The sequence below is a fragment of the Bidens hawaiensis genome, unplaced genomic scaffold, assembly GCF_021521415.1.
Source record: "Bidens hawaiensis isolate Kalapana, Puna unplaced genomic scaffold, B.hawaiensis_p1.1 tig00005681_1, whole genome shotgun sequence".
Classification (NCBI taxonomy): domain Eukaryota; kingdom Viridiplantae; phylum Streptophyta; class Magnoliopsida; order Asterales; family Asteraceae; genus Bidens; species Bidens hawaiensis.
Window position 1 is genome coordinate 263,748 of NW_027491371.1, and position 72,089 is coordinate 335,836.

At 37.3% G+C, this 72,089-nt stretch overlaps 2 protein-coding genes across 2 annotated transcripts; one reads left to right on the forward strand and one right to left on the reverse strand.

Moving 5' to 3' along the window:
* Positions 1-16,749: 16,749 nt before the first annotated feature.
* On the reverse strand, positions 16,750-17,052 carry LOC143630509 (uncharacterized). The gene has a single exon (XM_077099504.1). The coding sequence runs from the start codon at positions 17,050-17,052 to the stop codon at positions 16,750-16,752; it is 303 nt and encodes a 100-aa protein (XP_076955619.1).
* Positions 17,053-32,204: 15,152 nt separating this feature from the next.
* Positions 32,205-36,342, forward strand: LOC143630541 (receptor-like protein EIX2). The gene is made up of 3 exons (XM_077099524.1): positions 32,205-35,541; positions 35,844-35,942; positions 36,043-36,342. The coding sequence occupies exons 1-3, from the start codon at positions 32,370-32,372 to the stop codon at positions 36,108-36,110; spliced, it is 3,339 nt and encodes a 1,112-aa protein (XP_076955639.1). The 5' UTR covers positions 32,205-32,369; the 3' UTR covers positions 36,111-36,342.
* The last annotated feature ends 35,747 nt before the right edge of the window (positions 36,343-72,089 follow it).

The window sequence follows — 72,089 nt, forward strand, 5'->3', positions numbered from 1 at the left end:
CGTCAGGCACTTACTGACATATGTCGCGATGGCGCCTTTAAGATTGGGCCACCAATACAGCGCTTTAACATCTTGGTACATCTTGTCTGCGCCAGGATGTACGGAATACCGCGTCTTGTGAGCTTCGTTTAATACTTGCTCGCGCAATCCTCCCTTGAGAGGGACCCATATGCGGTTAGCGAAATATAGATTGCCGTTCTCTTTAAGTTCCAAACTCTTAATCATACCCCCAAGGCATTCGTTTTTAACAAACTCTGGTTTCAAGGCTTCTTGCTGAGCGTCTCGGATGCGGGTAGAGAGATCTGCGTGAATGGTCAATCTTAGAGCCTTGACTCGTAGCGTTTTTATTCGCTCCTTCCTACTTAGCGCGTCTGCTACCACATTCGCCTTTCCAGGGTGGTACTTAATTTCACAATCATAATCATTCAACAACTCCACCCATCTTCGTTGCCTCATGTTTAAATCCTTTTGATCAAATATATGTTGAAGGCTCTTGTGATCCGTAAAGATTATACACTTTGTACCATAGAGGTAATGACGCCAAATCTTTAGCGCGAAGACAACCGCTCCAAGTTCCAGATCATGCGTTGTGTAGTTCTTTTCATTGGTCTTGAGTTGGCGCGAGGCATACGCTATGACTTTGTCTCGCTGCATAAGGACACATCCGAGTCCCTGATGTGAAGCGTCGCAGTAAACGACGATGTCATCCGCCCCCTCGGGCAGAGACAGAATTGGCGCACTACATAACTTCTGTTTTAACATTTGAAATGCTGTTTCTTGGTTTTCGCCCCAAACAAACTTCTTGTCTTTCTGAGTTAGCGCGGTCAGTGGTAGAGCTATCTTGGAGAAGTTCTCAATGAAGCGTCGATAGTAGCCAGCTAGTCCTAGGAATTGCCTTACCTCAGTTGGGGTTTTTGGCGCTTCCCAGTTTTCGATGGCCTTGACTTTGGAAGGATCAACGTGTATTCCTTTCTCGTTTATAACGTGACCGAGAAAGTGAACTTCTCTAAGCCAAAACTCGCACTTGGAAAACTTCGCATACAACTTTTCTTTCCTCAACAATTCCAAAATCAATCTCAGGTGTTGCTCATGCTCGGCCTTGGTCCGAGAGTAAATCAGAATATCATCTATAAACACAATCACAAACTTGTCCAAGTATGGTTTGCACACGCGGTTCATCAGATCCATGAACACAGCCGGCGCATTAGTTAGCCCGAAAGGCATCACTAAGAACTCATAATGGCCGTATCTAGTTCGGAAGGCTGTTTTCGGCACATCTTCCTCATGGACCCTAAGTTGGTGGTATCCTGACCGTAGATCTACCTTCGAATAATAACTGGATCCCTGTAACTGGTCGAATAAGTCGTCAATCCTCGGTAAGGGGTACCGATTCTTGACTGTCAGCTTGTTCAGCTCCCTGTAGTCAATACAAATTCTGAACGAACCATCCTTCTTCTTAACAAACAGTACTGGAGCTCCCCAAGGTGAAAAGCTTGGGCGTATGAAACCCTTATCCAATAGTTCCTGTAACTGATTGGATAGCTCTTGCATCTCAGATGGAGCTAATCGAAAAGGCGCTCGAGCTACTGGCGCAGCTCCTGGGACTAAATCAATACGAAATTCTACTTGTCGCGGCTGCGGTAATCCGGGCAAATCTTCAGGAAAAACTTCTGGAAATTCGCGCACTACTGGTAAGTCTTCAATTCTTCGCTCATCTCCTTTCTTCCCTACTACATGCGCCAGGAAGGCGTAGCACCCTTTCCTTAGGTACTTGCCCGCCTTTAGGCACGAAATCAGTTTTGTCGCAACTCCCCTTCTTTCCCCTTGAATTACCAAGGTTTCTTCGTTCAACAGTGGGATCCGAACCTGCTTCTCATGGCAAATAACTTCCGCGCGGTTCTCGACTAACCAATCCATACCTACCACAATGTCAAAACTTCCCAAGTCTATTGGCAACAAATTAATATTGAACCCGTGACCTCCCATGACTATAACACATTGTTCAGTTCTTTCGTTCGCGCATAACTGCCTACCATTGGCTAGTTCTATAGTATAAGGCGTGTATAGCCTACTGCTTGCTAGGCCTAGGGAGTTTTTAAACTCAGCAGATATAAAACTTAGGTCAGCGCCAGTATCAAATAAGACAGATGCAAAATGGCCGTTAAGCAAAAACGTACCGGTTACCACATTCGGCTCTTCTTTAGCTTCGCCCGCGCCGATCACAAAAGCTCTCCCGCGAGCTTGGTTTCCCTTTTGCGGGCAATCCTGACTGAAATGCCCTGGCTTTCCGCATGCGTAGCAGTTGTCACTGGCTCCAGCTTCTTTAGCACGGCAATTCACCGTCTTGTGCCCTGGCCTGTTACATTTGGCGCACGAGACGCTCGCGCATTCACCCTCGTGGTGAAACTTGCATTTGTTGCTCCATGGGTAAGGCCCGCTGTATCCTTTCCTTGATGGCTCCGCGGCTTGGATCGCGTAAACCCTTGCGCTTTCCTGCTTCTTGAACGGTGGCTGCTTGGAGTCGGACCCTCGGTGGTGAGAGTTCCATTTCCTCTTGGAGTCAGAGGTTCGCTGCTCGTTTCCGCGCATAGTCAACATACCCGCACGGACCGTATCCCTTGTAAGGGTGATGGCCCGCGCTACCGCCTCATCAAAGGTTGGAGGCGCTGCGGCGTTGAGCGGAACCCTAACAACAGGAGGTAACCCAAAAATATACCTCTCGATCTTCTTTTCCTCCGTGTTTGCCATGTCTGGCACCAACTGGCAAAGCTCGTTGAACCGGTTGTTGTAGGCGTCGATATCCGTTCCTACCATGGTGTGGTTCCAGAATTCCTGCTGCAGACTCTGGATTTCTGCGCGAGAGCAGAACTTTCTCATCATCATTTCCTTCAGTTCTTCCCAGGTCTTGTGAAGAGCAACTTCTCGCCCCAAAGTCTTCACTTGAAGCTTCCACCAAGACGAAGCTGCTTCTTGGAACATGCAGGTCGCGTAAAGGACCTTCTGGTTCTCACTACATCTGCTAATGGAGAGAACTGTCTCCATCTTGTCAATCCAGTTGTAGAGCCCAATGGCCCCTTCGGTACCCTTGAATGGCCAAGGCCTACAGGCCATAAATGTCTTATAGGAGCACCCTTTGTCCAAGGCTCCTGATTCGGGTTCTGGGGTCTCGTTCTGACGACCCTGACTTGATTCGGCCTTGCTGGCCTCATGTGTCGCGATCGCCTGCGCGATTATTTCCGTGAGTTCCTCGGGTGTCATGGTGATTCCCTTGGCTCTAGTTGGAGGCATTCTCGCTTTAAAAGAGAATGAAAATATATTAAACTTAGCGCATGTACTCTGAGCACATAATGTTCTTTATCTTTATTCGTTAGACACTGTGTGACCCGTGTTCCTAAGTGTGTGTATAGTTTCTTTTGAAAATAATTTCTTTGAAAAATATTTCATGCGATTCCCCAACGGTTATAGTCTAGGTTAAAACTTCTTTTCCTAGTTCGCTATAACCAGTGCTCTGATACCAATCTGTCACACCCGGCCCTGAACGGCAGAAACAGCCGGGCGCGCGCGAGTGGGGATTGATACTTAAGCACGGGCCATTGCAAACATTCAAGATAAGATTTTCATTGCGCATGAAATGTTTAATACAAACACATTACATTGTTTAAAAATTACATAAGATCATCCAAGTGTAAAAACTGTTGAAGATTTCCACGCCATATCCCTTTGCGCGGCGAGAACAACCACGCGCACCGATGGGATAGAACTAAAATCTTCCAAAAAGCTAGTTTTGGATGTTCAGCGTGAGGTGCTCTAAGTGTGACTCCATGCGTTACCTAGTTATCTCCTGAAAGACACGCAAAACATTTGAATCAGTATAAACTGAGTGAGTTCACAAGTTTTAGTAACTTGGTAAATCGTATTGCATCATAATCGTGATCATAGCATCATTATAACACATGCTTGGTAAAACATAGTTCTATCACCATATTCTGATAAAATCGTTCCGCGGGTTACGCGCGAACATTTCTGGGAACTGTGCTCGTCTGTGTAAGTGGCGCTGCCACTACGAGCGAAATAAGTAATACCGTCCCGCGGGTTGCGCGTGGACATTTCTGAAAAGCCGTGCTCGTCTGTGTTAGTGGCGCTGCCACTACGAGCGAATAATACTGTAATACCGTCCCGCGGGTTACGCGCGGACGTTGTGCCGGAAAACAAGGCGCTCGTCTGCGCAAGAGGAGCGACCTCTACGAGCGGGCTCAAACCCATAGTACTGCCCCATGACCATACTAGGCACTCGTCTGCGTAAGAGGTGCGACCCCTATGAGTGGGCGGATCAAACCAGCAGTCCCTACCCTTAGAGTTCCAATGGTAAAGTGATCACTTACTCGAGTTCTGGCGCACATACATCGTAAATCATAGATAACGGTTTGCATTGCTCATCATGAAACATAATTTAAACACATAATCGCTTGCATAGCTTGTAAGTATACCATGATAAAACATTATTTAAGTACGTGTCCCTCGCCCCGAAAATAGTTTAAAAATAGTGAAAACAGTGAGAATAGGGGCTGTGAGACTCACCTGTGGTTCTTGTTAAGGGATTAATCGAGATTCGGGTTTTCTTGGTGTTGGCCTTTGAATTGAAGGTCTAGAATACGATTAAATAACAAGAAGTATATAAGAAATAGGAGAATATAAGGTTTGGAAAGTAGATCTCAAGTTTATAATCTCGGCTTACCTAGTAACTGGAACGGAATTGAAAATAACGGATGCTTGGGAGATGTTTAGTGCAAGTTTGCAGTTCTTAAGAGAGAAGTTTGAAGTGTGTTTGGGTGATAATTTAGGTTACATATTTATAGGCAAACTCAAGGGAACACAATCCCTTGCTTTAGGGGATTGTAATCTTTTCATATCTAGGTGTAATGATGATAAAGTATGGAAATTATTATTATTTATTTAAAAGTGGAGTAGTGGATAAAAGATTTTGATTTGATTTGGTCAGGACATGCAGGTCTGTGGTTGGTGGGAGTAGGGTGGCTGACAGTTGACTTTTCATGTTACAGTGTGCTTTTTCAGGTACTTTTGTCAGTGTACAGTAAAAAGTGGAAAATCTCTGAAACACGCTACTGTTTCCTTTTGGGCGGGAGTAATCTTCTTACATCTGGAGAATAGACTAAGTGTTCTGTGCGTATCACTTTGTGCGCATAGCTTTCTGCGTGAAGGACATTTCTTTGCTGCGGGTAGGTGCGTAACCTTCTCGCAGTTAGGGACATTGAGTTTCATTTGTAAATTCTCCAGGTGGTCTTGGTATTTCAACATAGTGATCAGTCATGTTGAAGTCAATTCCATCTTGGAGCTTCAGACAAACTAGCTCTCAATGTTCCCGCCATGCGGGGAGGTTAGTTCCCTTCCGCACGCGCATAAACGATTTAGGATGCACCCGCCTTAGCATCATGCGGGGTGGTCAACCCATTAGACAACATAACGTTAAGTTACATGAAAACATAAAGCCAAAACATTCGCGCATGGCGCATATAACATATGCCCACGCTGGTTCTTAACATGGTGCGCTCGTGCAGGGCGCACATAATAAATGCACGCGCTGACTAACATGGCGCGCTCGCGCAGGGCGCACATAACAAATGCACGCGCTGATTCTAACATGGCGCGCTCGCGCAGGGCGCACATAACAAATGCACGCGCTGATTCTAACATGGCGCGCTCGCGCAAGGCGCATATAACATAATTACCTAATATTTAGGTTGATTACTTGGTTTAAGGGATTGGGAATTTACCGGGTGTCACACACATGGTCTCATTAACTTCGATTCATCAAACTTAGAATATGAGTCATACCAGATGAAAGCCGTCATGCTTTGAATTAATTCCGTTCTAATCTCATTAAGACGATCACCAAACTCTTGAATTAGCATATCAACAACGGTGATAAAACAATCAAAGTTATAGTAATGTTGATTGGTGAAATCATACCTTTGCCTTTTAGATATGTGACCTCTTTCATTAATATACTCTTCTTCTTCCATGTTCAATATTTATTTTTTCAACAAAATGAATGAATTTTCTATAACAATGGTACTCAGTATATCCCACCAATAGCAAAGCTATGATAGGGTATGAGGAGGGTAAGATGTAGACAGCCTTACCTCTACCCCATACGGATAGAGAGGCTGCATCCGGTGAGACCTCTAGCTCGATAATAGTTTTGCATAAAGCCTTGGACCTAAGACACATAGCACTCAATCATCGGTACACCGGCTTATTAGTGCACGTACCCTTGTCTTTCGGTTATTAACGCCACCACATGATGCCTGATTAACCTACTGCCACTTTTAACATTATTTTCGCGAGATTAGTAAAATAACGTCAAAATTAGTGCAATTTCACTTGTGCCCACCTGAGGATTCACACAAATATACATTATATGCGCGCACCGCAAGCACGGCATATGCAGCTTTCTTTTAGTTGATTCAACCAATATAACAGCTTCCAAATGTCTTGATCTTTTATTTGAAGAGCTCGTGATAATATGTGTAAGAGCCCTAGAATGTGTAACATCAAGTGCAAATAAAAAACAAATTCAAACGAGCTCAAAAAACCTAACATGTTGATTGCTTGATTTTGGGTAAAAGGGTTAGTGCACTCCTCTTTAACATGTTTAACGACTCTCATGATAGAGGGAAACATATCAACCACATGTAAAAGTGTTTTGTAATGAGAATTCCATCTTGTATCACTAGGTCGTATAAAAGAAAACTCTTGGTTTAATCCACTCCCTGTTTCTGGTATGCCACTACCAATTTCTTTTTCTACTCTCTCTTTTTTTCATTTTCACAGAGAATGTTTGTTCGTTTACAAGAACCGCAAACCACATTCATCAAAATGCTTATATTATCGAAGAAGTTCACAACACCTAAACGTTTTTTTGCAACCGTCACAGCTACTAACTGAAGTTGGTGAGCAAAAAAATGTACAAAATATGTCGAGTCATTTTCTTCTAAGATCTTTGCTTTTAAACCACTGAACTAACCACGCATATTGTTTGTTCCACCATATCCTTGACCTCTTAACATTTTAAAACTTAATCCATATTTAGCAAAAAAAAGGGGGGGGGGGGTCGATAGCATACTTGTGGGACGAAGAAGATGTCTCCATTACACGCAAAACCAACAAATCTCTCTTTAACAAGTCCACATACATCAACATATCACAAAACAATTGCCTTTCGTTCAATTTTTGGCACATCACTAGACTCATCAACTAGCAAAGCAAATATATCATCACCAATTTCTTTGAAAATATAATTTAGAACTTCTTCCTCAAAACAATTAACAACATCTTTCTGAATACATGGAAATAAATACTGATTATTACCAACAGCTTTTGGTAATTTACGAAGTTCCTCATTATGCTTATAAATTAAGTCCCATATTTCCAAAAAGTTTTATTTGCAAAGAGAAGTTTTACTTTCATCATGACCAGGGAAGGATAACGTATTTTTCAAACATAATCTGCAATTGTCAATGGTAGCATTTAGCCGAAGCCGATTTGCTCTCTTCATAATATCATCTTGCTTATGAAAAGCAATGGGGATAAGACTGTTTTTGATTTAGTAGATCTTCACATCTTTTAAGTGCTTTATTGTGAGCACTACCAACATCACCCTCATGTGAACTTAATCTTTCCGGTTTATTCCAAGAATTAAATCCTTCTTTTGAAAATACATTACGCCCACCTTGGTTTCCAACATGATCTGCAGATAAGTAACAACACAACCAAAATACTTTGTCTGCTTTTATACTATACTCTAACCAAGTACCATACTTATCAAACTAAGTGAGACTGAAATGTTGCTTTTTTACTTCCCATCTTTCTTTTTGGGAACTTATGACCACGTGGTTGGCAAGGTCCATTAATCCAATTCTTTCTCTGTATATCATCTCTTTGATTTTGGTGGTAATTCAAAATTCTTTTCCTATCGGCGGGATCGCAAGGAAGATTATCTAGAATAACTAAGCTAGGCTAGAGATTGGTTTATAAAAACTTTCCATAGCACATATAAGACAATAAATTCAAGCAGTAAAAAATCAAAAATTCAAAAATCATACAATATTTGTTGTAAATTGTAAAAGAACTAAATTCTCACAATATTCAAGCAAGTGATAAACAAAAAAAAATAAAATTAATAATATGATTTATAACTTTTTAAGTTCTAAATGACCAAATTCTGACAATAAACGATTGTTATTGCACACAAAACACTACCCAAAGCGAAGAAATAAAGAATCGATAAACAAAGAAATAAAAATCACACGAACCTGATTTGATTGGAACTTGGATGGTTGCTTACTCATTTAAAGCTTGAACCGCATATGTGTCTGCCGTCTTCTTTATATTATTATGATATTAATATTTTAGGGGTTTTAGTGTTTTACTTTCAATCTTTCATCAACAATCAACGAGAATTGGGCTTGTTATAATATATTTGGGCTGGGCTACCTGTTGGGTTAAAAGTTAGGAGGATGTTCATGGGGGTAAATAAAAACACACAGGGGGGGGGGGAATTATTTTAACCAAAAGTTACACTAAAAATATTAATATATATGCATCTCATAAAAACTTGAGTGGGGACCTTACCACCCCTGACCATTGCATGCATCCGCCCTTGGGTAGGTCATAGCTCGGGACCGGTCATATGGTCAGGTGACTCAATTAAGAATTGGTTAGCCTTCTCCAGTTGTTTCCTATTTATGCTTTCTTCCATGAGATAACTTTTTGCTATCGGTAGAGTCTTCGATTTTCAATCACCACTTTGTGCGGTTCCGTGTCAATAGGAATATTGTGATTAGATAAAGATCTTCTTCACCTTGATAGGGATATTGTGATTAGATAAAGTCGTGTGGGGGTTTAAGTCATACGTCCATGATTCTTTGTAGCTAAAGACTCATGTGCGGTTCTTAAACGGAAGGACTAGAATCCATTTGGATTAATCTTTATAGCGTAACTGAAGAAACACAGATCTAGCCCCTTGACGGGTCCTAGATCCGATGAGTCCACAGGGTAGAATACCAACAACAACCAACAACGATATGAGCCCAGTCTCCCAAAGTCTAGTGACACAAACCTGCAAAACAGACACCGTGAGCTCGTTAAAGGAAGGACAAGAGGGGGGTCTTCCCGTAACCACACTCTTGCATGAGAATAAGTACAGTTCTGATAGAGAAAAAGTACTTAAGTATTTAGAGTAGATAGTTGGGAGTGAATGGATACCTCATGAAGATTGTGAAGGTATTTATAGCCGAAGGATGTGGGAATATGATTGGGCCAGTTGTCCCTTTCTAGAAGATGCCTCATAACCGTCTGGACACGTGTCGCCTTATGATAGGATGAGCTATACGGCCCATATGCATGGTTGTAACAACCTGGACACGTGTCTTCTTGCGATAGGACAGGATAAAACTTGATCATATGCACTGTTATAACAACTTGGCCACATATCCTCTCTTATTGGCTAGAGAATTAGGTATTCTCCAAGAAGGGATCTTGGTAGATCTTCTAGAAGGGAGTTGGTTAAATATGGCTGGCTTATGACGTTGCCTCTTGGTCACTTTCGCGAGTGGGAATAGTACCTTGTGGGTGACTCCTGAGAGTGTCTGGTTCCTCCCGCGCATATGAGTTGCTATGCGGGTGATATGTATGTCCCGAGGGTGATTTGTGAAAGGAAACCCTCTGACTCGCGGGTGACACTTAAGGGTATTTGGGTCATTTTGGTACCCTACCTCTATAAGTCCCCATAGTCCGTTGTTTCTTCTGCGTAGTTTTAATATGCGGAGGAAATTTTTGACTTAAGATATTGGGGGTTTTTTGAATTTTGAAGATTGTTGTAGATATCTGCTTTTGTATGGTGTGTATAACCATGGAAAGGACGATTTGACAACTAGTAGGCGATTGGGCAGATGACGAGACGTGTATGCTGGCTGTCACTATACCCGAATGTGCCTCGTTTCACTTTTTCAGATTTCCCGCATGACTTGGCGTCTTCTGAGTGGACAACGACTTTCTCTCTCCACTGTTCGTGTCCCATCGCATTAATTGCGATGTGTATAAATAGTGGAGGTTATCTTCTTTTTGAAGTTTCACCATCTTTGATTTCTCATTTTTTCTTCATCTTTTCTTTCAAACTTTCGATTGAACCTTTAATTTCATTCAAAATTGCTCCTTGTTTCCCTTTCACCATCGGACCAATGGCTGGTGATAAAAGGTCGTCGTCGCCGAATATTGATATTGTAGAAATTAATTGGAATAGAACCGATTATGAAAAATTAATCTATACTTTTGGGATTCCATCGGAGTGGGGACCGGAGTTCCCTACTGCTGGATCTGTTGCTAGTAGACCTCCTGTTGGTAAGATGGCAGTTTATGCCAACTTATTCTCCAATGAGAATCTTTTGTTTTTGATAACCAAGTTCCTTATGAAGTTACTTAGTTCCTATGGGATCCATCATTCCCAGTTACATCCGCTTGGATTTACGCGAATTGGACACTTCGAATTTGTGTGTAAGGTGAAAGCGTGGTGCCTCGTGTTGATCGGTTCCCAGTCTTTTACCGGGTGATCAATCGTGGTGGATGGTTCAAATGTATTCCAATATTCGGGAGGATTATCGAAACTGAACCATCTGACGGTGCTCATGAATGGCGAACTAGATTCTTCTGGATTTCAGAAGACGTTATTCCGGTTGCCATGGTTCTTCGTCCGGCCAATGAGGCGCTGCCGGATGTTGTTACAGCTTCTAACGAGGGCCAGGAATGGTTTCGCTTTTTGATGTTGAATCCTTCTCTAATGCGGGCCATTCCGGAGGAAGCCCTAGTGTGGGCGGGTATGAGCCTCTTGTGGCCGTATCCCGATTTGGAACCATTCTTTATGAATGTAAATAAGAGTAAGTCTTATATCCTTTGTTGACTTTTGTTTTTTGTAAAACTTCTATTTGAAATTTCATTATGTATGTTTCAAGTGAAGGAATTATGTTGAATGCCCTTTTTGACGATAAGGGTTGTCCACAGAAACGCATCCGTGATGCGAAGGACTTACTTATCTTGGACAGGACACGAGAACAGTTTCTCCTTCCTTCCAAGGTGTGCGCTGAACCGATACTCTCGGAAGCTATCTTCCAAATAGGTACGTACATCCTTAACACTCATCTGATTAATGCTCTTATTTCGATGGGGTGATCATTATTCTGTCTTTGAGTGATGAATCGTCATCCCAAGAAGAATATGATTTTGATGTTGTTTCTGAAATCTCATTTGTCGCGCATGCGTTGGCAGAGTTGGAGCGGAAGAAGAAGCTCCAGTTCTCCAAAGCAAGTGATGTGGGCGCTGGCCACGTGGATGCTGAGGGAGAACCGTTGAAAAAGAAACATCGGACACAATGTCCGAAGAAACAAAAGGTCAGCCTTGCCGATCGTATTAAAGAGATGTCTAGTAAGTCAAATCAAAGACTTTAACTTTCTTTTTTATTCTTACTTGTACTTAAGTGTTATTTTGTTGTGCATAGAGCCAACTAGGGCTACTGGTGAGGGTGTATCGTCGGAGAAACCACCATCTCCACCACCAGAGGAAGAGAAAATATCATCTCCACCACCAGAGGAAGACAAGGAAGCAACACGTCCTCCACCAGAGGCTGAAAAGTCTTCATCTCCTTTACAAACAATTGTCGTATCTGGTGGTGCTTATGGGTCTAGGAGGTAAGAACCAGCTTCAGATGTTGAAGGACTGGTGGCGCATGATACACCACATCAATCACCACCTCACCTTTCTTTTTCCTCCCTGGTACGCCCCAAACATCAAGTTTCGATTACTACGGGGTACCTAATCTAGGGGAGGATGACCATGTGTATATTCCTCATTGGAATATCGCGAAAGGTTCTCGTTTCACAGATCCGAGCACTTGTGCTACATTTGTTAGATAATGTGTTCCTCCTGTGGAACGGTCATTTCAGCGTGGTCGTTCCCGCCATGATCTTCATATGTATTTTTCTTCTTCCCTAGACAACACCATGGCTAGCGGACAAGACATTTTGTGAGAATAGCGATCGATGGGGGAGAAGTGGGGTGACATGTCCCGGGCCGTGGAGGAGGCTAAAAAGGTAGCTGAAGAGCAGTGTCGATAGGCTAACACTGCCAAGTGGAAACTGTCAGACGCTGATATAGCGCTTAGAGCCGAGAAAGATAGGCATACTGCTGCAGCCCGCCAATGGGAGGAGGCTTGCAAGAAGCAGAACACTATCCTTCAAGCCGCTCGGGATGAAGCCCAACAAAAGAAAGAAGACCTGGCTAAGGTACTCGAGGCAAATAATGCCTTAGAGGCCCAAGTGACCCGCCAAGGGGCTCTTATACAAGACCATGAGGCAGATTCCAAGCTGCAGAAGGAGCGGGCGGAACTCATGGAAAAGAGAGCTACCGATATGCAAGTCGCCTATGATTCGCTTCTGCAAGCGCGTGAAGACGCGGATGCCCGTGCAACCAAATACTTAGATGATAAATAAAAGATGGCTGACGAGTTCTGCAAGATTCAGGAGAGAGCAGAGCGGGCGGAAGAAGAACGGAGATGGCTTCTAGAGTAGGTTCTAGCCTTGGTATATTTTCCCTTTCTTCTTTTATTCATTTTTTCTTAATTCTGATTATGTCAGCACTGTTTAAGAATGTATTTTTCTTGACAGTTTATCAAACATATTAAGGAAGGGCCTAAGCTAACAGACAGCCTTGCCTTCCTGCTTACTGCTTCTTCCCAATCTGGCCGCTTGATTGGATTCAATGAAGGGTTAGAGTTTGTGCAAGCCGGGCGCTCTATAGAGGAACATCCGCTGCACGGTCTTAAAGTCGCTCAGGAGTATGTGATGCACTTGAATGAGTATGACAACTTGTCATTCCCTTTGCAAGGCATGCATCCTGAATTCGCGGCAGCAGGTGACGGTGTGCACCGCCTTAAGGAGTATTTGGCGGAAGAGTCTGAAGATACCCCGCTTACGCCTCCTTTTTCCTCAAAGCCTGATTCACCATCCGCCAAGGCCGATGAAACAGAAGATATATCCGCTCCGGATACATAGAATAGGCTATGACTTGTAATTTAATTTCATCTTTTGTAACCATCCTTTAATGTGAATTAAAGAAGTCATTCGCCATTTTGTGAAATTTGTATTGTATTGTACTTAGGATATTTTCTTTTCAAGAAATTTTGAATTTTGCAAGTGGGATGGAAGCAATGAAGTGGAGAAAAAAGAACTGTCACAGGACAATATACAAGGCGTGTATGACATCTTTCTGCCGTCCTTTTTGCTTTTTCGTCTTTCCCGCCTAACGTGTCACCCTCTGATTGGACCACACTTTCTCTCTCCGCTGGCAGCCCATCCATCGCATTAATTGCGATGTGTATAAATTGGGTGTTTCCAACTTCTTTTCATCCTTATCTCTTTCTAGTTTTTCTCTTTTTCTGATAGTGTTCTTGAATCTCCAGATCTAAGTTAGTCAATGACTTACTGGTATTTGTTTCTTCCAGAAGCAATGGCTGGAGAAAAGAAGAACACCTCTTCTATTGACAACGTTGTTTTTAGTTGGAATAGGAGGTACTTTGAAGACATTGTCAACATGTTCGGCTTAGCACCGGCATGGGAGCCGGAGTATCCAGCTGCCGGGTCTATTGCTTCCCAACCTCCGGCGAAGAAAATGGCCGTGTACGCGGAGGACTTTACTAGCGGGAATCTTAGATTTCCGTTGACGAAGTTCATCGGAAACGTCCTGACGTCGTACGGAATTCACTTGTCACAGGTCCATCCGTTTGGATTTATGAGGATTCGACACTTCGAATTCTGCTATCACGCCCACAACATGGAACCTACGGTTAGTAGATTCGCCATTTTCTACAAAATATCAAGTCGTGGTGGATGGTATAGCTGGGCTACCACCGGAAAGGGTACTATCGGTACCGAATGGTATCATAGTCTACATGAGTGGAAGCCCAAATTCTTTTGGAATCGGGAGGACGTTGTCCCTTTCAACATGACCTACCACAAGTCCGCCGATAACCTGGCGGAGGTCCGCGCTACAACTCAGGTGTACCTTCCATGATTCAAGACATTGACTCAAACGCCCACTCCTATGCGTGAGATACACAAAGGGGCATTGGTATGCGCCAGCATGAGTCGCTTGTGGCCATTTCCGGACTTGGAGCCATATTACGAAAATTCTGATAAAAGTGAGTTTACTTTCATTTTACTGACAATATGTTTAGGTATTAACTGTTTGATTGTGCAGGTGAGGGATCCATCGTAAACACACTTTTGGATCATGTGGGAGGGCTCATGGTGCGTTGGCCTGTAGATCCTAAGGATCTGTCTTTTCTCGAGCGCACCCGCAACAATTTCTTGTTTTCCACCACCTTGAGCCCGGAACCCGTAGTATCCGAGGCAATGTTTGCGAGAGGTGAGGAGATGTTATCTAAAGGTGAGGGAATTTTAAAACCTCGTCCACTAACTGCACTCACTTCTAGCGGGGTGATAGTGCTTCTTTCTTCTAGTGAGGAGTCATTACCCCGTGAAGAAGAAGAGTTATCTGACGATACTAATGACGCCGAGAGCATCATGCGTGCAATTGCAGGTCTGACCCGCAAGCGGAAACAGAACCCATCTACTAGCAAATATGTGGATGCGGGGAAAGACACTACCAAAGCTACCACTGATGAAGATGATCATGAGGACTTGGATGCGGATGCCCCCAAGCTTGCTGGGAAGGACAAACCGAAACCATCCAAACCTGTTGTTCCCAAAAAACGCAATATAGAAAAATTGGGGGACCGCATCCAGCAGCTTGCACCAACATTTGTTAAACCAGGTAGTGTTCTTGATACTTATATACTTTGAATATTTTTCTTAGTAATACATCCTTTTGAGGGAGTAGAGTGTTTTGTAGGTTCCTCGGAGGAACATGCCAAGGACTCATCTGATCACCAAGAGAGGACGCCACCTACTTCTCCACTCACAACAGGCAAAGATCTCATTACCATAGAGGATACTCCTCCTGGCAAGGGTGTGCATGACGATGCTTCCAAACAGCCGCTCATCTCTTTGCCTCCTGATTCTCCTCCGCACACGTGGATCAAGAGGGACCTAGTGTTGTTGCATGTGGGCCTGGAGCTTCCACTTCTCAGCACCATGAGGATCCTTCAGTATACCGCCCGCAATGGTCAATGCGTCTTGATTACATGTTCGGTGACACTGACACGTGCCACGAGTATCTGCGGAAAGGAATCCCTCATGCCAAGAGGGAGCGCCAACGCGGGCATCCTCATTATGAGTTGGTGAACTCCTATTCTTATACTCTAGCTAACGCCATTTATACAAGTCAGGAAATATATCGAGACTGGCTAGCTATGAATGATGCCTGAGAGGATTTAGAAGCCAAAGCAGCCAAGGCAGGAGAAGAGGCTGAGGAAGCCAAAAAAGAAGCTGAGGATCGTCACATGGCTGTTAGTATTGCTGAACGGAAGTTGTTGGATGCCAATACGGCATTGGAGGCGGAGAAGGCTCGCCGGTTGTTGCTGAGGAAACCAAAACTGTCCTCCAGCAACAAGTGAACAAGTGCGATGATCTTATTTCTTCCTACTTGGAAGAAATAAAAACTTTAAAGGCCAAAGCATCCACTAAGGATGAACGTCTTGCCACTCTTTCCGCGAAGAATAGGGAGCAAGCCTTGGAATGTGCTAGGCACAAAATGGATCTTGTCCGAGTCAAGGCGGATAAAAAGATGGTTGATGGCGGAAGGAGTTCCTCATGTAATTCTTACTTTCTTAATTTCATTTGATGGATTTTACTTTTATTGTATTCTTACACTTCCTCTATTTCAGGTTGTCGAGCACATTCATGAAGGTACTGAACTTGGGAATTGCCTTGTAGCCTTGCTTGTTGCATCTTCACAAGCTGGCCGCCAAATAGGGTTTCGTGAAGGCGTGAAGTTCGCTGAGGATAAACGCCCAATTGAAGAATTCGAGCTTCACGACCTAGATACCGCCAAGATTTATTCTGAAAAGACAGAAGCTTTTGACAATCTTAAATTTCAAATTAAAGAAACTGTGTAGGAGCTTGCTGACCAAGATGATGGCGTCGATCTTTTAAAGGTATACTTCGCCACCGACCATAAAGATGATCAAGAAGATGAAGATGCGGATGGGGAAGATGAAGATCTTTTATTTTAAATATATCATTCTTGTAACCGCCATCTTCTTATTTTTTTGTAATCATTTTATGACTTTGTAATCCCATTTGGCTAATATATAAGAAGTTTTTCCTTCACACTTTGTCTTATGTATATAATATAAGTGTTTAATTGTAGGATCTTCTTATTTGTCAATAAAGGATTACATATATTTTTATTAAGGACCTGCGGATCCTTTCTGGTATGCGGACCAGAAGACGTTTGTTGCTCAGTAATTGTAAACAAATTTAGACAAAGTTTTATTTTTAACAAGAAAGGCACGCAGGCCAGAATATATTACGAACAATGACAATAAATGTATTTTTACTTGTCTACTGGGGTGCGCAGGCCGAACAAAAAAGTAACTGATACAAGCTTGACTAAAATTTAACACTTTTTCAATTGTGCAACATTCCAAGTTATGGGATTTTCAGTCCCATCTAACTTTTCCAACTTGTATGCGCCCGTAAATAACACTTCTTTAACTTTTTAGGGGCCTTCCCAAGTTGGGTCCAACTTGCCCGGAGGTTCTTGACCAGACGCTTCATTGTTGCGGAAGACGAAATCTCCCGCATCAAAAGTGCATTTCTGAACCCGCGAGTCGTAGTACTTTTGTAGTTGACGTTTATAGTTATGCTCGCGGATCAGTGCTAACTCTCTCCTATATTCAAGGAGGTTCAGGTTCATCCGCAACTCTTTGTCATAGTCATTGTTCATCAATAACCGTGCGGATGGGACCCCGATTTCAGTCGGGACCATGGCTTCAGTACCGTTGGTTAAACTGAACGGCATTTCAGAATTACTTGAATTCTTCTGAGTGCGGAAGGCCCAAAGTACATGGGGCAGTTCATCAACCCAGCCTGTTCGTTTAGTTCCCAATCTTGCCTTGATCCCTTCTTTGATTTTTCTCTTGGTCCTTTCTACTTAACCATTGGCCTGCGGGTGAGCTACTGATGTGAAAATCTGGGTGACCTGAAGCTCTTTCAGCCACTCTTGCAACCCGCTATCCACAAACCGAGTCTCGTTATTACTTACAAGTTCTTGCGGGATGGCCAAATTGACAGATAATGAAATCCCACAGGAATTTCTTGACGCTGGATGTTGTAATGGATGCGACCGGTTTAGCTTCCACCCACTTGGTGAAGTAATCAATGGCCACAATTAAAATTCTGGTGAGTCATGGGGCTTATGGAAAAGGTCCCATGATATCAACAGCCCACTTTTGGAACGGCCAAACAGACGTTACTGGTACAAGCTCATTTTTTTTGGCCGCAGAGTATTGGGGGCATGGCGCTGGCACGAATCACATTTTCTGATTTTCTACACCGCGTCCATATGCATTCCCGGTCAATAATACCATGCGATCATCAATTTGGCCACAACCATCCTTGGGCCCGCATGAAGACCACAAATCCCTTCATGAACCTCTCGTATCAGATAATTCTCATCCTCGGCATCCACGCATCTCAAAAGTGGGCCGAGGAAGGACCTTCTATATAAGATACCATCTTGTATTTGATAATTCAATGCCTTGTGTCTTATCTTCCGGGCCGTGGCTTTCTCTTCTGTAAGAGCTCCTGATGTCAAGTAAGCCATGATTGGCGTCATCCAGGACTCGACGCCGGTTTGTATCACTAATACCTGATGTTGCAGGACAGATGGCCAATCGAGGACTTCTACACGAATGTCTTTTGCAAAGTGTTCAAAATTTGTTAAGCCAATTTGCTAAGAGCATCCTCCGACTTGTTTTCACTTTGTTTGATGTGGATAACTTTACAAGACAAAAATTTAAGAATCAGATCTTTTGCTTGTGACAAGTATGAAGCCATCACATCGTTTTTTGCTTCGTAAGTTCCATTGATTTGTCCCGTGATCAACATAGAATCCACCTGCGCTTCTAGGTGCTTTGCCCCAAGATTTTTAGCTATTCTCAAACCCGCCAAAAAGGCTTCATATTCCACCTCATTGTTAGTACTTTTAAAGTCTAACTTGATGGCATAAGTAAATTCATGGCCCTCGGGATTAACCAACCTAAGGCCCGCGCCTGACCCCTCATTACTTGACGCTCCATCAGTGAATAATGACCAAACTTGACCTTGTTCAGGAGGTATTGGGGGTTGTTGTTCAACTAAGCATTCTTCTTCTTTGTGTTGTGGAACTTCAGTGACGAAGTCCGCCAAAACATGGCCTTTGATTGTTGGCCGGGGTTTGTACTCAATTACATGTTCCCCCAGTTCGATGGCTCATTTCTCCAATCGCCCAGACAATTCTGGCTTGCTTAATACATTTTTGAGCTTATACCCCATTAACAAATTAATGGGATGGCCTTGAAAATATCTGCAGAGGCGCCTGGCAGCATAAACCAGTGCCAAAACTAATTTTTCGAGCATAGAGTATCTGGTTTCTGGACCTGTCAACGTCCTACTGACATATATATTGGCGTTTGAATGTTCTTCCTATCTGTCAGTAGCACGGCTCCAATTTCAATATCGGACGCTGACAAGTACAGCGCGAAGGGTTCCCCGGCGCATGGTGCTGTCAGAGTTGGTAATTCCATTAAACACTTCTTGACTTCGAGAAATGCTTATTCAGCCTCTGCGGTCCACTTAAAGTGTGCTTTCATGAGGCAATTTCTCAAAGTTGGCACGAATGGGTAGGATTTAGCCGCATGATTGGCTAAGAACCTATTTAGGGCCACAAGTCTTCCATTTAGCGTTTGCACTTCTTTGCGGGAGGAAGGTGAAGGCATGCGGGTCACTGCCTGGACCTTATCTGGGTTAGCTTTGAAGCCCGCACCCATTACTATGACACCCAAAAATTTTCCCTCTTCCATTCCGAAAGAACACTTACTCGGGTTAAGTTTCATATTGATACTCCTCAAAGTATCAACTGTTTCTTCTATATCTCTCAATCTGACTTTTGAAAGCTTGATCCATCAGTCGCTGATACGTAGCTCCCGCATTTTTCAATCCAAATGGCATCATTTTGTAACAAAATGTGCCTTGGTCTGTACGAAATGTTGTCTTGTCCTCATCACCCGCCACCACGCGGATCTGGTGGCAGCCCTTGTAGGCGTCGAGGAAGCATTTAAACTTGAACAAGAGTTACAACGTCAACTTTAAGATCAATTTCAGGCAACGGATAACAATCCTTTGGGCATGCTTTATTCAAATCCTTGAAATATATGCACATCCGCCATGTTCCATTGCTCTTTGGAACGATGATCGGATTTGCCACCCATGTTTGATACTTGATTTCACGAATGATTCCTGCATGAATAAGATCTTGTACTTGTTCATTCATAGCTTTAGTTTGTTCGGGACCCATCTTTCGCTTCTTTTGGACGATTGGCGTGAATGCTGTGTTCACCTTCAACTTGTGTTCCGCAATATTACGCGGGACACCGGTCATATCAGCGGGTTGCCAAGCGAAGATCTCCACGTTTTTGGCTAGCAACTGCTTCAAAAATGTCCTTACTATCTCTGAGATAGCATGTCCAATTATAACCGTTTGATCTGGAAACTTTTTGTACAGTATCCATTTCTCAGGCTCGGTTTTTCTACGTGCTTTGGCAACTTGCAGGGTTTTGAACTTTCTGTTGTGAAGCAGTGTCGATTGATATGGATGATTTCAATGCCAGTGCGGGTTGGAACCCCACTGCACCATGAGTTGTAGAGGAGTGAGCGTTAAAATCACCAATCGCTTCACGCCCCAGGATAACATCATGCTTTGACTTAGCTGGTAAGACCAAAAACTCAACGTCTTCCGTTCTCGAATGTTTCCTATCACTGAGTGTGACTAGAAAAGAAATTACTCCCCGTGGGTACATCACTTCACCCCCAAATCCATATACAAGTGCGTGAATTGGTTTCAACCTCACCTTATCCTCTTCATCGAGCTGCTCAAAACACTGTTCTTACATTACGTCTGACGTACTGCCAGTATCAAAGAAAAAATAATGCGAACGATAATGGCCTATGAGGGCCGTGATTATCAACGGGTTTTTGTTGCATGGACCCCTCTGACCCGCGGAAAAACTACGGGCTCACTTTTCCATTCATCTTCCTTGATAATCTGTCTTTTTCCTCCACTTATCCATCCGCCTTGAATCATGTGATTAAACAAATCCTTAATCTGCTTCTTAGATGGCCCTGGTTGTCGTGTGCGGGATCTTTTTCAGACCCTTGCCTTGTATTTTTTACTAAGTGCCCCGGTTTTCCCGACTTGACAGCCGCCTCAATCTCACCTTTCAAAGCTATACACTCATCAGTGTTATGACCTATGTCATCATGGAACGAGCGATGTTTTTTTGTGATTAAGGGATGATCGTCTTGTGATTGGTTGAGTTTTTCTGAACTTTACGTTTTCCGTAGTGAGAATCTCAGAAGGAGTCTTTGACAACGAGGTCCAATTGTTGGAAACTCGTGTTGAAGCATTTGCTTTGTTCTTGTTCCCAATCAGAGACCTAGCATCAAACTGTTTTGACGTATCCGCGGAAAGGTGAAGCCTTGACCAAATTGTTCCTTTTCCTTGTTTATTTGGCCACGGATTTTGAAATTCCACTTTAGGAACCTGTTTTGGACTATCAGAATCCAAAGTTTTCTCCATTCGTGCAAACAATTTTGCTGCAGTCATGATTTCGTCCCATGTCTTGGGCAAACAGATTCTGTCTCTTCTAACAACATCCAATATTTCTGAAGGATCGTGAGTATGCTTCTTCTATTGACTGAAGTGCTGAGAAAATTTCGCTACTAGATCGTCCCAACTCTTGATCTGCCCATCTAGTAATTTTTCGAACCATTCCTGGGCTGCCCCAGTTAATGTCAATGCGAACATGTGACACCAATAAGGGAGCGTCCAACCAGTAACGCCTCCTACTGCTGTAAAGTTTAACAAGTGATCACTAGGATCAGTCATCCCGTTGTACTTTCCCAATTTAGTAGGAAATTTTGCATTGACAGGGAACGGAGCTGTAGCGATACGCGGTATGAATTTTGATTTTTCAGCGAATGCTGCAAGACGGTATGGCTTTGTGAAATCTTCTTATTCGTCACTATGATAGTCAGTATGACGAACTACCGCACGCGGGCGACTAGTTCCTTCTCTACCTGTAATGCTATTACCCCTGTAATAGCTAACATCATTTGGATTATATGTTGGATCGTAACTGTCATATTCGATTCTGTGAGGATCACGTGTGAAAGAATAAGGGCGTTCACGTCTTCTCCTTTCAAAATCTACTGAGGTTCTCTCTGTTTGCATACTAGTTCTCATCTGGCTCCTCCTGAGTGTGGTAGGAGGAGACGGAGATCTGACAGATGTGTCATCATATGTTAAGGTACGAGCACGGATAGGTTCTTCACGAATCATACGCTGATATTCTGCGAAGGCATTTCATGCGGAATACATAACCATTCCTCAGGATACTGGATTCCTTCATATCTGAAGTTACGATGGTGATATCTCATCGAAACAGAATTATCATATCCGTCTTCCAGACCTAATTCTGTACGAGTCTGATGGTTCTCACCAGTAATGTGTCCTAAGTCACCTGGAGTAGGTCCTCCAGGTGCCGTGACATCAACAGTTCGCCTAACCGTTGCCGGATTTTCCGTCGGCCCTTGGGGATGTTGACTCATATCGTTCAAACCAACAGAAACGAAAGATTATCACAGTTCTAACACAAGCACGGATGGCGCCAATGAAGAAACACGGATCTAATCCCCTTGACAGGTCCTAGATCCGATGAGTCCACACGGTAGGATACAAACAACAACCAACAACGATACGAGCCTAATCTCCCAAAGTCCGTGTTTCTTCCGTAACATAATAATTATGTTTCTTAATTATTTATGTAAATACGGTATGTGTTTGTAAGTCTAGTTAATGAACCAACCAAATTGAGCCAATTATCAATTCATCTAGTTAAACATTCGATACAGAAATTAATGTCTGGAACAAAAACAAGAAGCAAAACTATACAAAAATGATTTCAACTTGAACTCAGTTAAATTCGGTTTTGCACCGAGGCCGAATCAAATTAATTAAATTTGGACGAGTTTTCTTCGATTAGGCATTTATGAATCCAGATGAGTTCAATTTATGGTTAGCGAGAGAAACATTTAAAATCCATATAAACCGATCCGAAGAGAAACTAAGAGAAAAATGGCACAAAATTGTAACAATTCTTGGCGAGTTGCCGAATTTGCCCCCACATGACCTACCCCAAGGACATAACTGATTGATGTGAAGGTTAACCAAACTCTTCATTTTTGTATTTCGTGTGTGCTAAAAAACATTACTTGAGTTAAAATAATATTCAAGTTAAACTTGTAAAAATGTCAACGATCATTTAGACTAAATAACTTTATTACAAGTTCAATTTGTGTTTCTATTCTTAGGTCCTAACTTTTATTTCTATTACACTGGCGAGTTGATTCTGGATATATATCATTTTCCACCTTTACCTATAAGTTCTGACACAATATGACACAGAAAATAATTAATAGAATACAATCCAATACAATTTATCATGAGAAAGTTGGTGTTGAATGATGTTATATTTGTCTGGTCGTTGTTAAGAAAGTTCGCGGGTTGGAAATTTAGTTTGAGAAGACGCTTTGATTAGATGTAGGACAATGTCCTTAACCAAGCAAGTTGCAAGAATATATGTCAAATGCAATTGCTAACTTTGACAATCAATCAAATTTCCACAAATTACCCTTAAAAACACGTTTACATTCAATTCTATAAACATCTTTACAAATCTATAATGTATCAAACACTTCTTATATATTTACTTCATGACTATTTGATAGCCTCCTATTAATGATTTTGTTAGAAGGCTACCTTTAAATTAGTTAAAAAGTTATTTCTTATAATTTCATAAAATCAGAGATAGTGTTTTTACAACTTTTATATTTACTTTATAAAGTCTTTATTGCTCATATCTATTATGCATTTTTTTTGCAATTACAAATTAAAGAAAGTAAACATTAAAGTTATAAAAGTAAAAGAATTATTTACCAATTATTGTATTTAATTGATTTAAAGCTAAATATAAATGTGGTCCACAAGTAGTTAAAAGACACCTGATCCCGGCCTCACTACTTGGAGTTTTTTTTAAAATTGGGTGGGTGGAAAATTTATTTATCAAAATGAATGATTTTTAAAATATTTATCAAATTAGATGGCTTTTGAGAATCTCATTTTTTTCACTCATAATTTCATTGGATAAACATATTTTGTATGGATATTTTTTTTAACTAAATTAAGATATGACAAAAAATGAATTGAATACTAAAAAGCTTGCATTTTATTTTATTTTATTTTAATGCCGTTGTATGTTTTGCAAAATTAGCCTGTAGCTGGAAGCTGCTAGCTGGAGCTGGTAGCTAGAAGCTGTAGCTTTTTAGAAATATTTAAGTGTTTGATAGAATAGCTGGAGCTTTTAATAAAACTAGCTGGGTGCTCGCGCGGTGCACTGTTCTAATCCGAAATATATTCTTACTTGACCCCTTTCGACTCAAAACCGTACCAACATGAACCGAACTAAAATAGTCTTTTATGCATCGACTCGTTCCGACTCTAATTTGGTCTTACACATGATCCGGATTTGCCTGACTCGACTTGTTGCATATCCTAACTAATAATCACAAAATATCTTAATTTTTTAAAGTTAAAGAAGTATAACAATATGATACTTAAATTAAAGAGAATAAAATGCTCGATTTTATGAAGCATTTTTTTAAATATTAACGTGTGAAAAAGCTATGGTCTTTTAAAAAGCTATGAGGGTAGTTGGTTTTGAATATATGTTATATATGTAATTATTATATGAATTAACAAAATGTGACAAAAGTTTAAGTACCAAAATTGTAATTTGAAATACTAAAAGCTTGTAGCTTTTTCTAAATGCAACTAGGGTATGTTTGGCAGGAAGCTTTTAGGAGCTTCAAGCTTCAAACTTTTAAGAAAAAACTCTTATTCGATTAAAAGCTTTGTTTGGTTCAAGGAGCTTGAAGTTTTTAGGTCAGGAGAAAAGCTTAAAGCTTCTCTTAGTAGCGTTTAGAAAGAGCTACAAGCTATTAGTATTTTAATTTACTTAAATAACCTTCCAAAATAAATATATTTACTATAATTCTTTTTAATTATGCCTATTTTAGTAATTTTACACATTTTATTAAAAGTTATAGCTACTAAATATGTCTAAAAAGTTACAGCTACTAGCCACCAGCTAGCAGCTTCCAGCTACAGCTATCAGCTAGTTATGCCAAACATAGAGCTTTTAGCTTCAAACTTTTCTTATAACTTAAAAGCTTCAAGCTACTATAACCAAACAAGATTTTTCAATAATTGTGAGTTTTTTCTTAAAAGTTTGCAGCTTAAAGCTCGTAAAAGCTCTTTGATAAGCATACCCTAAGAAAAAGTGTTTTCAAATAACATCTGTATATATATACCAAAATCTAATGTCATTAGATTAAATAAATTTCATAAATGCTTTTAACTATAAAAAAACCCATAAAAAACTATACGATTTTTTTTAAAACAAGATTGTTTAAAAAAGATAGTTGCTCGCTTAAATATCGCTCAAAGCTCGACTTGAAAAAAGAAATCGTATGTAAATGAGTTGATCTAGATCGATTTGCCTCTAGCTTACCTGCCTTAGATTCAGTGGAGTTCACTAGTCGAGCCAAAACAAGCATATACTTGGCTCGATCTTGAATACTTTTTATTTAAGACCCTAAATGATCGATTAATGGGATTGACGAACGGCTATGAAGTGACACATAGATATATTAAAAAATATATTTCTTTTACTTAAAGAAGAAGAAAGCTCTGTTCGAAAAACTATAGGACGTTGACTTAAAAAGTTTGTAGCCGGCAGCTCGCTTGAAGTTAGCTCGAAAAATACTCATATGTAAACGAGGTTTGCGTTCTCGTCGAACATGAGCTTGTGTTTGCTCGGCTCGTGAGCATCCCTACGCCTTGGAAATAAAATTTTTCCAAGTTGACCAGGCAGCTCGACCCCAGCCAGGGGATCTGCCCCTTGGACCCTCCTAGGGGCTGCCACCCCTAGACCCCGCTGCCAGGGGCGCTGCCCCCGGACCCCGTTCGTTGTGGGTCATATAAAGATAGAAATACAACATGAGTAGTAGTAGTTAATTGATACGTGTAAATATTATACAGTTAGCCGTGTACAACTCAAGAAGGGAATAACTATTAACGGAGAGCGTAACAGGATTCAGGTGAGTTTCTAGCCCCATTTATGTGTTATGTTTTCGGGGCTGTGTGCATACTCGATATGTTTGTTAATACGCTTATCCTAAGAGATAAGTGTATGCCTTATGTGAATGATGTGATATGTATGAATGATTGCTTGATGGTACGTGAACGATCTTCGGATATTGCACGTACTGTCTGGTTGTAACGCTATGTATAAGGTAAGTATGATATGTATGCTTATGTGTATGAACGTGATAAAGTTAATAAAAGAAGGAAATGATGGTTGTATGGTTGTATGGTTACGAAGAGGGTACCGAGCCCTAATAATACTCGAGGTATGATGTATGGTTGTATGGTAACGAAGAGGGAATCGAACCCTACTAATATTCGAGAACCAGGGAACCGAACCCTACTAATACTCGAGGAAAGAGGGTACCGAGCCCTAATAATACTCGAGGAAGGAGGGTACCGAGCCCTAATAATACTCGAGGAAGGAGGGTACCGAGCCCTAATAATACTCGAGGAATGTAGGGCGTAATGCTCTTTACAACGTAAGATATGAAAGTAAGTTAATACAAAAGAAAGTATGAAAGTATGAAAGTATGAATGAAAGAATATAAGTTTATGTGTATTGTATAGTGTATGATTAACTAGAACTCACTCAGCGTAGCTGACTTTTAGTATGCACGCAGGTGAGTAGGATGAGGTAGCTCGCTTGAGGAGACACGTGGCACTGAATAAGAGGCTGGCATCGGAAGACTCAAGACGTTTAAGTTTAATGTTTCGTTTATTTTGAAAGACAAATGATGTTTTAAGACAAGACGTGTTTTGTTATGAAATGTTTTATGAAAGCTTTTATATTCCGCGAATGTTTTAATTAACTCTGATATTTAGAACTGCGTTTATGAGTAAATCCAACACGAAAGTAGGGCTACCGGTAACGGGGCCTTACAGTCTCGTATAAGCCTACATTGTCGTATAGGCCTATACGGCCGTATAGACACTTTTTTTTTAAATGATGACCATATATACAATATATGTGATTTATACGGGTCGTACTGGCTCGTTTATCTTAGCGAGCTTAAATGTTAAGCTCAAGCTTATATGAAGTTAAATTACTTTCAGCCTAATCTTATCAACCATCATAAAAATCTTTCATGTTTTAAGCTTAGAAAACTGAAAATCTGTCTATACTGGCACTATACGGCTCGTATAGTCGTTTTCCGACAGCGATTAGGGCAGTCTGAATGTTTCTGCAAATGTTTTCTATACGGTCGTATAGCCCTATATGACCGTATAGGTTTTATGGTTTTGTTAGAAGGCAATACGAGCCATTTAAGCCTATACGGCTTGTATAGGCCTATATGGTCGTATAGGCTGCAAAAAGCTGTTTTTTGTCCCCTTGTCAGGCATTCGTACCCTATACGGCCGTATAGGCCTATACGAGCTGTATAGGCATGTGGGGGTGGTGTATGAGGATCACATCCCTTTGATAAATACTTTTTTCACTCATCCTATTTTAAGAAAAAACCCTCGTTATTTGCACCCGTTAGAGCGTTTGGACAAACACTTCCGATACCAACGAACATATCGGGAAAGGCTGGTCGCCAATGGTTTATATAGGCAAGATCGGTGATTTAACTTTAAATTAACACTAATACGGACACAAACATTTATTCGGACAAATACTAATGTTTGTTTGTTTATAACATGAACGTGTTTGTTTGTTTAAAACATGAACGTGTTCGTTTGTTTAAAACATGAACATGTTCGTGCTCGTTTATGTTCATTCATTTAATATCGAAGCCAGCATTTCACGAACATAAATGAACAAAATAAGTGAACATATATAAACAAACATAAACTAGCATCAATGAATATAATTCAATGAACACAAACAACCAAATATAATACATTATGTAGCTGATTATTTCAAAAATTAACATAGACGAACGTTCACGAACACAAACGAATGTTCACGAACATAAAGAACTGCCGAAACTTGTGTTTGTGTTCATTCGTTTAATTAAACGAGCACAAACTTTTTTTTTCATCATTCGTTTCTCAAATGAACGAACATAAACTAACTTCTCGTCAAATAGTTTACGAACAGTTCTTTGAATGTTTTATTTGTTTATATGAATAGACGAGATTTCTAGTCTTTCATTTGATTGTGTCCTATTTTATTCAATTGTTGATGAAACACCGACATATGTATTTCTTTAATTCTCACTTTTTATTTTTATTGGCTACAAGACAAGCTGAAAGACAAGCTGAAAAACGATATAATGTCAATTAAAATAATGTGTATATATTTGATATAAGTTATATGTGAAATATATCAAATATAAAGTATATGTCTAAACATATGAGACAACTATAATTATAAAAAAAATCATAATGCCAAACAATTTAGTAAGGTATAATAATTTCTCATAATTGAAATTATATATTACACAATGACGAATGATTATAACATAAATTGTTCACAAAGAAAATAATTCAATAGATAACGTTTTCATAGGGCTTGAAAATAACGATTGTTTCAACAAACTTGTTTTGAACCAAATATTAATAATGAATTTGACTTTTAATTTAAAAAAATACTATCCTTTAAAATAACCTGTTTCGACTCAAACTTATTCTGATCATAACTTTTTTTTACCAGCCCATTTTGGTCCGAACTAATTTGATACTCTTTTAAAACAGCTTGTTTTGACCCAAGCTTCGTTTACTCAGAAAACAAATTGATCTAAACTTGTTATATGTGAAACAAACACAAACCCGACCCTCTTGTTTAAATTAATATAAAACTCCGAATAAATGAATTATGGTTAATCTATTCAAGATAATTACGTATTTACAAAATACCGTCTCAATTCATCCTATTTCATTAGATTCGGGATGTGATATGATTCCGAAGGATGAATTTTATTTTTAAGTTGAAAAATACCATGATTTAAAACAACACGTTTCGATCCCAAATTTATTCGAATCATAACCCTTTTGACACACATTTTTTGACTGAACCAATTTGATATTCTTTTAAAACAACTCGTTTCAACCCAAACGTTTTATGTTCATAAGATGCTTCAAGCCAACTAATTTTACTAAAAATACCATTGACTTGAACTAGATATGAGCATGATCCACCCGTTTAAATGAACATAAAAACTTAGAAGACATCGATAATAAATTTATCTTTGTTAATAATATAATTTAAAAAAGTCATAATTGGTTTATTTGAGGTAAATAATAAATATTAAATAGTAATAAACGCATTAACTGTTATATCATTTAATATCAAAATTTATTAAATAGATGAATGATAATTAAAATATTAGTTAATTAGGTGGAATATGTATAAATGGAAATTGATAAGTTGACATCGAATATGGATGACATATTTAAAAGCCATGTAGAAAACATGTTTTACTTTAACAGATTAGTGGGGTAAAGTTAAAATCCATGTAGAAAACATGTTTTACTTTAACTGATTAGTGGGTAAAGTTAAAAAACAAAGTGAGGCAAAAATGAGAAATGTGAGAATGATTGTTGATCAACAAAAAACCCCTTAGAAATAATTCAAAAAAAAATCATAACCCAAATATAAATAAAAACGAAAAAATTTTAAAAACTAAAAATCATTCCCGTTAAAAAAATGAAAAAATATTGACGAAAAGACACAATACTGAGATCAAAGACACAATGACGAAAATGAACACAATTATAATTAGAAAAAGACACAATAGATTTCAAAATATAACAAAATGCCGAACAAAATATAGCACAATGATTAGTAATATAAAACAATATAAAAAAAGATGTGTCTTTTTTGTTTTGTTTTTGAGAATGAAAAAGACGGTGAAAGCATTTTGTGTTGTTACTTTTTTTCGTTTTTTTAATTAAATTTTGAGTTATGATATTTTAATTTTTTTTAAGTTTCTTTGTATGAATAAAAATCCTTCTCATCAATTTCATTTTTATTACCCTTTATAAAATAACTTAACGACATATTAGTTAGATTTTAATTCATACATAACCTCCCTACATGACACTTATATAATTCTCATTTATGTAAACTATGAGAATAGTTCAATTATTGATGAAATACCAAAAAGGGTATTTATTTGGTTCCCAATTATTTATTTATTTATATATACTAAAGATGAATGTTTGTGTTACAAAAAAATGTGTTTAAAGTCGAATATCCAACTTTTGAATATCCGAACTTTGGATATCCAACCTTTTGGATAATGAATATCACTATCCAAATCCGAAATTTCGAATATATGAAGTTCAGATAGTGAACTGAATATTCGAAATATCCTAAAAATAATAATTTTAAAAGTATTTTAAGAGCTACTTTTAAAAGAACTACTTTTAAAAGTATTTTAGATTTCCGAAATATCCAAAAAAATTTCTGAATTATCCAAAATATCTAAAAATTATCCAAAATATCTAAAAATTATCCGAAATATCTGAAAAATTATTCGAAATATTCGAAAACTGTTCAAAATATCCGAAATATTATCCCATATATCCAAAAATTATCTGAAATTTATAAATAATATTTAAAATTTAATAATTAAAAAAATATTTCGGATAGTTCGGATATCCGAACTATCCGAAAATTTGCACTTGTCGGATATCAGAATTTTTAGATATTTCGGACATGAATTCGGATTTTTTGAACACCCTTAGTCGCAAGGTAATGATTGGACCAAGTGACGCCAATAAATTCGTTCAACCATTTTTAAAGCTGGTATCGTAACGAACATATTGGTAACCAATCGAACATCAAATTAGTTTTTTTTTATTATTTCTTTTGCTTTAACTAATCGAATTCACATAAACCTACCACCTCAATTTCCGAGACGACAACACTCGGGTTGACCAAGACTTATTCACACAAAATCCTACACACGCACACATATATGATATTCTTAGACGTAAACTACGAGAATATATCCAAATTAGTTATTAAGGTGTATAAATAATGTATGAAAATAGTATAATTGTTATGAGTTAGGTTATTCTACAAACAAGAACAAAAATAAAAACGAAGAGAAGAATTAGTAAAAAAAACCTCTTAAAAACATAATAAAAAGTAATAAAAAATCATAACTTAAAATTAAAAAAAAAACGTAAAAAATAAGAATTTCCCACCGCCCTCCTTGTTCTAGAAAAAGGAAAAATATACAATGTTGAGGAAAACAATCATTGTGTTTTTTGATTATTTTCGTCATTAATTGTATATTTTTTTCTGGACATTTGTGTCATAATTTACTTGACATTTTGTTTTATTTTTTGATCTATTGTGTCTTTTTATATCTATCATTGTGTTTTTTTCGTTATTGTATATTTTTTTCTTAACACTGTGTCTTTTTTTTAACTAGAAAGACGTGGGAAACATTTTAGTTTTTTTTTCTTATATATATATTGAGTTATGATCTCGCCTTGTTTGCAGTTGGCGCATATAATGTATACATGGGTGAAGCCTCGAGTGGGCAAAAGTGAAATTGCACTAATTTTGACGTTATTATACTAATCTTGTGAAAATAACGTTAAAAGTGGCGGAAAGTTAATTGGGCATCACGCGGTGGCGTTGATAGTCGAAAGATAAGGGTACATGCACAAATCGGCGGTGTCCCGATGGTTGAGTGTTATGTGCCTTATGTCTAAGGCTTGATGCAAAACTACTATCGAACCGGGGGTCTCACCTTAAGCAACTTCTCTATTCATAAAGGGTAGAGGTAAGGCTGTCTACGTCTTACCCTTCTCAGACACTACCATCATTTTGCTATTTATGGGATATACTAAGTACGATGATGATGATATTGAGTTATGATCCTCTCTTTTTGAATTTTTTTTTAGTCATAAATCTTTCTCATAATTTTCATTTTTATCCCTCTTTTACATTTTAATTTTTCCCTAATTGTTAAAATGGATAAATCACGAAATAATAATTAAACTTTTATATGTTTTAGCAATCTAGTCACTTTTACAATTTTCTAATAATAAAGCCATATTAAAATTTTCTATTTCTAGTTGTGAATTTGTTTTCATAAGTTTGACTTTTTTTAAAAACAATTAAGTCACTTAAATAAAAAATTCTGAAATTCGATTATTATCGAGTGATTATTTTTCCAATTGACTTAAATGTACAATTAAGAAACTTAAGTATTACTGCCTCCGTCATTATTTAAGTATCATGATTTAAAAAATACAAAGTTAAGGTAGATTGAAAGATTACGTTTTTTGCTTACCAAATGACAATAATGTCCTTAGAAACCATTTTCATAACAAACAACTTTAAAAGGCGGCCCCGAAATGAAAAACAACATATTCACCTCTTTAGGATATAACAAAGCATAACTGGTAACTTAATTCCATTACTTTTTACTGGATTTTTGGTTACAAAATATTGTATAAACTCTAAGAAGTTAAATGTATAAAAGAATAACCAATCTAAATAAACGTGATAATATTTGAAAAACTATTATGACATAACATGACGATTTTAATCATAAAAGCCGGTCCCTGGTGGCTGGTCCTAGTGGCTAGGCCCTCCCAAAAAGTGTACGTACTATCAAACATAATTGGTGCTATTATTATGCACACAACAAAATATCTTGAGTGGTCCAATATGAATTTTAATCGAATTAATTTTTAATTTAACAATATGAAAGTTTTTAGTTATAGATTTTATTTGAAGTTTTTTAGTTATAGATTTTATTTGTGTTAAAGTGCGTTGTTTTCATTTCACACCAAAGAAGCTTTCTATGTTGTAAGGAGGTTTGAACAATTCGTGTAATCATTAAATGGTATCCTTATAAATAGCAAACCAAACTTAAACCTTTTTGCATTCATCGTAACCACAAATGAAGGTTCATACACTTGTTACTTTATCTTCTTCGTCATGTCTTTGGTTTCTCTATGTTTCATCACTCTGCACCCTGTGTTCATGTAATCAAAACTCAGATCCTCCTATACTATGCATACCAAGTGAGCGACTGGTGCTTATTCAGATCAAGAACAATCTCATCGATCAAGCAAACCGTCTATCTTCTTGGGTAGGCAAAGACTGTTGCAGTTGGTCCGGTGTGGTCTGCAACAATTTGACAGGTCATGTCCAAGACATTCGTCTTCGAGGACCCGACGATAGCATTCACGGTCATTGTCATGGTTCATACGACACCGATGAAGAATTAGAAGAAGCATCCAAACAAATGTTAGGAGGAACCATAACTCCTTCAGTGACCAAGTTATCACAACTCACATATTTCGACATAAGCTGCAACGATTTTGGATCGATCCAGATTCCAGCCTTCCTTGGTTCTTTCCAGAACCTAAGATATCTTAACATCTCAAAATCGCAATTCAGTGGGGAAATCCCATATCAACTTGGAAATCTATCAACACTACGTGTTCTTGATCTTCATGGCGATCTCATATCTAGTGGTATGCATTCAAAAAGTTTGAAATGGCTAAAGGATCTTAAAAAGTTGCAACACCTGAATATGAGTGGCATCGACCTATCAGGAGCTTCAGACTGGTTTCAGGTTATAAGCAAACTCCCTTCTTTGCTAGAAATACACTTTTCTTCATGCGGGTTGATAAGATTTCCTGGTAATCAAACTTCAGTTAGTTTTACATCCCTTAAAGTACTGGATCTTTCCTTCAACTTATTCCTTGATAGTTTGTTGCCTGGGTGGATTTTCAGTCTACATAACTTAGTTTCATTAGATCTTACTGGTTGCTTAATTGGTGGTCTAAGTCCCGGAATTGAAAATGGTTTCCATAGCATGCCTTCTTTAAGGACTCTTAGTGTTTCAAGCAACCCTTTTCTGAATTCTTCTTCGTTACTGAATGAATTGTCTAGCTTAAGGAATATTCGCTTTCTAGATGTTAGTAACTGCAATATATCTGCTCCAATTCTTGGCAACTTACAAAACTTGTCGCTGATTGTGCATCTCGACATGTCGAATAACCAAATTGTTGAGGAGATACCAAAATCTTTAAGTAATCTTTGCAATTTGGTTACCCTTGATCTGCAATCTAACAACTTCTACGGAAATGTGTCGGAACTTCTAGAAAGATTTTGTGAATGTGAGTCACCTAGACTAGAATTATTAGCCTTAAGGGGAAATTATGTGGTTGGCCAACTACCTGAAAAACTAGGTAGATTGAAGAATCTTGGAAGCATTGATCTTGCTTATAATAAATTAACAGGGACCATTCCTTATTCTGTAGGAAGTTTGTCTCTCTTAAAAACATTCCAAATGAATATAAATCAACTGACAGGTTCTATCCCAAATACCATTGGTGGTTTGTCATCATTGAATTTCTTGGATCTATCGTATAACAATTTGAACGGAAGTCTTCCTGAAAGTATTGGGCGACTCGGGGAACTAGTTTTTTTAACTGTTCGTCACAATTCATTAACAGGTATTGTGACTGAAAAACATTTATTCAATTTAACATCCTTAACAACTTTGTGGATTGGGGACAACAAGTTAGTGTTTAAGTTAAATGATAAAAACTGGGTCCCCCCTTTCCAGCTCGAAGTGTTAAGAATAGGTTCATGCAGTTTAGGCCCTCGTTTTCCTTTATGGATTCAGTCACAAACAAGCTTAGCAGAAATAGATTTGGCAAACACAAACATATCAGACACCATCCCTAATTGGATTTGGACTACATTCTCTAGTGTAACATTATTGAACATGTCCCACAACAACATTCAAGGGAAGTTGGGAAATGCTAGTTTTCTTGCACCGGGTGCAGTACTAGATTTAAGTTTCAACCGCTTTCATGGTGTGCTACCTGGTCATTTCAATAGACCCGACTTAGATTTCCTAGATCTTTCGTCCAATGAACTCTCAGGATCTCTAGAACAATTCTTGTGTTTTGGCATTCAAGAGCCGCGTCAGTTAAGAGTTCTTAATCTCGCAAACAATAGCATGTCAGGTGTTATCCCAGATTGTTGGATGAATTGGGAATTCTTGGCCATTTTAAACTTCGAGAAAAACCAATTTTTGGGTACAATACCATCCTCTCTAGGAAATCTCTCTTCCCTATTATCGTTGGATATGCGTAATAACAAACTATCCGGGAACATACCTGCGTCGATACTGAACTCGAAGAGCTTGATAATCATTGAGCTAGCAGAAAATGAGCTGGTGGGAAGAATACCTACATCAATAGGGAGAAACAATACAAGTCTAAAACTTCTAAGTCTTCGTTCTAACAAACTAGAGGGTAATATCCCAGAAGAAATATGTCACCTCAGTTCCATACAGATCATGGATTTTGCTCATAATATTCTTTCTGGGAGCCTACCAACATGCTTTACAAACTTCACTGTCATTTCTGGAAGTGAAACATCAAGTCAATTTCTTCTTTATGACACTCTTTTCCAGAATCAAGTTCTTGGTAGTGCATCGTTGGTGACAAAGGGTCGGGTTTCTACATATAAAAACATTCTTTATCTGGTGACTACATTAGACCTTTCCAATAACAAGTTTTCAGGGTCAATTCCTGATGAACTTGTTTCACATTTGGGCTTACGGTACCTGAATCTGTCACAAAATGATTTAACAGGACAAATTCCCAACTTGTTCGGCAAAAATGGAAAGCTTGAATCTTTAGATCTGTCACTAAACCATCTTGACGGAAAATTTCCCTCAAGCTTATCAGCGTTAACCCCTTTAAACTTTTTGAACGTATCTTACAACCATCTTGTCGGAAGAATCCCAACAGGCCCTCAGCTTCAAACCTTCCCCGTGTCAAGTTTCGTCGGAAATGAACTATGTGGGAATCCTCTTCCAGCGTGTTTACCAAATACCAACAATCCCAGTGGAACTAACGAGGAAGATGATGAATCTAATGGCATTGATTGGATCCTAGTGATATTTACACTCATTGGATTGGTTATTGGTTTTTGGATCGTGGTTGGCCCGTTGATTGTTAACAAACGATGGAGAAAAGCGTATTATCATTTTCTTAAACGAATCTGGATCAAGCTTCAAAATTTCATTTATATCATATTCCCATGTAAGTCTTCACCTATATTTAGTTTTCTGTTTTATTTTGCTTATGAAATAAGTTATACTGTCAAAATTGATGCTCAAACTAAGGATTGAAAACTAAATAGGCTCTTGCCATCTATTTCTAAACAGTTCATTAAGGATGCATTTAATTTCTTTGTTTTATTATCTCATATGTTTATCTAAACTAAACAAAGATAAAATATAAACCTAAAAACCCATATATATGTATTGGATTGCAATATTGAAAACTGTATGGAAAGTATAGGAGTTCATAGTTTGATTTGGTGGATTGTACGTAACATGTAGGCTTTAAAAGGCATGAGCCAAGTCATGAAGTTTTTAGCTCAATTGATCAAGTTCAACAATTTGATTTATCGCAATACATATCCGGTGATCTGCCCAAAGGTTAGTAGTCAAAACTGAAGACATGGTTTTCCTATTGATTGATTCTCCTGTTGACAATAATGCAGCTTGGCTTTATGTTTCTCATTGCAATTACTTGTAGGGTTTCATCAGGAGTCCTCTTCTGAAGCTAGCAGCTCGACTCATAAAATATATAAATCTGATTATTGATCAGCAAGAAGTGGGTATATATCAGCTTAAAACTAAGTATTTGTTGATATTCACTGACAAGCTTCAGGGAACATTGGTAATGGCTTTACAAATATGAACAGTTTAGAAGATGTGTGAATGTTGGTAAAATTATGTAATATATATTTACATTTAGAAACTTAGGGAATACAACAAAATCTGAAATTTTAAACTTAATTGGTTCAATAATAACCCCATGACTTTAATTTTCTTATGGGGAATCGAGAGTTCGAGTGTCTTTAGAACATTTTGTAGTGGGTTGAGCCAGGGTTTTTTCAGTTGTGTGTTTCCCCCTAGTGGGTGGGCCGAGTCACCACATTCTGTTCTTCGGGTGGAAGAGTGAATATCTATCTGTAGAGTGATCCGGGTGTCCGGGCATTTGCTGTTAAAAAGGAAAAACAGTTATGTATACAAAAATAAAATTTGCCTGCATACATTAATATTTGTAACATTTCTGTGTATTAGAACTTTATTTATTTTATTTAGTTCTAAGTGTCGATATTTTTCTACTGAAAATACAAACTTAAAAATTTTGCAGTTGTCAGATTTATTTTTTTTATAATTGTGAATGTGAATACATGAGAGAAAAACCTTGAATGTGAGACTAGAAGTGGCGGTGGAGAGATTTATGAGAATAGTGAAGCTGCACAAATAATCAATAAAAGAATCTTAAGAACTCAATGGATAGTTATTTTCAGGTAAGGGAGAATGATGAGACCCAATTAAGAAAATAGTACACGGGTCAATGTTTAGAAAATTTAAGTGAATTTTCCTTTTAAAAGAAAATCATGAGTTACCTGATTATTGTCTAATCTATATCTATACTCTCTAATAAAAGCTACAAGTTTTGCCACTTGTCACTCATATATTAAACCTTGTCATATTTAACAAATTTATAATAGTAAAATAATAGTTATCATTCTTAAAATTATGCTTCAAATTTGTTAATTTAATATTTACTTCATACTTTTTTTTCAAACATTTTATATTTATAATTATCTTTTACTTTAAAATTGTTTTAAAGATATTGTACAACGACTGTATTAATAGTGTTTACGGGTTTATTGTTTCTTGTATACTAATTATTTATTAAATATTTTATTTTCAAGAACTACTCGTGTTATACACGGGCCTCAAACTAGTTTACTTAATATTGTGCTTATCTCAAATGTTAATGACATGCCATCACTAAAGGAGGAGAATATCGTCAGTAACACCACACCGACCTGATGTCATTGATATAGGGTTGCTTCAGTATCAATGATATGGGGTAAGATTCTTAATAAAAGATGGAGTATTTCCTTTTAACATATATGGCTCACAACGGTTGAGATTGTTACGATACAAACGGTAATCGAGCTACAGAATTGTAGAAGAAGAAATGGGAAACACTAATAGAGCATTAGACATTTCCCTACGACTGATTTCGTAGGAAATCTTTTGGAAAACCCACTTTCCAGCAATTTTTCAAAAAACGTGGTGTTAGAAAAACACATGCTTGAAAATTGTTTTCAACTGTTTTTCAACAACTTTTCTTATAAAATTGCTGCAAATATACACCGTTGCAAACTTCCTACAATTTCTTACAAAAGCTATTTGTGGAATTTGGGGTTAGTTTATATAAGCATAATAAAACAAAAGAAATAGTTGATAATATTTTTTTTTGTTAGAAGTTTGTTGGAAAGTTAGCAACATTTTTCCATCGAAAATCCTGTTGTTACTATTTTGTTGCAATACTGTAAGAAAACTAGAGCTTATTTTTTGTTGGAAATTCGTTTGAAATCTGTTAGAATTACTTGTCGTAAGAATTTTGTAGGAAATGTTTGTAAAAAAAAGACATATTTTCTAGTAGTGAAAAGGAGTTAAACCTTCAAATCAGTAGTTAATGTTTTCATTCAACGATCCATGTATTTGCACAATTAGACTATTCACTACAGCCCATATAGAGAGAGAGAGAGAGAGAGAGAGAGATGATTAACCTTATATGGGGTTTAGGGCTTGTTTAACCCTATGGATACCCCATGTTGTCGTCACAGGCTGAGCCATACAATATCGCTTTCATTATTAATAATACAAAATATATTTATTTAACTAGGCTACGTCGGAGACATATGTTCCGGACATGCTTGCACATACGGCGTCGTTCAAGGTATCTATTAATCCGAAAGAAAAGTAAAATAAATAAAATACTCTGTAGCGACGACATGTCGTCCCAAAAGCCGAAAAAATAAAAACAATTCCACCATGCTATGCTAATGACATGTCGTCGTTGTAGCCAATCCTATGTTACGACTTTTTGTCATCACTAAAGCCTTGTTGTATAAGATAACATTTCTAGTAGTGTCTTCTACAAGCTCTTCTTCACACCTCTAGAACCCTTGGTCTTATATATGGAAACTTCAATTCTTTTCACAATTTTCCATAATTGGTCGTGTAGAACATGTGAATAGTAGTTTTAGCATCATCAACTTATTTTAGGTGATTATAGGTTACTTATGACCAAAAGGAAATCTGAATAAGATTTTTCACAGGTTAGCGCTACCATAGCGGGGGTTCAAGGGGTAGTGCGAAACAGACACTGATTTATGAATCGTTGGGCCATTTCATCAAAACGATGTAATGGTTCGCTGCTTATAAAAACACAGATTTTGGTCCATTTAGGGTTAGACACTTAAGATAAAAACATACTCGCATTCTTTATTTTCTAAACTGTTTGTTTGAGATTCGAATAACTCATCAAAATACTTTAATAAAATACTCAAACACGAAAGTGGTTACCAGGTTCGAAAATATTGTTAGGATAATACAATCTATAAAGACAAATTTAGTCTTTAATACGCTAACCTCATGCTCCTAACAGGTCGAAGGAGGAAAAGACGAATTTGTGCATTTAGATATGTACCTACTGTATACGAGCCATGTCAAAACAAAACAAATCAAAACAAAACAAAGTTTATGTCGTCTTGAGTACGAAAAGTAGTCACATTTTTTGTATAAATCCATTTTTGTGGTGCCTAATGTCTTGTTTCCCTTTCAGCAATCATCTTGTCGGCATACAATTATGCGTCAAATTATTGACATATAAATGACATTTTTCCATAAGGAATAATATAATCTATAAATAACAACCATAACCATATTTAATAGTATCTCACCTATAGCATGACTACAAGTAAGGTTTGAAGAGGTTGGGATATAGTGAAAGTGTCAAGGGAAGACAAGAAAGTGTCAAGCAAAAACCACCAGCCCCTAAGACAACATAATGAAAAAATGGTACAAGCCCTATAACTCCTTAACGTTGATCCTATTGTAAGAATAAATATATAGATATGTATTTTTGTATATGACCATCATTATCATTTACATAATAATTAGATCAAAATATTAAATTATACCTTATATTTATATTAGCTAGTTAATTGTTAAAGGACCAAATTACCCTTTCTTGCTAATAAAGGGTTTCCCTTTGGATGTATATAAATATATGAAGAAACTAATTAACATCATACAATATAACCTAAACCTCACATAATAACTCGTGACCCTCTCTCTCCATATATTATTCGGTTTCTCAAGAACCCTAATCCCATCACTAACATACGTCCTAAAGGGGAACTCGACCAAACTGACTATCATGTCGTCTGGATATTTCTTATCAGCCGTGCCTTCTCTCTGCTGTGACAGGTATGTTTTAGTCGTAGGTTTATCATAGTATTCATGTTTTCTATTACATATATGAAGAACTGATCAACACCTATGTCTTTATGAAAACCCATTCCCGGCCATGTCCTCAAAGATGTGAAATTAAGTCTTAACAAGTCATGCTTAATAAGTTCATCCTATGCCAGTTTGGTTCCGTATCTAGCTACTCCTTCTCCCCTCTACAATATAATAATCACAAATTATCACTGAATTTTGTGTACGTTTTTAAGTTTTAACATAGTATTTCTAGTATTCGAGTAATTAAGTTGTATTTAAATAAATGCTTGCGCATGTAATATTATAAATTTTTGGTTGAATTGAGTAGTAAAGGTAAACTATTATTCAATATGAGGTTTTGATTATAACTCTTTAAGATTACAATTAACAATCTGATATGATTTGGTAAGATATATAAGAAATATTTCATTACAAGTTAGAGAATTTTCACTCATCAAAATATATATTGACAATATTTCATGTGTAAAAGGTTTATTGATAATCAACAACAACCTACACTAGTACACCAAAATTCACTCAAGAGGACGGCTTACTCCAACGATGAAAGTATGTGCAAATCCGGTCGTAGGTAAAGAAATCATCAGCGAACCACTAACAGTCCTCACAACGGCTGCCTATTTTGACGGATTATCGGTGCCAAGCCACCGAATTCAACAATGAATAATTGAAATAATTTTTATAAACTAATCACCGGCAACCGTTAAAAAGTATTTTTTTTCTTTTTGTGATTGTGTTTATTATTTTTCTTATAAAAGTCTATATATTAATAAAAAAAACTCCATTATTTTTTCTCCCTATTAACAATTCCTGGTCTCTTGTATGTTTTCTCTAGCTACAAACATGCTTATTTGACTAAAAGAAAATTAACAAAAGAAAAGTGACTACATGCATGTTACTAATACAGAAGAAAATTTTTCCAAAGAGAAAAAAATATATCTTTGGACTTATGGATATATAGACTTGAACAGCTATATATCTATTTTTCTCTCGAGCTAGTACGTGTACACAAATGCACCATCCGTTTTCCTAGCATAAAAATTATTGATTTATACAAATTATGCCGCATTTTGTGTTATATACACAATACGAGTAACTAGCTAGTTTTAATCTCAAACTAGGTAATGTTGCATTACCGTGGGTTGGTGTTGTTGGACTGTTATATGTGACGAATACAGTTAGCGTGTTGTGGCGGCGAACATGCATTACTTCGTTCGATATTGGGTTGCAACACCAAAACTAAACAAAAAAAAATTCGTCAACATCTAAATACAACAAATTAACGTATTTAACAATAAAAATGCGTGTGCAGCATAAAATCAACGTTAATTTGTTCGTGGCAAAGATTAATAGAAAAATACCCGTATGTTGCACCGCGGAGTAGATTCGGCGCCTGAAAAAATAAACAAAAAATTGTCAACACTCATAAACAACAAAAACATATTTTGTAAAAAAAAATATGCATGTTGTGGCAGCTAACCAACACGAATTGGACGGTATTGATGGTAACAGAAGAACCACTGCACCTTGAGGCGTCAAACCGACACGAATTCGATGAGTATCGACAGTATCAATACCAACATGTATTGGGCGCTAGTGACGGTAACAAAAAAGCTTGAACCTAGCCTTGTCTATGTGGCGCGAATTCGATCAATATCAACAGTATACTAAATCGTAAACCTAAAATTCAAAAAAGAAAAAAAATCATTTTAAAAAATAAATAAAATAAAAGGGCCATTACGGTGTCGCTACATGGTCTAATCACATTACAGCTGTAACACCCCGCCCGCGATAGGGCGGACGTGTCACTTTTACAGTAGGTCAGAATTCTAAGCATTGATTATCATTAATGATGAAACATATTTTTGTTATTTGTTCTTAAAAATCATTGAATCATTAAGATTTTCCCCTTAAGCCACGATCAGATGCTTCCAGATAGCTCTGTTACCTGACGCACGTATAAACAAAATATGCACGCCTGAGTCAGTGGGACAACAACTATAAAATAACGCAATGCCTTAAATAATAGCTAACAATCAATATATATACATACATACACATTCAATAATTCACATTTACTTGGTCACATTCACGTGGTCAATTCGTCACATTCACTTGGTAAAAATAAACACATTCACTTGGTCACAAACACTTTTTCAGCGCCTCACCTTTCGGTGCGTCGCAATCACTTTTTCAGCGCGTCACCTTGTGGTGCGTCGCAATCAATTGTTCAATGCATCAATAAATCAATATATCTATATATAACTATTTATATATACAATAAATACACTATGATCACATAAGCAATTTAAATAACGAATAAAAGTTCCCTATTACGAAGTAATGGAAACCAAATCCGTACACATAAGTTGTTAAGATGTCCAAACCTGAACTGACGAATAGTAAAGCGAAAACGAATCCTTGAGTGAAAAGTAAGTGTTGCGATAGAAACCGCTAATGGTGTTCGATAGACTATGATGGACTTCACCGGAGACAACGACAGCGCCGCGTCAGAGATAACAGGGGCAGATTTCGAGTGATTAGGAATGGTTTTCCAGATGGGTGTGTTTCAAAAACGAGCGGAATCCTCTTGGTTTTATAGGGTCCAAAGCGGATGGCACGAATATTGTAAATCCATGATCTTCGAGCCACAGAATTATCGAAGAAGAAATGGGAAACACTAATGGAACCTTAGACATTTCCCTACGACTGATTTCGTAGGAAATCTTTCAGAAAACCCACTTTCCAGCAATTTTTCAAAAAACGTGGTGTTAGAAAAACACATGCTTGAAAATTGTTTTCAACTGTTTTTCAACAACTTTTCTTATAAAATTGCTGCAAATATACACCGTTGCAAACTTCCTACAACTTTCGTACAAAAGCTATTTGTGGAATTTGGGGTTAGTTTATATAAGCATAATAAAACAAAAGAAATAGTTGATAATATTTTTTTTGTTAGAAGTTTGTTGGAAAGTTAGCAACAATTTTCCATCGAAAATCCTGTTGTTACTATTTTGTTGCTATACTGTAAGAAAACTAGAGCTTATTTTTTGTTGGAAATTCGTTTGAAATCTGTTAGAATTACTTGTCATAAGAATTTTGTAGGAAATGTTTGTAAAAAAAGGACATATTTTCTAGTAGTGAAAAGGAGTTAAACCTTCAAATCAGTAGTTAATGTTTTCATTCAACGATCCATGTATTTGCACAATTAGACTATTCGCTACAGCCCATATAGAGAGAGAGAGAGAGAGAGAGATGATTAACCTTATATGGGGTTTAGGGCTTGTTTAACCCTATGGATACCCCATGTTGTCGTCACAGGCTGAGCCATACAATATCGCTTTCATTATTAATAATACGAAAAATATTTATTTAACTAGGCTACGTCGGAGACATATGTTCCAGACATGCTTGCACATACGGCGTCGTTCAAGGTATCTATTAATCCGAAAGAAAAGTAAAATAAATAAAATACTCTGTAGCGACGACATGTCGTCCCAAAAGCCGAAAAAATAAAAACAATTCCACCATGCTATGCTAATGACATGTCGTCATTGTAGCCAATCCTATGTTACGACTTTTGTCATCACTAAAGCCTTGTTGTATAAGATAACATTTCTAGTAGTGTCTTCTACAAGCTCTTCTTCACACCTCTAGAACCCTTGGTCTTATATATGGAAACTTCAATTCTTTTCACAATTGTCCGTAATTGGTCGTGTAGAACATGTGAATAGTAGTTTTAGCATCATCAACTTATTTTAGATGATTATAGGTTACTTATGACCAAAAGGAAATCTGAATAAGATTTTTTACAGGTTAGCGCTACCATAGTGGGGGTTCAAGGGGTAGTGCGAAACAGACTGATTTATGAATCGTTGGGCCATTTCATCAAAACGATCTGATGGTTCGTTGCTTATAAAAACACAGATTTTGGTCCATTTAGGGTTAGACACTTAAGATAAAAACATACTCGCATTCTTTATTTTCTAAACTGTTTGTTTGAGATTCGAATAACTCATCAAAATACTTTAATAAAATACTCAAACACGAAAGTGGTTACCAGGTTCGAAAATATTGTTAGGATAATACAATCTATAAAGACAAATTTAGTCTTTAATTCGCTAACCTCATGCTCCTAACAGGTCGAAGGAGGAAAAGACGAATTTGTGCATTTAGACATGTACCTACTGTATACGAGCCATGTCAAAACAAAACAAATCAAAACAAAACAAAGTTTATGTCGTCTTGAGTACGAAAAGTAGTCACATTTTTTGTATAAATCCATTTTTGTGGTGCCTAATGTCTTGTTTCCCGTTCAGCATCATCTTGTCGGCATACAATTATGTGTCAAATTATTGACATATAAATGACATTTTTCCATAAGGAATAATATAATCTATAAATAACAACCATAACCATATTTAATAGTATCTCACCTATAGCATGACTACAAGTATGGTTTGAAGAGGTTGGGATATAGTGTAAGTGTCCACGGAAGACAAGAAAGCGTCAAGCAAAAGCCACTAGCCCCTAAGACAACATAATGAAAAAATTGTACAAGCCCTATAACTCCTTAACGTTGATCCTATTGTAAGAATAAATATATAGATATGTATTTTTGTATATGACCATCATTATCATTTACATAATAATTAGATCAAAATATTAAATTATACCTTATATTTATATTAGCTAGGTAATTGTTAAATGACCAAATTACCCTTTCTTGCTAATAAAGGGTTTCCCTTTGATGTATATAAATATATGAAGAAACTAATTAACATCATACAATATAACCTAAACCTCACATAATAATTCATGACCCTCTCTTTCCATATATTATTCGGTTTCTCAAGAACCCTAATTCCATCACTAACATACATCCTAAAGGGGAACTCGACCAAGCTGACTATCATGTCGTCTGGATATTTCTTATCAGCCGTGGCTTCTCTCTGTTGTGACAGGTATGTTTTAGTTGTAGGTTATCATAATATTCATGTTTTCTATTACATATATGAAGAACTGATCAACACCTATGTCTTTATGAAAACCCATTCTCGGCCATGTCCTCAAAGATGTGAAATTAAGTCTTAACAAGTCATGCTTAATAAGTTCATCCTATGCCAGTTTGGTTCCGTCTCTAGCTACTCCTTCTCCCCTCTACAATATAATAATCACAAATTATCACTGAATTTTGTGTACGTTTTTAAGTTTTTACATAGTATTTCTAGTATTCAAGTAATTAAGTTGTATTTAAATAAATGCTTGCGCATGTAATATTATAAATTTTTGGTTGAATTGAGTAGTAAAGGTAAACTATTATTCGATATGAGGTTTTGATTATAACTCTTTAAGATTACAATTAACAATCTGATATGATTAGGTAAGATATATAAGAAATATTTCATTACAAGTTAGAGAATTTTCACTCATCAAAATATATATTGACAATATTTCATGTGTAAAAGGTTTATTGATAATCAACAACAACCTACACTAGTACACCAAAATTCACTCAAGAGGACGGCTTACTCCAACGATGAAAGTATGTGCAAATCCGGTCATAGGTAAAGAAATCATCAGCGAACCACTAACAGTCCTCACAACGGCTGCCTATTTTGAAGGATTATCGTGCCAAGCCACCGAATTCAACAATGAATAATTGAAATAATTTTTATAAACTAATCACCGACAACCGTTAAAAAGTATTTTTTTCTTTTTGTGATTGTGTTTATTATTTTTCTTATAAAAGTCTATATATTAATAAAAAAAACTCCATTACTTTTTCTCCCTATTAACAATTCCTGGCCTCTTGTATGTTTTCTCTAGCTACAAACATGCGAATTTGACTAAAAGAAATTTAACAAAAGAAAAGTGACTACATGCATGTTACTAATACAGAAGAAAATTTTTCCAAAGAGAAAAAAATATATCTTTGGACTTGTGGATATATAGACTTGAACAGCTATATATCTATTTTTCTCTCGAGCTAGTACGTGTACACAAATGCACCATCCGTTTTCCTAGCATAAAAATTATTGATTTATACAAATTATGCCGCATTTTGTGTTATATACGCAATACGAGTAACTAGCTAGTTTTAATCTCAAACTAGGTAATGTTGCATTACCGTGGGTTGGTATTGTTGGACTGTTATATGTGACGAATACAGTTAGCGTGTTGTGGCGGCGAACATGCATGACTTCGTTCGAGGGTTGCAACACCAAAACTAAAGAAAAAAAATTCATCAACATCTAAATACAACAAATTAACGTATTTAACAATAAAAATGTGTGTGCAGCATAAAATCAACGTTAATTTGTTCGTGGCAAAGATTAATAGAAAAATACCCGTATGTTGCACCGCGGAGTGGATCGGCCGGTATCGAGTTACGGCGCCTGAAAAAACGAACAAAAAATTGTCAACACTCATAAACAACAAAAACATATTTTGTTAAAAAAATATGCATGTTGTGGCAGCTAACCAACACGAATTGAACGGTATTGATGGTAACAAAAGAACCCTTGCACCTTGAGGCGTCAAACCGACACTGATTCGGTGAGTATCGACAGTACCAATACCAACATGTATTGGGCGCTAGTAACGGTAACAAAAAAGCTTGAACCTAGCCTTGTCTATGTGGCGCGAATTTGATCAATATCAACAGTATACTAAATCGTAAACCTAAAATTCAAAAAAGAAAAAAAAAATCATTTTAAAAAATAAATAAAATAAAAGGGCCAATACGATGTCGCCACATGGTCTAATCACATTATAGCTGTAACACCCCGCCCGCGATAGGGCTGACGTGTCACTTTTACAGTTGGTCAGAACTCTAAGCATTGATTTTCATTAATGATGAAACATTAAATCTCTTACAATAATTACAAAATATCAATTACGAAACATATTTTTGTTATTTGTTCTTAAAAATCATTGAATCATTAAGATTTTCCCCTTAAGCCATCGGGATAGCTCTGTTACCTGACCCACATATAAACAAAATATGCACGCCTGAGTAAAAATTACTCAGTGGGACAACAACTATAAAATAAGGCAATGCCTTAAATAATAGCTAACAATCAATGTATATAGATACACATCAATAAATCACATTTACTTGGTCACATTCACTTGGTCAATTCGTCACATTCACTTGGTAAAAAATAAACATATTCACTTGGTCACATACACTTTTTCAGCGCGTCACCTTTCGGTGCGTCGCAATCACTTTTTCAGCGCGTCACCTTGTGGTGCGTCGCAATCAATTGTTCAATGCGTCAATAAATCAATATATCTATATATAACTATTTATATATACAATAAATACACTATGATCACATAAGCAATTTAACTAACGAATTAAAGTTTCCTATTACGAAGTAATGGAAACCAAATCCGTACACATAAGTTGTTAAGATGTCCAAACCTGAATTGACGAATAGTAAAGCGAAAACGAATCCTTGCGTGAAAAGTAAGTGTTGCGATAGAACCGCGAATGGTGTTCGATAGACTATGATGGACTTCACCGGAGATAACGACAGCGCCGCGTCGGAGATAAAAGGGGCAGATTTCGAGTGATTGGGAATGGTTTGCCAGATGGGCGTGTTTCAAAAACGAGCGGAATCCTCTTGGTTTTATAGGATTAAAAGCGGATGGCACGAATATGGTAAATCCATGATCTTCGCGGGCTATTAAGACTCACTTAATTGGTATTAATTGCACAAAATCATGTTCTAAAGGAGCTAAATATCTAAATAAAAAGAAAGTTAAAAGTTTCCATTTAAAGTTTAACCATAATAATTCATTGCAAGTTTTACGGATCATGGACAAATAATAAATATAAAGTTATTGATTTTTTTCTTTCTAAAATAGTTGTTACTAAATATTATTCTTCAAAAACCACCCACAACATCTAGTAAATAAAAATTTTAATTCATTTTGAAATCGTTTTCCTTACTAGTCTTTTAAACAAATATCTTTTCACTAAAATAAACAAAATAAATTATAGTAATTACACCAAGTTCAAATATATATTAATCATGATTTAATCACTCACATAAGACATTAAATTTTAGGATTTTGAAAAATCGAAATGTTACAACAGCGACACCAACGCATAACATTTAAACTTATACGAGGTAACAAACATGCCGTGTTCACTACTAAAAAATAAGGCTAATGCAACTTTTTAGTGGCAACCTTTTAATTGTTGTATTTGACTCTAATGCAACTTTGTTTAACATAAAAGTGGCATTAGTAGATCTAGCGCAACCATTTAATTAAAAAGTTGCAAAGTTTTATTAAAATAGCAACCTTTTTATTTATAAGTTGCAACTTTTTTCAAAGAAGGTTGCACATTTGATTGGAATAGCAGCTTTTATTAGAAATCACAATTGTAAAATCACAATTGATTGAAATGCGAAAATAATTGAAGAAGACCATCAAAGGAAAAAAGTTGAGCTAGAATGAAAGATTTTGACAGCCAACAAACTTTAAAACTACGATGTGGAACATTATGGAAAAGCCAGCTACTAGATATTTTAGAGACGAGTAGGAGGTCTTTGTTACTTCTTAAAATACACTGTATTTGACAACTTTGCTTTTATTACATTGTTCTTTTGAGATTGAAAACATGTTAAATTTTGATATATGGTTATCTATTATATTTATGTTATTATTATGTTGGTGTAATCGAAATACTATTGGATATTAATATAAGTTTTAGTACTTCAAGAACGAGCTAATTGAGTTGCATTTGCTTGTAAAAAAGGTTGCATTTGTTATAACAAATTAAATTCTTAAAAAGTGTTGCATTTGATGTAAAAAAAGGTTGCATTGTCTACTAAAAGCGTAAAAATGGTTGCATTAGAGTGTATCAAAAGTTGCGTTTGTATGTAAGAAAATTTGCATTTAAATATAAAAAATTGCATTAGCATGTCAAAAAGGTTGCATTCTAAAAAGGTTGCAATTGAATACTAAATGCAACTCTTTCAAAAAAGGTTGTGTTACCTAACAAAAAGGTTGCATTAGGTCTAATGCAACTCCATCTAATGCAACCCTTGATAAAAGGTTGCATTAGGCCTAATGCAACTCTTTAAAGGCCTAATGCAACATTTTACGAGGGTTGCAAGAGGTTCATTTTCTTGTAGTGGTTGTGTTGATGCTATGACACGTGGTCGATCGGTATTAATCAAGATTAGGTTCGTATGGTAACGATAATAAACCAAAAAAGAAATTAGTAAATGCCGAGAATAGTAGATGTTGTTTTGATTGGTAGTAATGTGGTTAACCAGTTGTTGTATGTTGCACGTTAGTATGTGTTGTTTTGAAACAAATTATGTATTCTAGAAAATGTGTGTAGGCCCTAAAAATGAATCAAACAACAAGTTCTTCAATCAGACTCACTTACTATCTAGCAGAAATCACTAGTAAGCAACCGAGATCTTGGATCTTGCAAGTTTTGGATTATTTCTCGAAATGGAAAGAAAGAGAGAGCAGGGAGAGAGTTGGTGAGAGGATTTTTTAAAAGGTTGTTTTAGCATGTGCATGCTTCACCTTTTATAGGTGAAGCAATGTCATGCTTACTTCCATTATTCACTACCCAATGAGCTCAATATTACATAACCTCAGGCCCAAACATACAACCGACAAGCTAACTTGATACATCGAAAATAGAGTAAACAAATATAAAAGACTAATTAATAAGATGGCCCCTACAATCTCTCTAGTCTTTAGTATTTTTTCTGGTAGCTTTTGTTAGTAGGTCTCGTAGTCAAAGCCTTCGTCATTTTCATATAGTTGATTGTCAACAAGAAAATCAACGAACTTGTTGAACTACTCAACTATCATGTTAGTGTTGTCTCGACGAACGTCTTCGAATGTGCCTAATGAAAGTTGTACAACTTCAAAAGATCTTCTTTGTTGAGGGCGGCCATCTCATGCTCACCAAAGAAGTGGAGGAAGTGCATCCGTTTGTAGTGGATGATAACTTCCCCGGTGTTGTTGTCGAATTCCCAACAAATGAAGTCATGAAAGATGTTGGGTAGCAATCATTCTCCAGGGTTGATTGGCCTCCTATCTTTATGTGTCTTGTATCTCCTAGCCTTTCTTTTCTTTCTTGAGATCAGATCAATCTCAGTTGGGTGACGGCACGACTTACCCTTGTTGTGCTTGAAATTAGGATAGTCGTTCTTCCACTCTCGGCTCAGAAATCTCATAAACCATCCCTTAAGCTTCTTCTCACTTGCACCTTGACCCACGAACCGTCTAAAGTAGTTCATGTCGAGATCAACAGTGTATGCATGTCTGTGTAGTGCATGTTGGTCAAATCCCCATTGGCACGAAGGATTGCCCATGTCTTGCTGGACGCGTACCATTTGGGGAGTTGTCGTGATAAGGGTAGAGACGGTCTCGGAGATTGGAAACTCTGGTGATGCAGTGTATTTTCTTCATTCTTCTCCTCGACGGTTGAGATGATTCGCCACCTATTGCCGGAAGAGCCATCACCACGACTGGCTCCAGAGTTTGATCCGCTTTGTCACTATGAACCAGAGTGTTTGAGTTTGGTGAGTAGTTTATTCCATCATCCTCAACAGCTTCTTAAGTTGGAGACTTGGTACATACATAAGTAGAAACATTAAAAACATAGGCAATTTCTTCCTCTAGTGTAACATCAGCATCCTTTATTTTCTTGGCGAGATCATCATCGAAAACATCCTTTGGCAAGTCATCATGTGGTTGACTCGTTCCATTATCGCCACCAACACCACCATCACCATTTCCATCACCATTACCGCCACTGTGCGGTTCATCGAAACTATCATGAGGATCATCATCCTCATTGTTATCCTCCTCATTAGCTTCATTCTCATCTTCCTTAACATCGTCCTCCTCTTTCTCAACTTCCTCCTCGTTCACAATTCCAGTTACTCCAACATCCGGAGCAAACACTGTAACGGTCTCAGCACTCACAAGAGAAGCGACATTGGTTTCAACATGCTAGTACCAACAAATGTACCGACGACCATTGTTGTCTCACTAACACCACCACCAACACCACTACCACTTGCACCATCAACAGCTTTGACTCCACTACAGCTTGCGCCGTCCCTAGAACCAACATTGCGAGCATTAGCAACAAGATCGGGAAAAGCATATTGTCTTCTTTTCCCTTTGATATCATCATCATCATCATCAACAACAACATCATCATCATCATCATCATCATCATTATCGGAGTCAGACCAGCTTCAGAAAACTGCTTTGATACGGTTCTTGAGATCTTCCATATCCTCATTTGTCAACTTCATCACCTCAATGGCAGCAAGATATCGGTTAATGAGAGCTTCATTGACCGTGTTTCGATTAGTAGAAAAGCGGTCATGTTGCTTGATTTGGAGTCTAAGTCATTCAATCTCGGCTCGCAAGTCGGCGTTTTCTCCTGTCAATGTTCCAATGTTCTGTGAAGAACTGGATTCACCCTCCAACATACGAACCCGAGTGTCAAGTCCTTCAACTTCAATCATCGTCTTGTCAACACCCGACTCTAACTCTCTCCTCAAATTTTGTGCAAGGTTTGAGGAGGAGGTAGATCAGTCTCAAGAAGTGAAACCCTCGACCTAAGACGCGTCACCCTATCATGGCGCTCAGCATTCAATAGTGATTGATCAACATTGAGTGTTGATTATTGACTTGGTTTTGGAGAGTCTCCATCCACAGACGTTGAGTCTCAATCAGGGCTCTACTACCTTCTTGTCTTGCTCCAACTGAGCAACCCTATAAGCCAGAGTGTTTCTTTCTTTCATCATCTTATCGTTCATGTCTTGTTGTTCTTACACAAACTTGATCATTAAGTGTTCATGTTTCACTCTCTTCTCGTTTGATTTCTCCAGAGCTTGAATCCTATCAAAGATAGGATCCCGGTAGACTGGGGAACTCGTGAACTTCCCACTGGATAAAGGAATGGCCGAGATGACCGGACTTTGGGTGATTGCGGGTGGTGTGATTGAACATATGGATTATGGTAAGGTTTGGGTAGGTATGGTTATGGTTTGGGTAGCTATGGGTGTGGGGTGTTCAAAAATATCCGAATTTGAATCCGTATCCGAAAATTCAAAAATCCGAATCTGAACTATCCGAAAATTCGGATATCCGAAGTTTCGCATATCCGAATCTCGGATATCTGAATTTTTGGATATTTTGGATATCCGAAATGTCCAAAAACTTAAATACATGTTTTTTCATTTATTTATTAGATATCATGTAATAAATAATTATACTGTTCAATCCCTACCATTCTTCAAAACTGAAACATCACCAGCGCCACTTAAAGCTCCATCCCTTCTAACTTTTTTTAGATCTTGCCGCCGCTTCCGCCAGTCCTCCGATTGTGGTGACTTATTGTTTTTCCTATCACCGCCGGATCTTGCCGGTGGCGGTGGACATCTGCACAATGGCGGAAGATGATTGGGTGCCGACTTTCGAAGATTGCTTGTATCTTGAAACCAATTCCCACTTCCACCTAATGTTAACGATTAGTCCTATACACAGATATGTGCTAATATTTGTTCCTTTGGTTACTTACAAATTGATGAAAATGTAAGATTATAGAATTTTTTAATGTAATTTTTATTTTTTTAGAGATTGATGAAAACGTTTGTTCTTTTAATAGAATTTAAAGTTGGATTCTTGACATGTTTTTTTTAATTTTTGATTTTTTTTTCTAAATCGGATATCCATTTAATTATCCGAACTTTGGATATCTGAAATTTCGGATACGGATTCGGATAGTGAAATCCACTAACCGAAAGGCCCGGATATCCGATTTTGAACACCACTAGTGGTTAGCACTAGAGGTAGGTTTGTGGGTTCGGTGGATATTTGGATAAGGCTGGTTATGGGTAAGGTAGTGGGTGAGGCAGTAAAGGTAGTCGACCAGAAGGTGGTTCCCTTAAGTGGTGAGGTAAAGCTGGAACTAAATAGGGATGATATTGGTGAGGTAGTTCTAGGTGGGGAGAGAGGTGTTGGATGGGTGAGGTATGGGTAGGCTCGGTTTCTGGTTCGGTTATTAGTGGTATGGGAAGACCTTGTATGGGTTGGTCTTTGTGAGTGGGAGATTGTTCGGGAGAGGTTATTGGTGAGTCGTGGAGTGTCCTAGATGTGGGTTTGGTTTTGGTTTTGGTTTTGTCTTTGGTTTTGAATCTCGACCCTTAAACTTGTTTGACTTTTAGGATTTCTATGGTGTGGGACAGGGTGGTTGATGAGGCTTGGTGTTGGCCAGCTTGGGCGGTTTGTGGGGGTTGTCTCACAGTGGAAGCAGTAGGAAAGATTATCTTAACTGATGTAGGCATCTTTGAAGGCCCAGACTTCTTGAAGTCCTTGGCTTTTTTCTAACGTTTAAGACGCCGCTCAGGTTCCTCTTCTTCTTCCTCTTCCTATTGTTGGGACAAACCACCAGTAGAATGCTTACTGACAGCTTTCCTTTTTTTTGTCATGAAGCTTTTTGGTACGGTGTTCACCCTCGAGGTCAGTGTTAGAATCACCGGTAGCCTCACTATCATGCTCTTGGTCAACACCGCTTTTACCGTCATCATCTCCACTATTATCACCTTCTTCCTCACTCATCTCTTTAATATCAGTTTTGGTTTCAGCAAATAAACCGAACTTAGTACCGGGCATATCACCTTGATACTTGTAACCGCCTTTACCAGCATGCTCTAACATCGCCTTGAACACAGTTTGCTTCACCATATTGGCATGGTGAGGTTCGGTGGGTGGTATCACATTTCCTTCATCATCATGCTCCTCTGGTAGCCCTGCCTTGGAACATTTGGCATCAAATCGTCCAGAATAAGTTAACAAAATGTGGATACATCATCCAGATGTTTTTTGAAAGTACATTAGATTGCATGCACTTAAGGAACCACCTAGAGAAGTTGAATTCCACCTTGTTCGTCAAGCAGGCCATTACCCTAACCCACTGCATCTTCAGCTTATCAAATCCTCCTTTCTGTTCAGATAGACAGTGAGCCATAATGTGGAAAAGAAACTTCAATACGGCGGCAAGTGTCTCTTTTCACAAGTAGACCAAATTACATCGTACCCAATGTTCGTAACATAACCCTCCAAGTCCCTTTTTCTGGATGCGTTCATAATAGTGATGTGGTGCATCCTTGATGTTAAGGGCTCTACAAACAACATCCTTAGTTACCTCACTTGTAATAGAGTCACCGTTCTTCACAGTGCTTGCCTTCGTCCAAAACTCTTCAACACAACAAGTATGAATCTCCGCGTTGACTGAGATAACATGCATAATTGGACATTCCCAAATCCCCTTGATCATAGATATAAACATCTGTACTTCTTTTTGCCGGGATGTCAAGCAGACAATACATGTTATATTGCTACAAATATATCCTAAAACAAATCATAAAGATTGATAACTGAGTTATAAGAATAAGGTTATATATAAAGGGAATACTCTATAGAGTAGTAAGCAAGTTTTAAAATTGTTCTAATCAGGTCACTCATAAAAACTTTTGTTCCAACAAGTCACTAAAGTTTAAATTGCATAAAATTGCAAAAAGAAAAAAAGAAATATATCGGTAAAACTGCCAAAAAAATCTTATTATTATTATTATGATTATAATTTTTGCAATTTTTCAGTTTTTATTGGCAGTTTTTCACAATTAAAATTTTTTCTCTCAGTTTTTACAAATTTTGTCAAATAAAAATAAAATATTTTGCAATGTCAAAGTATTTAAAAATAACAAAAACCCTACATAACCTGCTATCCAGGTATAATATCTTGGATTAGAACGAAAAAGAAACTTTAGTGACTTGATTTGAACAAAAGATTTTATAAGTGATCTGATTGGAACAATTTCAAACTTGGTTATTATTCTATAAAGTAATCCCTACAACAAATAAAACGAATCGAATTGAGTATAAAATGAATCGAATCGAGTTTGGAGACTCGATTCGATTTAAATTTGTTCGATTAGATTTAAATTTCAGAGAGTCGATTGGACTGGAATTATACTGACTTTGAATCCTTTTGACTTGTAAAATCATAAAAATGTCCAACTTTGAATGAATCAAATCAAGTTTCAAACATATTAAATCGAGTTTCAAACGAATCAATTCGAGTCTGGTACTCGATTCGATTAAAATGAAATTCGATTCGATTAATCTTAAATTCAATTCAAACATATCATTTTTTCCAAAAGCACAATTACTTGTACATCCGGCCCCGATATAAGTTTCTAGGCTACTTTAACAGACATACATAAACATTTCAAGGGTTAATCTGACCAAAAGCGGTCCGAAAACATCCTAAAACCTAAAACTATACAAATCATAATAAAAACTCAATTAAAACAGTCCTAAGATCCCTTATGATTGTGATAACAAGATCGTATCATCATTTCAAGCAAACAATAAAATAAAAGGTCCTTACGATTCTCTGACGGGTCCATTTCAACCGTAAAGAACACCAAGAACAAGCACAATAATCATAAACAAGAACTAGGATGATATACCGGAGGTAAAGGATCCACAGATGATGATTATCAAGTGTAAGTAACAAAGATTCAAAGCAGATTGACTGTTTAGGGTTTGAATTATATGTTGGATCGTAACTGTCATATTCGATTCTGTGAGGATCACTTGTGAAAGAATAAGGGCGTTCACGTCTTCTCCTTTCAAAATCTACTGAGGTTCTCTCTGTTTGCATACTAGTTCTCATCTGGCTCCTCCTGAGTGTGGTAGGAGGAGACGGAGATCTGACAGATGTGTCATCATATGTTAAGGTACGAGCACGGATAGGTTCTTCAAGAATCATACGCTGATATTCTGCGAAGGCATTTCATGCGGAATACGTAACCATTCCTCAGGAGACTGGATTCCTTCGGATCTGAAGTTACGATGGTGATATCTCATCGAATCAGAATTATCATATCCGTCTTCCGGACCTAATTCTGTACGAGTCTGATGGTTCTCACCAGTAATGTGTCCTAAGTCACCTGGAGTAGGTCCTCCAGGTGCCGTGACATCAATAGTTCGCCTAACCGTTACCGGATTTTCCGTCGGCCCTTGAGGATGTTGACTCATATCGTTCAAACCAACATAAGCGAAAGATTATCACAGTTCTAACACAAGCACGGATGGCGCCAATAAAGAAACACGGATCTAATCCCCTTGACAGGTCCTAGATCCGATGAGTCCACACGGTAGGATACAAACAACAACCAACAACGATACGAGCCTAATCTCCCAAAGTCCGTGTTTCTTCCGTAACATAATAATTATGTTTCTTAATTATTTATGTAAATACGGTATGTGTTTGTAAGTCTAGTTAATGAACCAACCAAATTGGGCCAATTATCAATTCATCTAGTTAAACATTCGATACAGAAATTAATGTCTGAAACAAAAACAAGAAGCAAAACTATACAAAAATGATTTCAAATTGAACTCGGTTAAATTCGGTTTTGCACCGAGGCCGAATCAAATTAATTAAATTTGGACGAGTTTGCTTCGATTAGACATTTATGAATCCAGATGAGTTCAATTTATGGTTAGCGAGATAAACATTTAAAATCCATATAAACCGATCCGAAGAGCAACTAAGAGAAAAATGGCACAAAATTGTAACAATTCTTGGCGAGTTGCCGAATTTGCCCCCACATGACCTACCCCAAGGACATAACTGATTGATGTGAAGGTTAACCAAACTCTTCATTTTTGTATTTCGTGTGTGCTAAAAAACATTACTTGAGTTAAAATAATATTCAAGTTAAACTTGTAAAAATGTCAACAATCATTTAGACTAAATAACTTTATTACAAGTTCAATTTGTGTTTCTATTCTTAGGTCCTAACTTTTATTTCTCTTACACTGGCGAGTTGATTCTGGATATATATCATTTTCCACCTTTACCTATAAGTTCTGACAAAATATGACACAGAAAATAATTAATAGAATACAATCCAATACAATTTATCATGAGAAAGTTGGTGTTGAATGATGTTATATTTGTCTGGTCGTTGTTAAGAAAGTTCGCGGGTTGGAAATTTAGTTTGAGAAGACGCTTTGATTAGATGTAGGACAATGTCCTTAACCAAGCAAGTTGCAAGAATATATGTCAAATGCAATTGCTAACTTTGACAATCAATCAAATTTCCACAAATTACCCTTAAAAACACGTTTACATTCAATTCTATAAACATCTTTACAAATCTATAACGTATCAAACACTTCTTATATATTTACTTCATGACTATTTGATAGCCTCCTATTAATGATTTTGTTAGAAGGCTACCTTTAAATTAGTTAAAAAGTTATTTCTTATAATTTCATAAAATCAGAGATAGAGTGTTTTTACAACTTTTATATTTACTTTATAAAGTCTTTATTGCTCATTTCTATTATGCATTTTTTTTGCAATTACAAATTAAAGAAAGTAAACATTAAAATTATAAAAGTAAAAGAATTATTTACCAATTATTGTATTTAATTGATTTAAAGCTAAATATAAATGTGGTCCACAAGTAGTTAAAAGACACCAGATCCCGGCCTCACTACTTGGAGTTTTTTTTAAAATTGGGTGGGTGGAAAATTTATTTATCAAAATGAATGATTTTTAAAGTATTTATCAAATTAGATGGTTTTTGAGAATCTCATTTTTTTCACTCATAATTTCATTGGATAAACATATTTTGTATGGATATTTTTTTTAACTAAATTAAGATATGACAAAAAATGAATTGAATACTAAAAAGCTTGCATTTTATTTTATTTTATTTTAATGTCGTTGTATGTTTGGCAAAATTAGCTGGTAGCTGTAGCTGGAAGCTGCTAGCTGGAGCTGGTAGCTAGAAGCTGTAGTTTTTTAGAAATATTTAAGTGTTTGATAGAATAGCTGGAGCTTTTAATAAAACTAGCTGGGTGCTCGCGGGGTGCACTGTTCTAATCCGAAATATATTCTTACTTGACCCCTTTTGACTCAAAACCGTACCAACATGAACCGAACTAAAATAGTCTTTTATGCATCAACTCGTTCCGACTCTAATTTGGTCTTACACATGATCCGGATTTGCCTGACTCAACTTGTTGCATATCCTAACTAATAATCACAAAATATCTTAATTTTTTAAAGTTAAAGAAGTATAACAATATGATACTTAAATTAAAGAGAATAAAATGCTCGATTTTATGATGCATTTTTTTAAATATTAACGTGTGAAAAAGCTATGGTCTTTTAAAAAGCTATGAGGGTAGTTGGTTTTGAATATATGTTATATATGTAATTATTATATGAATTAACAAAATGTGACAAAAGTTTAAGTACCAAAATTGTAATTTGAAATACTAAAAGCTTGTAGCTTTTTCTAAATGCTACTAGGGTATGTTTGGTAGGAAGCTTTTAGGAGCTTCAAGCTTCAAACTTTTAAGAAAAAACTCTTATTCGATTAAAAGCTTTGTTTGGTTCAAGGAGCTTGAAGTTTTTAGGTCAGGAGAAAAGCTTAAAGCTTCTCTTATTAGCGTTTAGAAAGAGCTACAAGCTATTAGTATTTTAATTTACTTAAATAACCTTCCAAAATAAATATATTTACTATAATTCTTTTTAATTATGCCTATTTTAGTAATTTTACACATTTTATTAAAAGTTATAGCTACTAAATATGTCTAAAAAGTTCCAGCTACTAGCCACCAGCTAGCAGCTTCCAGCTACAGCTATCAGCTAGTTATACCAAACATAGAGCTTTTAGCTTCAAACTTTTCTTATAACTTAAAAGCTTCAAGCTACTATAACCAAACAAGATTTTTCAATAATTGTGAGTTTTTTCTTAAAAGTTTGCAGCTTAAAGCTCGTAAAAGCTCTTTGATTAGCATACCCTAAGAAAAAGTGTTTTCAAATAACATCTGTATATATATACCAAATTCTAATGTCATTAGATTAAATAAATTTCATAAATGCTTTTAACTATAAAAAAACCCATAAAAAACTATACGATTTTTTTTAAAACAAGATTGTTTAAAAAAGATAGTTGCTCGCTTAAATATCGCTCAAAGCTCGACTTGAAAAAAGAAATCGTATGTAAATGAGTTGATCTAGATCGATTTGCCTCTAGCTTACCTGCCTTAGATTCAGTGGAGTTCACTAGTCGAGCCAAAACAAGCATATACTTGGCTCGATCTTGAATACTTTTTATTTAAGACCCTAAATGATCGATTAATGGGATTGACGAACGGCTATGAAGTGACACATAGATATATTAAAAAACATATTTCTTTTACTTAAAGAAGAAGAAAGCTCTGTTCGAAAAACTATAGGACGTTGACTTAAAAAGTTTGTAGCCAGCAGCTCGCTTGAAGTTAGCTCGAAAAATACTCATATGTAAACGAGGTTTGCGTTCTCGTCGAACATGAGCTTGTGTTTGCTCGGCTCGTGAGCATCCCTACGCCTATGGTAGAACAAGCTCAAGACAGACCGAGCTGGCACAACTCTTTTACATACGAGATTTTTCGAGTTGACTAGTTGAGCTTTCTTCAAGCAATATTCAAGCGTGTCATTGGCTTTTTAAACAACCTTGTATTTAATTTTTCTCTTCAAGTTCAGGTTTTCCCAATATTAAATTTAAAAACGTTTTTCTATAGTTTTTTTTCTTTGTTTATTTTTCAAACGGTGTTTATTATGGTTACAAAAGTTTATGAAAACAATTTTATACATAAAATAAAAGATATAAGGCTTTTTATAGGCATATTTTCTTTCAAAACACTTTTTTATTTTTTTTTAATAATTTTGGGATTTCAAGGTATGTATTTGAAAGACGAGATGACAAATAAAAATGTAATTTTGTTTTATTTGTCCTATTAAGTTTTTGGTTTATCTTAATTTAGATAAAAAATGTTATGGAAATTATGTTTATCAATGATACTAGGAATGAGAAAATTGAGATTTTATCACTTGATTTGATAAATACACCATTTTTTGTTCTATACGGCTCGTATAGGGCTATACGGTCGTATATGACCCGAATCGTGTTAGTTTGTGTTTGAGGTTGTCGGTCATCGTTTATAGTGTCTCTGTAACATCCTAAAATTTATAATGTTAAATAAAGAAAGTTACGTTTAGTGATTTCGCGTTATTAATTAATTAATGTCGAGTAAAGAACGGATCATGGACTTAGATTAATTAAGATGGGTTAAATGAGAATGGGCCTTAGGTCCATGGGCTTTAAGGGATATAAATATCCCCTAAACCAACCTTAAACCCTAAACCCTCATTTCATTTCCATCATAATCTCTACACACTCCAAAACACACACACACCACACACCGCCATATACAGCCGGCGGCCGAGGGAGAGAAACGAGCAAGATCCGAGAGAGAGTAAACGATTAGTTATGATTAAACAAGTTAAACGAGATCCAAACGATCACAAAAGGTATGTTCTTGACTTTTAAAGTTTATGTTTTATTGAACGTCCTTAAGCTTAAAGATCCAAGCTTTATAGTAAATACGGGATATATATACGAGCGAAACGGTTAGGGAACGTTAGTGGGTGATGTCGAACCATAACAAGGGTATTAAAATTGCCAAAATGCTTGATAAAAACCAAACCCGTAGCGAACTGGGCAACTTCGCCTGCAAACTGACAACTTCGCCTGCAAAAGCTTAACTTCGCCTTCAAAGCTTAACTTCGCCTACGGCCAAGTTCGCCTAACTGGTAACTTCGCCTAAGGCCAAGTTCGCCTAGCTGGTAACTTCGCCTAAGGCCAAGTTCGCCTAAGTGATAACTTCGCCTAAGGCCAAGTTCGCCTAACTGATAACTTCGCCTAAAGCTAAGTTCGCCTAAGGTTTAATTTCGCCTAAAGCTAAGTTCGCCTAAGGTTTAACTTCGCCTAAAGTCAAGTTCGATTAGAAAATAAATTAAAAACCTAATGAAAAATGTGTTAAGACAGTTAATGGAAATAAAATTTTTCCAAGCTGACCTGGCAGCTCGACCCCAGCCAGGGGATCTGCCCCTTGGACCCTGCTAGGGGCTGCCGCCCCTAGACCCCGCTGCCAGGGGCGCTGCCCCCGGACCCCGTTCGTTGTGTGTCATATAAAGATAGAAATACAACATGAGTAGTAGTAGTTAATTGATACGAGTAAATAAATGAAAGATGTTCCTATCGTGTGTGACTACCCAGAAGTGTTCCCTGAGGATCTTCCGGGGTTACCACCGGAGCGTGAGATAGAATTTCAGATAGATTTAGTACCAGGAGCCCAACCTGTCGCGAAAGCGCCTTACCGTCTAGCACCGTCCGAGATGAAAGAATTGATATCCCAACTGCAAAAAAAACTCCCCGAAAAAGGTTTCATAAGACCAAGTGTTTCCCCGTGGGGCGCACCAGTGTTGTTCGTGAAGAAGAAGGATGGAAGTATGAGAATGTGCATAGACTATCGTGAGTTGAATAAGCTTACGGTAAAGAATAGATATCATTTGCCAGGATTGATGATCTGTTTGACCAACTGCAAGGTTCAAGGTGGTTCTCACGAATAGATCTCATATCAGGCTATCATCAGCTGAAGGTGAAGGAGGCAGACATCCCTAGACAGCGTTCCGAACGCGGTATGGACACTACGAGTTCCTCGTAATGTCATTCGGTCTAACAAATGCTCCTGCAGCATTTATGGACATGATGAATAGGGTGTGTCGACCAATGTTGGATAAGTCAGTTATCGTCTTCGTTGATGATATATTGATTTATTCAAAGAGCGAGTCTGACCATGCTAGCATTTGAGAGAGGTATTGGAAGTTCTGAAGAAAGAGAAGTTGTACGCTAAGTTTTTGAAATGCGCGTTCTGGTTGCGAGAAGTGCAATTTCTAGGTCACGTGATTAATCCGGAAGGGACTACTGTGGACCCAGCTAAGATTGAAGCGATAACGAATTGGAAGACCCCGCAAAATCCGACTGATATACGAAGCTTCCTAGGGTTAGCTGGCTACTATAGGAGATTCATCGAAGGTTTCTCCAAGATAGCCGCACCGCTGACCGGTATGACCCGAAAGTCGATAGCATTCAGTTGGGGAAAGTTTCAAGAAGAAGCCTTTGAAGAATTAAAGAAGAGACTCACGCAAGCTCCAATCCTTGGTCTACCCGATGGTGACGAGGATTTCGTTGTTTGTGCTGATGCCTCGCATCAAGGGTTAGGTTGCGTGTTGATGCAACGAGGGAAGGTGATAGCTTACGCATCTAGACAGTTGAAGGTCCATGAGAGTACTTATCCGACGCATGATTTGGAGTTAGCAGCTATAGTGCATGCTCTTAAGATATGGAGGCATTATCCGTACGGTACTAAGTGTACTATCTATACAGATCATAAGAGTTTAAAGTACTTCTTCGAGCAGAAAGAATTGAACAAGAGGCAGAGAAGATGGTTAGAATTGATGAAGGATTATGACTGTGAGATTAAGTATTACCCCGGTAAAGCTAACGTGGTCGCTGATGCGCTAAGTCGTAAGAATGAGGAAGTCCTTGCAACAGTGAAGTCATACCAGCTGATTATGAACTCAAGTCTTTTTAAAGAAATCATCAAGGTGCAGTCAGAGGTGTTAGTAGATGAAGGGTTAGTAAAGAAAGAAAGGATGTATGGCCAGCAAAATGAGTTGATGGAAAACACTCATGGAGTTAAGACTAGATTTAACCGCATGTGGATCCCACGCCATGGTGATCTTAGAAGTCGAATCTTAGATGAAGCTCATAAGTCAAGGTACTCAATCCACCCTGGAGCTACAAAGACGTATCAAGACTTGAAAAGAGATTACTGGTGGCCTGGAATGAAGAATGATGTAGTAGATTATGTCAGTAAGTGCTTAACTTGCTTACAAGTCAAAGCCGAACATCAGAAGCCTTATGGGAAGATGCAACCGCTAGAGATACCTGAGTGGAAATGGGAACACATCACTATGAATTTCATAACTAAGCTACCTCGTACAGCTAAGCAACATGATACCATCTGGGTGATTGTGGACCGTTTGACCAAGAGTGCTCACTTTCTGCCCATACGAGAGGCCATCTCGTCAGAAACGTTAGCAAGCTTGTTCATTAAAGAAGTTGTAACCAAGCATGGAGTACCGTTATCGATCGTGTCTGATAGAGATACACGGTTTACTTCGAGGTTCTGGAAAAAATTCCATGAAGCTATGGAGACGAGGTTGAACATCGGTACGGCGTATCATCCTTAAACCGATGGACAGTCTGAAAGGACGATCCAAACCCTTGAGGATATGCTACGTGCTTGTGTTTTAGATTTTGGTGGAAGTTGGGATGATCATCTGCATCTGGCAGAGTTCTCCTATAACAACAGTTACCATTCAAGTATTGGTATGCCACCGTTTGAGATGCTTTACGGTAGACGATGTAGAACCCCGGTGTGTTGGGGTGAGATTGGTCAGAAAGAAATGGGAAGCCTAGAAGTGGTTCAAGAAACGTCTTCAAAGTTCGATCAGATCAAAGCAAGAATGAAAGCCGCTCAAGACAGGCAAAAGTCTTATGCGGATAAGCGGCGACGACCAATTGAGTTTAACGCTGGTGACAATGTGATGCTCAAAGTCTCGCCTTGGAAAGAAATTATCCGTTTTAGAAAGAGGGGGAAGTTGAGTCCGAGGTACATTGGACCGTTTAAAGCGGTCCGAAAACATCCTAAAACCTAAAACTATACAAATCATAATAAAAACTCAATTAAAACAGTCCTAAGATCCCTTATGATTGTGATAACAAGATCGTATCATCATTTCAAGCAAACAATAAAATAAAAGGTCCTTACGATTCTCTGACGGGTCCATTTCAACCGTAAAGAACACCAAGAACAAGCACAATAATCATAAACAAGAACTAGGATGATATACCGGAGGTAAAGGATCCACAGATGATGATTATCAAGTGTAAGTAACAAAGATTCAAAGCAGATTGACTGTTTAGGGTTTGAATTATATGTTGGATCGTAACTGTCATATTCGATTCTGTGAGGATCACTTGTGAAAGAATAAGGGCGTTCACGTCTTCTCCTTTCAAAATCTACTGAGGTTCTCTCTGTTTGCATACTAGTTCTCATCTGGCTCCTCCTGAGTGTGGTAGGAGGAGACGGAGATCTGACAGATGTGTCATCATATGTTAAGGTACGAGCACGGATAGGTTCTTCAAGAATCATACGCTGATATTCTGCGAAGGCATTTCATGCGGAATACGTAACCATTCCTCAGGAGACTGGATTCCTTCAGATCTGAAGTTACGATGGTGATATCTCATCGAATCAGAATTATCATATCCGTCTTCCGGACCTAATTCTGTACGAGTCTGATGGTTCTCACCAGTAATGTGTCCTAAGTCACCTGGAGTAGGTCCTCCAGGTGCCGTGACATCAATAGTTCGCCTAACCGTTACCGGATTTTCCGTCGGCCCTTGAGGATGTTGACTCATATCGTTCAAACCAACATAAGCGAAAGATTATCACAGTTCTAACACAAGCACGGATGGCGCCAATAAAGAAACACGGATCTAATCCCCTTGACAGGTCCTAGATCCGATGAGTCCACACGGTAGGATACAAACAACAACCAACAACGATACGAGCCTAATCTCCCAAAGTCCGTGTTTCTTCCGTAACATAATAATTATGTTTCTTAATTATTTATGTAAATACGGTATGTGTTTGTAAGTCTAGTTAATGAACCAACCAAATTGGGCCAATTATCAATTCATCTAGTTAAACATTCGATACAGAAATTAATGTCTGAAACAAAAACAAGAAGCAAAACTATACAAAAATGATTTCAAATTGAACTCGGTTAAATTCGGTTTTGCACCGAGGCCGAATCAAATTAATTAAATTTGGACGAGTTTGCTTCGATTAGACATTTATGAATCCAGATGAGTTCAATTTATGGTTAGCGAGATAAACATTTAAAATCCATATAAACCGATCCGAAGAGCAACTAAGAGAAAAATGGCACAAAATTGTAACAATTCTTGGCGAGTTGCCGAATTTGCCCCCACATGACCTACCCCAAGGACATAACTGATTGATGTGAAGGTTAACCAAACTCTTCATTTTTGTATTTCGTGTGTGCTAAAAAACATTACTTGAGTTAAAATAATATTCAAGTTAAACTTGTAAAAATGTCAACAATCATTTAGACTAAATAACTTTATTACAAGTTCAATTTGTGTTTCTATTCTTAGGTCCTAACTTTTATTTCTCTTACACTGGCGAGTTGATTCTGGATATATATCATTTTCCACCTTTACCTATAAGTTCTGACAAAATATGACACAGAAAATAATTAATAGAATACAATCCAATACAATTTATCATGAGAAAGTTGGTGTTGAATGATGTTATATTTGTCTGGTCGTTGTTAAGAAAGTTCGCGGGTTGGAAATTTAGTTTGAGAAGACGCTTTGATTAGATGTAGGACAATGTCCTTAACCAAGCAAGTTGCAAGAATATATGTCAAATGCAATTGCTAACTTTGACAATCAATCAAATTTCCACAAATTACCCTTAAAAACACGTTTACATTCAATTCTATAACATCTTTACAAATCTATAATGTATCAAACACTTCTTATATATTTACTTCATGACTATTTGATAGCCTCCTATTAATGATTTTGTTAGAAGGCTACCTTTAAATTAGTTAAAAAGTTATTTCTTATAATTTCATAAAATCAGAGATAGAGTGTTTTTACAACTTTTATATTTACTTTATAAAGTCTTTATTGCTCATTTCTATTATGCATTTTTTTTGCAATTACAAATTAAAGAAAGTAAACATTAAAATTATAAAAGTAAAAGAATTATTTACCAATTATTGTATTTAATTGATTTAAAGCTAAATATAAATGTGGTCCACAACTAGTTAAAAGACACCTGATCCCGGCCTCACTACTTGGAGTTTTTTTTAAAATTGGGTGGGTGGAAAATTTATTTATCAAAATGAATGATTTTTAAAGTATTTATCAAATTAGATGGTTTTTGAGAATCTCATTTTTTTCACTCATAATTTCATTGGATAAACATATTTTGTATGGATATTTTTTTTAACTAAATTAAGATATGACAAAAAATGAATTGAATACTAAAAAGCTTGCATTTTATTTTATTTTATTTTAATGTCGTTGTATGTTTGGCAAAATTAGCTGGTAGCTGTAGCTGTAGCTGTAGCTGGGAGCTACTAGCTGGAGCTGGTAGCTAGAAGCTGTAGCTTTTTAGAAATATTTAAGTGTTTGATAGAATAGCTGGAGCTTTTAATAAAACTAGCTGGGTGCTCGCGCGGTGCACTGTTCTAATCCGAAATATATTCTTACTTGACCCCTTTCGTGTAAGGCCCCGAACCCGGTAGCCCTACTTTAGCGTCGGATTTACTCATAAACACAGTCCTTCAAATCAGAGTTTATTAAAACTTTTCGCGGAATATAAAACATCAATCATTTGTTACAAAACATTAAATCTTTTCTTTGATACCATAACACAAAACTTTATATTCAAAACATCTTTACTTCTTTCTTCAGATGCCAGCCGTTCAATCCATGCCATGCGTCATCCTCTTGCTAGCTCTGTAATCGGCTCACCTGGGTGCATACTAAAAGTCAGCTACGCTGAGTGAGTTCTAGTTAATCAGGTATCATACAATTTATTCCCATATATTACTTCCCGTATCCGAAGACACATATTACTACCTTAACCTTGTATAAATATCCATAGGAGGATCGTCACGTAATATTTATTAAAAGAACCATTACCATTACCATTACCCTACCATATATAATTTCCATAGGAGGAACACTATACTATCCATAGAAAGAACACTTTACTATCCATAAAAGGAACACTATACCTTCCATAAAAGGAACACTATACCTTCCATAAAAGGAACGCTATACTTTATTATTTAATATCCATGTAAGGAGCTAGTCACTTCCCTTGACGATACGTGCAATATCCGAAGATCGTTCACGTACCGTCAAGCAATCATTCGAATATTTCACATTATCCATATAAGGCATACACTTATCTCTTAGGATAAGTGTATTAACAAACATATTGAGTATGCACACAGCCCCGAAAACGTAACACATAAATGGGGCTAGAAACTCACCTGAATTCTGCTTCTTTTTCGGATAGCTGTAAATCCCTTCTCTATCTGAGCTCGGGCTGACTGTACAAGTTACACGTATCAATACTCGCCTGATCTAATCCGGTGGCCTAGTAGTGGCTTACTTAACTTATCGCTTTTTAATTTATTTTCTAATCAAACTTAGCTCTAGGCGAAGTTAACCTTAGGCGAACTTAGCTGTAGGCGAAGTTACCAGCTAGGCGAACTTAGCTTTACAGCGAAGTTGCCATCAGGCGAACTTGGCTTCAGGCGAAGTTGTCATCAGGCGAACTTGGCCTCAGGCGAAGTTACCAGTTAGGCGAACTTAACTTTACAGCGAAGTTGCCATTAGGCGAACTTAGCTTGCAGGCGAAGTTCATCAGGCGAACTTAGCTTGTAGGCGAAGTTCATCGCGTTGAAGGCGAAGTTGCCCAGATGCAGGCGAAGTTACCCAGACAGCCGCTGTACGGTTTCTTTCCAGCATTTTGAGCGTTTTTAACACCCTTGCTATGGTTCAATATCACCCACTACGCTTCCCGACCATCTTCGGTCGCTTATACACTAAAAAGCTTGGATCTTTAAACCTCAAAGATCAAGAATCATACCTTTTTGAGCTTGTTTGGAATCTCGTTTAACTTGCTAGCATACTAATCGCTCTCTCTCGGTCCTGCCCGATTCTTCCCTTGGCTCGGTCGGCCGGCGGTATGTGTGCGGTGTGTGTGTGTGTTTTTGGAGTGTTAGGGAGTTTGGTGAAAATGAAAGATATTTTGGGTTTAGGGGATATTTATACCCCTGAAATCCCATGGACCTAAGGCCCATTCTCATTTAACCCATCTCCATTAATCCAAGTCCATAACCCACGTCCATTACCTGACACTAGCCCGACCCATACCAACCTCTATTCTTTTATTTATTTCCTGATAACCCAAGTAACTTTCCCTCTATTATTAAGTAATATAATTAATATTATTTTGGAATTTTCGGGATGTTACATTTCGACTCAAAACCGTACCAACATGAACCGAACTAAAATAGTCTTTTATGCATCGACTCGTTCCGACTCTAATTTGGTCTTACACATGATCCGGATTTGCCTGACTCGACTTGTTGCATATCCTAACTAATAATCACAAAATATCTTAATTTTTTAAAGTTAAAGAAGTATAACAATATGATACTTAAATTAAAGAGAATAAAATGCTAATTTTATGATGCATTTTTTTAAATATTAACGTGTGAAAAAGCTATGGTCTTTTAAAAAGCTATGAGGGTAGTTGGTTTTGAATATATGTTATATATGTAATTATTATATGAATTAACAAAATGTGACAAAAGTTTAAGTACCAAAATTGTAATTTGAAATACTAAAAGCTTGTAGCTTTTTCTAAATGCTACTAGGGTATGTTTGGCAGGAAGCTTTTAGGAGCTTCAAGCTTCAAACTTTTAAGAAAAAACTCTTATTCGATTAAAAGCTTTTTTTGGTTCAAGGAGCTTGAAGTTTTTAGGTCAGGAGAAAAGCTTAAAGCTTCTCTTAGTAGCGTTTAGAAAGAGCTACAAGCTATTAGTATTTTAATTTATTTAAATAACCTTCCAAAATAAATATATTTACTGTAATTCTTTTTAATTATGCCTATTTTAGTAATTTTACACATTTTATTAAAAGTTATAGCTACTAAATATGTCTAAAAAGTTACAGCTACTAGCCACCAGCTAGCAGCTTCCAGCTACAGCTATAGCTATCAGCTAGTTATACCAAACATAGAGCTTTTAGCTTCAAACTTTTCTTATAACTTAAAAGCTTCAAGCTACTATAACCAAACAAGATTTTTCAATAATTGTGAGTTTTTTCTTAAAAGTTTGCAGCTTAAAGCTCGTAAAAGCTCTTTGAGTAGCATACCCTAAGAAAAAGTGTTTTCAAATAACATCTGTATATATATACCAAATTCTAATGTCATTAGATTAAATAAATTTCATAAATGCTTTTAACTATAAAAAAACCCTTAAAAAACTATACGATTTTTTTTAAAACAAGATTGTTTAAAAAAGATAGTTGCTCGCTTAAATATCGCTCAAAGCTCGACTTGAAAAAAGAAATCGTATGTAAATGAGTTGATCTAGATCGATTTGCCTCTAGCTTACCTGCCTTAGATTCAGTGGAGTTCACTAGTCGAGCCAAAACAAGCATATACTTGGCTCGATCTTGAATACTTTTTATTTAAGACCCTAAATGATCGATTAATGGGATTGACGAACGGCTATGAAGTGACACATAGATATATTAAAAAACATATTTCTTTTACTTAAAGAAGAAGAAAGCTCTGTTCGAAAAACTATAGGACGTTGACTTAAAAAGTTTGTAGCCGGCAGCTCACTTGAAGTTAGCTCGAAAAATACTCATATGTAAACGAGGTTTGCGTTCTCGTCGAACATGAGCTTGTGTTTGCTCGGCTCGTGAGCATCCCTACGCCTATGGTAGAACAAGCTCAAGACAGACCGAGCTGGCACAACTACGTTACATACGAGATTTTTCGAGTTGACTAGTTGAGCTTTCTTCAAGCAATATTCAAGCGTGTCATTGGCTTTTTAAACAACCTTGTATTTAATTTTTCTCTTCAAGTTCAGGTTTTCCCAATATTAATTTTAAAAACGTTTTTCTATAGTTTTTTTTCTTTGTTTATTTTTCAAACGGTGTTTATTATGGTTACAAAAGTTTATGAAAACAATTTTATACATAAAAAAAAAAAGATATAAGGCTTTTTATAGGCAGATTTTCTTTCAAAACACTTTTTTTTTTTTTTTAATAATTTTGGGATTTCAAGGTATGTATTTGAAAGACGAGATGACAAATAAAAATGTAATTTTGTTTTATTTGTCCTATTAAGTTTTTGGTTTATCTTAATTTAGATAAAAAATGTTATGGAAATTATGTTTATCAATGATACTAGGAGTGAGAAAATTGAGATTTTATCACATGATTTGATAAATACACCATTTTTTGTTCTATACGGCTCGTATAGGGCTATACGGTCGTATATGACCTGAATCGTGTTAGTTTGTGTTTGACGTTGTCGGTCATCGTTTATAGTGTCTCTGTAACATCCTAAAATTTATAATGTTAAATAAAGAAAGTTACGTTTAGTGATTTCGCGTTATTAATTAATTAATGTCGAGTAAAGAACGGATCATGGACTTAGATTAATTAAGATGGGTTAAATGAGAATGAGCCTTAGGTCCATGGGCTTTAAGGGATATAAATATCCCCTAAACCAACCTTAAACCCTACACCCTCATTTCATTTCCATCATAATCTCTACACACTCCAAAACACACACACACCACACACCGCCATATACGGCCGGCGGCCGAGGGAGAGAAACGAGCAAGATCCGAGGGAGAGTAAACGATTAGTTGTGATTAAACAAGTTAAACGAGATCTAAACGAGCACAAAAGGTATGTTCTTGACTTTTAAAGTTTATGTTTTATTGAACGTCCTTAAGCTTAAAGATCCAAGCTTTATAGTATATACGGGATATATATACGAGCGAAACGGTTAGGGAACGTTAGTGGGTGATGTCGAACCATAACAAGGGTATTAAAATCGCCAAAATGCTTGATAAAAACCAAACCCGTAGCGAACTGGGCAACTTCGTCTGCGAACTGGGCAACTTCGCCTGCAAAAGCTTAACTTCGCCTTCAAAGCTTAACTTCGCCTACGGCCAAGTTCGCCTAACTGGTAACTTCACCTAAGGCCAAGTTCGCCTAGCTGGTAACTTCGCCTAAGGCCAAGTTCGCCTAAGTGATAACTTCGCCTAAGGCCAAGTTCGCCTAACTGATAACTTCGCCTAAAGCTAAGTTCGCCTAAGGTTTAAGTTCGCCTAAAGCTAAGTTCGCCTAAGGTTTAACTTCGCCTAAAGTCAAGTTCGATTAGAAAATAAATTAAAAACCTAATGAAAAATGTGTTAAGACAGTTAATGGAAATAAAATTTTTCCAAGCTGACCTGGCAGCTCGACCCCAGCCAGGGGATCTGCCCCTTGGACCCTGCTAGGGGCTGCCGCCCCTAGACCCCGCTGCCAGGGGCGCTGCCCCCGGACCCCGTTCGTTGTGGGTCAAAACAGATAGAAATACAACATGAGTAGTAGTAGTTAATTGATACGTGTAAATATTATACAGTTAGCCGTGTACAGCTCAAGAAGGGAATAACTATTAACAGAGAGCGTAACAGGATTCAGGTGAGTTTCTAGCCCCATTTATGTGTTATGTTTTCGGGGCTGTGTGCATGCTCGATATGTTTGTTAATACGCTTATCCTAAGAGATAAGTGTATGCCTTATGTGAATGATGTGATATGTATGAATGATTGCTTGATGGTACGTGAACGATCTTCGGATATTGCACGTACTGTCAGGTTGTAACGCTATGTATAAGGTAAGTATGATATGTATGCTTATGTGTATGAACGTGATAAAGTTAATAAAAGAAGGAAATGATGGTTGTATGGTTACGAAGAGGGTACCGAGCCCTAATAATACTCAAGGTATGATGTATGGTTGTATGGTAACGAAGAGGGAATCGAACCCTACTAATATTCGAGAACTAGGGAACCAAACCCTACTGATATTCGAGGAAAGAGGGTACCGAGCCCTAATAATACTCGAGGAAAGAGGGTACCGAGCCCTAATAATACTCGAGGAAGGAGGTACCGAGCCCTAATAATACTCGAGGAAGGAGGGTACCGAGCCCTAATAATACTCGAGGAATGTAGGGCGTAATGCTCTTTATAACGTAAGATATGAAAGTAAGTTAATACAAAAGAAAGTATGAAAGTATGAAAGTATGAATGAAAGAATATAAGTTTATGTGTATTGTATAGTGTATGATTAACTAGAACTCACTCAGCGTAGCTGACTTTTAGTATTCACGCAGGTGAGTAGGATGAGGCAGCTCGCTTGAGGAGACACGTGGCACTAAATAAGAGGCTGGCATCGGAAGACTCAAGACGTTTAAGTTTAATGTTTCGTTTATTTTGAAAGACAAAATGATTGTCACACCCGGCCCTGAGCGGCGGAAACAGCCGGGCGCGCGCGAGTGGGGA

Excerpts from the sequence above, each read along its gene's own strand:
- LOC143630509 (XM_077099504.1), bottom strand. The coding sequence starts at position 17,052 with ATGCCGTTCAGTTTAACCAACGGTACTGAAGCCATGGTCCCGACTGAA.
- LOC143630541 (XM_077099524.1), top strand. The coding sequence starts at position 32,370 with ATGAAGGTTCATACACTTGTTACTTTATCTTCTTCGTCATGTCTTTGG. Across the intron at positions 35,542-35,843 it reads CATTTATATCATATTCCCAT|GCTTTAAAAGGCATGAGCCA; the intron begins GTAAGTCTTCAC and ends CGTAACATGTAG. Across the intron at positions 35,943-36,042 it reads ATCCGGTGATCTGCCCAAAG|GGTTTCATCAGGAGTCCTCT; the intron begins GTTAGTAGTCAA and ends AATTACTTGTAG.